Source organism: Heptranchias perlo, chromosome 35 (genome assembly GCF_035084215.1).
Source record: "Heptranchias perlo isolate sHepPer1 chromosome 35, sHepPer1.hap1, whole genome shotgun sequence".
NCBI lineage: Eukaryota > Metazoa > Chordata > Chondrichthyes > Hexanchiformes > Hexanchidae > Heptranchias > Heptranchias perlo.
Genome location: NC_090359.1, coordinates 27,273,367 through 27,344,065, shown reverse-complemented (window position 1 = coordinate 27,344,065; position 70,699 = coordinate 27,273,367). Strand labels below are relative to the sequence as shown.

The 70,699-nt window shown below is 51.7% G+C and overlaps 1 protein-coding gene across 4 annotated transcripts; it reads right to left on the bottom strand.

The window, feature by feature from the left end:
• Nucleotides 1-13,813: 13,813 nt before the first annotated feature.
• On the bottom strand, nt 13,814-61,332 carry LOC137302531 (polyamine-transporting ATPase 13A3-like). 4 transcript variants are annotated; one of them, XM_067972268.1, is made up of 29 exons: nt 61,174-61,332; nt 57,617-57,763; nt 56,936-57,006; nt 55,244-55,324; nt 55,075-55,144; nt 51,888-52,022; nt 50,503-50,575; nt 49,516-49,647; nt 47,146-47,319; nt 45,834-45,991; nt 45,146-45,334; nt 44,288-44,349; nt 41,370-41,526; nt 39,202-39,312; nt 38,152-38,314; nt 35,132-35,252; nt 33,985-34,109; nt 31,836-32,005; nt 28,140-28,253; nt 26,836-26,915; nt 26,699-26,741; nt 23,672-23,781; nt 22,784-22,880; nt 21,250-21,322; nt 18,679-18,856; nt 17,234-17,433; nt 16,629-16,717; nt 15,548-15,628; nt 13,814-14,014 (listed from the first exon to the last, which is right to left on the bottom strand). In XM_067972268.1, the coding sequence occupies exons 1-29, from the start codon at nt 61,264-61,266 to the stop codon at nt 13,853-13,855; spliced, it is 3,459 nt and encodes a 1,152-aa protein (XP_067828369.1). In that variant the 5' UTR covers nt 61,267-61,332; the 3' UTR covers nt 13,814-13,852. The 4 variants fall into 4 exon arrangements, with proteins under 4 accessions (XP_067828369.1, XP_067828371.1, XP_067828370.1 ...); XM_067972270.1 differs by lacking the exon at nt 17,234-17,433 and having other exon boundaries at nt 13,922-14,014; nt 18,679-18,788; XM_067972269.1 differs by lacking the exon at nt 13,814-14,014 and having other exon boundaries at nt 18,679-18,788.
• Nucleotides 61,333-70,699: the final 9,367 nt, after the last annotated feature.

Below are 70,699 nucleotides of genomic sequence, written 5' to 3'. Positions count from 1 at the left end.
AGGATTGGGTGCACCCAACACCTGCCATCTCGGCTCCCACAAGCACTAGGGTGAGGTACTGGAGGGTCCCTGGTGACAAACCCAACAAGGATCGGTGCCTTCGAGGGGAAATGAGAAAACGTGGGAGCAGGAGAAAGGACATAGGAGCAGCAGGAGGCCATTCAGCCCCTCGAGCCTGAGCCGCCATTCAGTTAGATCATGGTTGATCCGTATCTTAACTCCATTTACCTGCCTTGGTTCCATAACCTTTAAATACCCTTGCCTAACAAAAATTTAAAGACGAGGATGGGATTCGAACCCATGTGGGAAGAGCACAATGGATTAGCAGTGCACCACCGTAACCTCTCAGCCACCTCGACCTGCATTTACTGGAGGCTGTGTAAGCTACCAGTTTGGTCCTTTCCATTAGAAACTGTCCAAGCCCCCAGTGTGGTGGAAAACCCAGGAGCACAGAGCCTGAAATGACAGGAACACTGGCGTTGTTGCTGAGAAGCACAGCAGAGGGCTGAGGTCAAACTCCCTGCCTTGCTAGAAAGGCAGCCCCCTGCCCTTAACCTGCTGCTGTTGTCCATCGCTGCAGTGAACGTGCGAGAGATTCTATCTCAGGATGCTGTTATCCTTTATCTCTCTACTGTATGAAATCAAGAGCTGTGCGTGACAGCACCACAGGCACAGCTGCAGCTGCTCCTGATCATACGGATCCTGTGAAGGAACAAGAAACAGAGTTGACTGGTGGGCAAACTAACCCAGATCATGGGATATATCAGAATGTGAGAAAGAAAGACTTGCATTTTTATAGCACCTTTCACGACCTCAGGACGTCCCAAAGCTCTTCACAGCCAATGAAGTTCTCTTGAAGTGTAGTCACTGTTGTAATGTAGGAAATATGGCAGCCAATCTGCATACAGCAAGAACCCATAAACAGCACTGAGATAAATGATCAGATAATCTGTTTTTAGTGACGTTGGTTGAGGGCTGTGGTTTATACTGGAGTACTACTGTCAGAGATTTGGGATATATCAATGTTACTGTGAGGAGTATATCGGGGGAGTGATACAGAGAGGGCGTGGGGTATATCGGGAGAGTGTTACTGTGAGGAGTGTGGGGTATATCGGGGAGTGTTACTGTGAGGAGTGTGGGGTATATCGGGGAGTGTTACTGTGAGGAGTGTGGGGTATATCGGGGAGTGTTACTGTGAGGAGTGTGGGGTATATCCGGGAGTGTCACTGTGAGGAGTGTGGGGTATATCGGGGAGTGTCACTATGAGGAGTGTGGGGTATATCGGGGAGTGTTACTGTGAGGAGTGTGGGGTATATCGGGGAGTGTTACTGTGAGGAGTGTGGGGTATATCGGGGAGTGTTACTGTGAGGAGTGTGGGGTATATCGGGGAGTGTCACTGTGAGGAGTGTGGGGTATATTGGGGAGTGTCACTATGAGGAGTGTGGGGTATATCGGGGAGTGTCACTATGAGGAGTGGGGGGTATATCGGGGAGTGTTACTGTGAGGAGTGTGGGGTATATCGGGGAGTGTCACTGTGAGGAGTGTGGGGTATATCGGGGAGTGTCACTGTGAGGAGTAGGGGGTATATCGGGGAGTGTCACTGTGAGGAGTGTGGGGTATATCGGGGAGTGTTACTGTGAGGAGTGTGGGGTATATCGGGGAGTGTTACTGTGAGGAGTGTGGGGTATATCGGGGAGTGTCACTGTGAGGAGTGTGGGGTATATCGGGGAGTGTTACTGTGAGGAGTGTGGGGTATATCGGGGAGTGTTACTGTGAGGAGTGTGGGGTATATCGGGGAGTGTTACTGTGAGGAGTGTCACTATGAGGAGTGTGGGGTATATCGGGGAGTGTCACTATGAGAAGTGGGGGGTATATCGGGGAATGTTACTGTGAGGAGTGTGGGGTATATCGGGGAGTGTCACTATGAGGAGTGTGGGGTATATCGGGGAGTGTCACTATGAGGAGTGTGGGGTATATCGGGGAGTGTCACTATGAGGAGTGGGGGGTATATCGGGGAGTGTTACTGTGAGGAGTGTGGGGTATATCGGGGAGTGTTACTGTGTGGAGTGTGGGGTATATCGGGGAGTGTTACTGTGAGGAGTGTGGGGTATATTGGGGAGTGTTACTGTGAGGAGTGGGGGGTATATCGGGGAGTGTCACTGTGAGGAGTGTGGGGTATATTGGGGAGTGTCACTATGAGGAGTGGGGGGTATATTGGGGAGTGTTACTGTGAGGAGTGGGGGGTATATCGGGGAGTGTCACTGTGAGGAGTGTGGGGTATATTGGGGAGTGTCACTATGAGGAGTGTGGGGTATATCGGGGAGTGTCACTATGAGGAGTGGGGGGTATATTGGGGAGTGTCACTATGAGGAGTGTGGGGTATATCGGGGAGTGTTACTGTGAGGAGTGTGGGGTATATCGGGGAGTGTCACTATGAGGAGTGTGGGGTATATTGGGGAGTGTCACTATGAGGAGTGTGGGGTATATCGGGGAGTGTTACTGTGAGGAGTGTGGGGTATATTGGGGAGTGTCACTATGAGGAGTGTGGGGTATATTGGGGAGTGTTACTGTGAGGAGTGTGGGGTATATTGGGGAGTGTCACTATGAGGAGTGTGGGGTATATTGGGGAGTGTTACTGTGAGGAGTGTGGGGTATATCGGGGAGTGTCACTGTGAGGAGTGGGGGGTATATCGGGGAGTGTCACTATGAGGAGTGTGGGGTATATCGGGGAGTGTTACTGTGAGGAGTGTGGGGTATATCGGGGAGTGTTACTGTGAGGAGTGTGGGGTATATTGGGGAGTGTCACTGTGAGGAGTGTGGGGTATATCGGGGAGTGTCACTATGAGGAGTGTGGGGTATATCGGGGAGTGTTACTGTGAGGAGTGTGGGGTATATCGGGGAGTGTTACTGTGAGGAGTGTGGGGTATATTGGGGAGTGTCACTATGAGGAGTGTGGGGTATATCGGGGAGTGTCACTATGAGGAGTGTGGGGTATATCGGGGAGTGTTACTGTGAGGAGTGTGGGGTATATTGGGGAGTGTTACTGTGAGGAGTGTGGGGTATATCGGGGAGTGTTACTGTGAGGAGTGTGGGGTATATCGGGGAGTGTCACTATGAGGAGTGTGGGGTATATTGGGGAGTGTTACTGTGAGGAGTGTGGGGTATATCGGGGAGTGTCACTGTGAGGAGTGTGGGGTATATTGGGGAGTGTTACTGTGAGGAGTGGGGGGTATATTGGGGAGTGTTACTGTGAGGAGTGTGGGGTATATCTGGGACGGTGACAAATATTGGGGGAGTGTAAGGAATATTGGGGGAGTGTGAGGAATATTGGGGGAGTGTACAAAGGTAATTGCCCAATGGTACAGTTGATAAATTTTCCATGTGTTCCTGCCCCTAGTCACTATCCAGTGACTCTTGCTGGAAAGTGTGTGTCGGGGGATCCGTCCACGGTTGAATAGCCTGTCAATACTCAGTGTCCAGGCTCTTGTATGAAGAATGGTAACTTGTGTGAGGAACTATGCCACAGTGCAAATTAACAGAGGAGCAGGAATGAATAGGACTGTGACTCTCTCTTGCAGGCAGTGCTGTTAACTTGGAGTTGAAGTGCCCAACACAGATTCCTCCTTTAATCCCTCTGGACCAGTGAGGGCACCAAGGCTTCGCTGGCAACATCTCTGTCGAGCTTTACTCTGTATCTAACCCTGTACCTGCCCTGGGAGTGTTTGATGGGACAGTGTAGAGGGAGCTTTACTCTGTATCTAACCCGTGCTGTACCTGCCCTGGGAGTGTTTGATGGGACAGTGTAGAGGGAGCTTTACTCTGTATCTAACCCGTGCTGTACCTGCCCTGGGAGTGTTTGATGGGACAGTGTAGAGGGAGCTTTACTTTGTATCTAACCCATGCTGTACCTGCCCTGGGAGTGTTTGATGGGACAGTGTAGAGGGAGCTTTACTCTGTATCTAACCCGTGCTGTACCTGCCCTGGGAGTGTTTGATGGGACAGTGTAGAGGGAGCTTTACTCTGTATCTAACCTGTGCTGTACCTGCCCTGGGAGTGTTTGATGGGACAGTGTAGAGGGAGCTTTACTCTGTATCTAACCCTGTACCTGCCCTGGGAGTGTTTGATGGGACAGTGTAGAGGGAGCTTTACTCTGTATCTAACCCGTGCTGTACCTGCCCTGGGAGTGTTTGATGGGACAGTGTAGAGGGAGCTTTACTCTGTATCTAACCCTGTACCTGCCCTGAGAGTGTTTGATGGGACAGTGTAGAGGGAGCTTTACTCTGTATCTAACCCGTGCTGTACCTGCCCTGGGAGTGTTTGATGGGACAGTGTAGAGGGAGCTTTACTTTGTATCTAACCCATGCTGTACCTGCCCTGGGAGTGTTTGATGGGACAGTGTAGAGGGAGCTTTACTCTGTATCTAACCCGTGCTGTACCTGCCCTGGGAGTGTTTGATGGGACAGTGTAGAGGGAGCTTTACTCTGTATCTAACCTGTGCTGTACCTGCCCTGGGAGTGTTTGATGGGACAGTGTAGAGGGAGCTTTACTCTGTATCTAACCCTGTACCTGCCCTGAGAGTGTTTGATGGGACAGTGTAGAGGGAGCTTTACTCTGTATCTAACCCGTGCTGTACCTGCCCTGGGAGTGTTTGATGGGACAGTGTAGAGGGAGCTTTACTCTGTATCTAACCCTGTACCTGCCCTGAGAGTGTTTGATGGGACAGTGTAGAGGGAGCTTTACTCTGTATCTAACCCGTGCTGTACCTGCCCTGGGAGTGTTTGATGGGACAGTGTAGAGGGAGCTTTACTCTGTATCTAACCTGTGCTGTACCTGCCCTGGGAGTGTTTGATGGGACAGTGTAGAGGGAGCTTTACTCTGTATCTAACCCGTGCTGTACCTCCCCTGGGAGTATTTGTTGCTGACAATGGGTGCTTGAAATAAAAATGATCCATTCCCCAGCACTGTCATCTCTCAGGTTGATGAGCACAACTTTTTTTCTTAGTGGTTAAACATGTTTGACCAACAGTTTTATTTGCCAGTGATCTGCTAAAGTTGCAGAGTCACGCTGGGCATCAGATTCCACAGGCACTGAGCACCCTTTGTTACCTTGTGCAAGTGTCACTGGGCTATGTGACCATGGTGAGGGGGGGATGGGGGGGTTTATCACAGGTGAGGCAAGCGGCCCAACACTCATCATCTTTAACTGGGCGAGTCACCTGTGGAGATGCGACAGGCGCCGGCCACTCACCCAAATAATACTAATCCAATTTTGGGCCATCCTCAGACCTCCCGGGTGGGCCGCGCCCATTCCAGCCCTGAAAGCGAGCGTTAAGGAATTGCCACCCCCATATTCCTTGCACAAGATCCCTTCCTCAACCCTACGACGTACCAATGCTCAGAAGTCTGTCCGCAGGCTCTTTGACGTCCTTCACATTGGCACTTGGAAGGCAACGTAGCTTCCTGATATAAACATGTTTTACTTTCTAACATTCTGCTCACCCTGAGCATGAGGCAGTGGAGTCGACTAGACCCAGGTGATGCAGGCTGGAGTGATGTTAAGATGATCTCTGAGCTTATCTGTTGCAGTAAATCAGTGCTGCGTGCTGGGACAAGGAGTGCATTCAATAACTTCTGATCTGTTGTGCGAGCTCTAGCGCCACTTGCTCTCCCCTATACGTTAGTGGAGATGTCTGGAGCAGATTAAACCAAATCTGACATTCCATCAACAGAACAGACCATGGGGTTTATTCATTGTGGGTATGGGGGAGGGCTGACTGGTTGTATATATACAAGCTGTGCTTTAGAACACAATCAGCCTGGCTACAGTTACTGAACATACATCATCACCTCCTCACAGCGATGAATCAAGTCCTCCTCTTTGGACTCCTCACTGCTCTCTTCCTGACTGTGTTCTGGGTGCAATCTGCAGGTAAGAATCAGGCAGCTGGATCTCAGCAGGGGAGGGAGCTACGATTGGCTTCAGCATCCCCAGTTCTAGGGAGGGGAAACTTCCAGCAGGATTCCAGCTTCTGCTCACTGTCCAGTGACTGCAGATGGACACGTGTGGATGTGGGGTGAAGAGAGGATCGGGCTGAGCTGTGATTTCCCCTCCCACCTTTGCACAATTGAGCAGGCTGTCGACATGCCTAAAGAATGCATCCTGGTATGATCTGATGCTTTGGGTGTTATTCCAGCATGAGGAGATCTATTGGGATTAACTAGCGTGAATTTAAAATTCTCATCCTTGGGTTCAAGTCCCTCCATATCTCTGTAAACTCTTCCAGCCCTACAACCCTCCGAGATCTCTGCGCTCCTCCAATTGTGGCCTCTTGCGCATCCCTGATTTCCTTCACCCCACCATTGGCGGCCGTGCCTTCAGCCGTCTAGGCTTCAAGCTCTGGAATTCCCTCCCTAAACTTCTCCACTTCTCTTTCCTCCTTTAAGACACTCCTTAGAACCGACCTCACCTGTCCTAATATCTCCCTCTCTGGCTTGGTGTCCATTTTTGTCTGGTTGCGCTCCTGTGAAGCACATTAATAGTACTATATAATTGTAAGTTGTTGTGAAATTCTGTACAATGAGCTCTGTACTGGATTCAAGCCTTGAGACAACAACACACTGTTTAAACAGTTTGCTCTTTGTGCCGTGTTGGGACCACCAGGACCTGTCAGGGGAGGGGCGACAGCCTGGACTCTGCCTCATCGCATCAATCGCATGGTATTTCAGGGCCTGGATGGGAGGCTTGTACAAATCATCCATAAATTGGAAGAATGTTGGGGTTTTCCTGGCCTCCTGCTGTGCGCCTCGGTAGCTAAATTACCACATCCAGTTTAACAAATTGGGGAGGACCAGGGAACACTAGTTTAAACTATGTAAGAGTGGGAATAGACTGGATTTTGGACGGTGGCTCTTTTCCCAGAGAGTAGTGAACCTCTGGAACACATTGCCGGCTGGTGTGGTGGGTGCTGACTCTCTGCCTTCAAGGGGGAGCTGGACCAGTTCCTGACTGGGGCAGAGATCGCCTCATATAGAAGGCAAGTGTCTTTATAGATAACACTTGGTCCATGTGCTCTGGACTGGTTTCGATTGCCTGAGGGGGTCGGAGAGGAATTTTCCAGAGTATTTTTTCCCTTATCGGCCCTGGGGCTTTTTTCTCTGGATTTTTGCCTCTCCCGGGAGATTACATGGATGCGGGGGTGGGGGGCGAAGTAGGGAGGGAGGAGGCTCGTGTGGAGCATAAACACCGGCATGGACCTGTTGGGCCGAATGGCCTGTTTCTGTGATGTACATTCTATGTAATTTCGTATGCTGGTAAATGTATTCAGTTTTGGGGAGGACTCTAAGGTCTCAGAATCTAATCCCCTGTCTGTACTGCCTGAGCTGATCTCAGTCAGGGCAGGGGGTGCTGCAATTGGCCTCAGTGCCCCTGGATTAGGGAGGGGAAAATCAATCAGGATTCCTTTGTTTCTATTTATTCTTGGGATTTGGGCGTCACTGGCAAGGCCAGCATTTATTGTCTGTCCCTAGTTACCCTGAGGTGGTGGGCCGCCTTTTTGAACTGCTGGGTAGCAGTTTTGATACAACAGAACGGCTTGGCAGGCCACTTCAGAGGGCTGTTAAGAGTCAACCACGTTGGTGTGGGACTGGAGCCACATATAGGGCCAGACCGGGTAAGGACGGCAGGTTTCCCTCCCTAAAGTACATAAGTTAACCAGTTGGGTTTTTACAACAGTCCGATAGTTTTGTTGGTGCCGGCTTTATACTTCCAGATTTTCAAATCTGAATTCAAATTTGAACTCACAGTTCCCCGAGTCCAGTAACATAACCACCACACTACCGTGTCCAAGTTATCCTACCCCTGATCGCTGGCCAGTGGCCCAGCTGGAAAGTGCGTGTGGCTGTCGGGTGAGGACAGGGTCTGGATTGGTTGCCACACCTTCCACAGTTGGATAAACCTGTCGTCGTTTTACCGTCTTGGAGGGAGGTGTACAGTGGTGTTCCCCAGGGGTCGGTGCTGGGACCACTGCTTTTCTTGATATATATTAATGACTTGGGCTTGGGTGTACAGGGCACAATTTCAAAATCTGCAGATGATACAAAACTTGGAAATGTAGTGAACAGTGAGGAGGATAGTGATAGACTTCAAGACGATATAGACAGGCTGGTGTAATGGGCAGACACACGTCGGATGAAATTTAATGTGATACATTTCGGTAGGAAGAACGAGGAGAGGCAATATAAACTAGAGGGCACAATTCTAAAAGGGGTGCAGGAACAGAGAGATCTGGGGGTATATTTGCAGAAATCGTTGAAAGTGGCAGGGCAGGTTGAGAAAGCGGTTAAAAAAGCACAAGGGATCCTGGGCTTTATAAATAGAGGCATAGAGTACAAAAGCAAGGAAGTCATGATGAACCTTTATAAAACACTGGTTCGACCACAATTGGAGTATTGTGTCCAGTTCTGGGCATCGCACTTTAGGAAAGATGTGAAGGCCTTAGAGAGGGTGCAAAAAAGATTTACTAGAATGATTCCAAGGATGAGGGACTTTAGTTACGTGGATAGGCTGGAGAAGCTGGGGTTGTTCTCCTTGGAACAGAGAAGATTGAGAGGAGATTTGATAGAGGTATTTAAAATCACGAAGGGACGGAGAGTAGGACTAGCTGGATTGCTCTTGCATAGAGCCGGCACGGACTCAATGGGCCGAATGGCCTCCTTCTGTGCTGTAACCTTTCTATGATTCTAAGCCTTCAACGGGAAGAATTTCCACTTGGGGAGGAACCGGAGCTCACAGGCGTCAGCACCTTCAGGGGAGGGAGAATTCTAATGAGGGGTTATAGCTGGAACATTAACAGTCTCTGTCTCCCCGTCTCTCTCTCTCTCTCTGTCCGCAGATGCTAAACAACCTGCTGTGCAGTTCCCATTGATTAATATTTGGTGCGATTGATTAATATTTGGTGCTTTCTGTGTTGCAGAGTGTTCCCAGAAAACTCCACAGGTTACAGGATCGCAAAAGGCAGAGACCACCTGTGACTGCAGGAGTGAGTATTCCTCTCACTGGCTCGCACCCAGTAACTGATCACAGCGACTATGTTGTGAGGGTTGGGGAGGAGGCGGAGGGGCCGATTTCAACAGCTCAGGGGTCAAGTCTCTGAGCTGCACAGAGCAGGACAGTGACTTAACTGGCCATGATTGTGGCAGTTTTGCTGCTGGGGGGAGAAAGTCAGAGTCTGATCACCAGCAGTGACCCCCTCCTGGAAGATGTGTGTGTGGGGTGGGGGGTGAGTTGAATTTCACCGCCAAGGCCCACAGGTGATGACCGGACACTGGGAGGGGATACGCGGGGGCTGCCTGGTGTCCGTGGAGCTGGTACCCAGCAAGAGTCAGCACCTCCAGCCGGGGAGGGCAGCAAATTAAAATGGACGGGTGACAGAGACTCGAGCTCCCATGCGTAAAGTGTTGCTGCGAGCACAAGGGCGCAGAGCGAGTACGGCTCACGAGGTGGTCCCGCTGTCCAGTCAGTGCCGCTCCCGGGACCCCCCCTCTGCTCGGGTCCGGAACTTCTGCTGTATTTGTATGTTCCCACCCTGACCCTCGAAGCAGGAGCTCGGTGCATGGGGCAGTCACGGGATGGAAAGGCCTCCTGTCAACGTGAACCAGTTTGGAGAGGCTGCGATCTGTGAAACGCGCTTCAAACATGTCCTGTACTGCCACACCCTCTCCCTCTGTTTTACAGAACTCTCCAACGGTAAGCTGATATGCAAGAGAGCAAAGAATAAAGAAAACATCAAAATCAAACCAAGGAAATGTATTTGCAGAAAGAAAGGTACGAAGTGGCTCCTGGCCTGAGAGAGATAGAGAGAGAAAGAAAAAGAGAGCGAGAGAAAGAAAAAGAGGGCCCTGACCCCTGACCCTAGCCTGTGGGAATGCATGAAAAAATTCCCAAAAGCCATGTAGTTAAATGTGAGAGGAGTGACCGGGTCACTGGGTCAGATTAAGTGACTGGGAATGTGTCCAATAAAAGGCCTGGACACACAGCCTGAGGTGGGTTCTGCAGCCTCTTCTCCCCATGGTGCAGTCGGGTGGGTGAGGGGAGTCACGGTGAGAAGTGGGTTTGGTGAATTCCTGTGAGGTGAGTAGATATCCGGTGCTACTGAGCCCGAAAGAAGGACATGCATTTATACAGCCCCTTAGGGACATCTGAAAGCAGTTCACATACAATGAATTACTCTGTAGTTCAGTCACTGTTGTTTCATTGGCAAATACAGCAGCCAATTTGCACACAGCAAGGTCCCACAAACAAAAAATGTGATGGATGACCCGTCACTCTGTTTTTTGGTGATAATGGTGGCCAGGACACCGGGGAGAACTCCTCGCTCCTCTTCAAATAGTACCGTGGGATCTTTTAACACTCACCTCAACCAGTGAAACAGGCAGATGGGGCCTCTGTTTAACATCAGCACAAAGTAACACTGCCATTGAATTGGATAAAAACTTGAAGGGGAAACAATTTGCAGGGCTGTGGGGCAAGAGGAGGGGGAGTGGGACTATTTGGATAGCTCTTTCAAAGAGCCGACATAGGCACGATGGGCTGAATGGCCTCCTTCTGTGCTGTATGATTCTACGATTTAAAAAAAAGAGGAAAATTTATCCAAATTCCCACACTAAAAAAAAATGGATTTTGAAGTAAGTAAAAGGAGATAATTGTATGGATTGTAACATTTAGAAACTCCTTAATTGACAGGAAAGAAGTTCCAGCTTGTGAAGTGCCCAAACTGGTATATGACAAGTAACCCGATCTGATCAAGACCTGACACTGTGGGATGTCTATGATTGAAGGACCAACAAATCCCTTCTTGCTGATGCTAAAACCGCTGCAGTTTGCTTTAAGAGTGGAATTGTCCTGTGCAGTCTCTGCCTGACAGCGTGACCTCTGTCTCCTCACCAGCACTATGTTCTTACAGTCTCCCCTGCTCCTCCCTGATTAGCGTCTTACCCATCATCTCACAGCAGATGCCACACTGCAGTTTCTCCCTGTTTTTGATTAAAATATTGTTGATTGACCTGTGGGATGTCGGTAAAGGGGAATGGAGAACCTCCCATCAAACACTCCCAGGGCAGGTACAGCACGGGTTAGATACAGAGTAAAGCTCCCTCTACACTGTCCCATCAAACACTCCCAGGGCAGGTACAGCACGGGTTAGATACAGAGTAAAGCTCCCTCTACACTGTCCCATCAAACACTCCCAGGGCAGGTACAGCACGGGTTAGATACAGAGTAAAGCTCCCTCTACACTGTCCCATCAAACACTCCCAGGGCAGGTATAGCATGGGTTAGATACAGAGTAAAGCTCCCTCTACACTGTCCCATCAAACACCGCCAGGGCAGGTACAGCACGGCTTAGAAACAGAGTAAAGCTCCCTCCCCGCTGGGGCATTTTTCCATTTCGCAGACTATTTGAGTGACCCTACCATTAATGCCAAATTAAGCCCGAGCTCACTTCACATTGGACCTTTGCAGCCAACAGACAGAGAAGACTTTCATCCTATCAGTCTGGGCCAGATTTCGTACTGGAGGGGAAAGACCCAGGTCGAGTCCACTGCCCCACCTTTTAATAAAATGAATGTTAGCAGACAGTGAGTAATGTGACAATATCAACGTGACACCCTGCCTTCCCCAGTGTACCGACACAAGACGCATCACCCAGCTGACACTGCTCCTTTTAGTCACTGTATTTAGATGTTGCTGCCAAACCTCCTCAAATCTGATCCAAACTGTAACAAATCTACAATAAACTGCTTCATTTCAGAAATAGGTGTGTGTTCACGTTTATCTCCAATTGTTATTTAATGAGAAACCCAGGTGAAGGGCCAAGACCCAGAGTGCAGGACAACACCAAGGTTGGGCAGAGTGAAAGGCAAGGTGAATCAGGCAGTGGTGGTTAGGTGACACTACGTCTGGCTTTTAAAAACCTATAGATTGTAGGAGGAAGAGAAGACTGAGAGAGGGGAGGAGTTCCACAGTCTGAAAGAATGAGGTAGAGTAAGAGACGAGGAGTCATGACTTCAACACAGTGAGGTTGTAGGACGGGGGACTTGAAGCTTAGGGGGAGCAAGAGAGGAGGGTTGAGTCGAAGAGAGGAGGGTTGAGTCGAAGAGAGGAGGGTTGAGTCGAAAAGAGGAGGGTTGATTCGAAAAGAGGAGGGTTGAGTCGAAGAGAGGAGGGTTGAGTCGAAGAGAGGAGGGTTGAGTCGAAGAGAGGAGGGTTGAGTCGAAGAGAGGAGGGTTGAGTCGAAGAGAGGAGGGTTGAGTCGAAGAGAGGAGGGTTGATTCGAAGAGACGAAGGTTGAGTTGAAGAGACGAAGGTTGAGTCGAAGAGAGGAGGGTTGATTCGAAGAGAGGAGGGTTGATTCGAAGAGACGAAGGTTGAGTTGAAGAGACGAAGGTTGAGTCGAAGAGAGGAGGGTTGATTCGAAGAGAGGAGGGTTGATTCGAAGAGACGAAGGTTGAGTTGAAGAGACGAAGGTTGAGTCGAAGAGAGGAGGGTTGATTCGAAGAGAGGAGGGTTGAGTCGAAGAGACGAAGGTTGAGTTGAAGAGACGAAGGTTGAGTCGAAGAGAGGAGGGTTGGGTCGAAGAGAGGAGGGTTGAGTCGAAGAGAGGAGGGTTGAGTCGAAGAGAGGAGGGTTGATTCGAAGAGAGGAGGGTTGAGTCGAAGAGAGGAGGGTTGAGTCGAAGAGACGAAGGTTGAGTCGAAGAGAGGAGGGTTGATTCGAAGAGAGGAGGGTTGAGTCGAAGAGAGGAGGGTTGATTCGAAGAGAGGAGGGTTGATTCGAAGAGAGGAGGGTTGATTCGAAGAGAGGAGGGTTGATTCGAAGAGACGAAGGTTGAGTTGAAGAGACGAAGGTTGAGTCGAAGAGAGGAGGGTTGATTCGAAGAGAGGAGGGTTGAGTTGAAGAGACGAAGGTTGAGTCGAAGAGAGGAGGGTTGATTCGAAGAGAGGAGGGTTGAGTCGAAGAGACGAAGGTTGAGTTGAAGAGACGAAGGTTGAGTCGAAGAGAGGAGGGTTGGGTCGAAGAGAGGAGGGTTGAGTCGAAGAGACGAAGGTTGAGTTGAAGAGACGAAGGTTGAGTCGAAGAGAGGAGGGTTGGGTCGAAGAGACGAAGGTTGAGTTGAAGAGACGAAGGTTGAGTCGAAGAGAGGAGGGTTGAGTCGAAGAGACGAAGGTTGAGTTGAAGAGACGAAGGTTGAGTCGAAGAGAGGAGGGTTGATTCGAAGAGACGAAGGTTGAGTTGAAGAGACGAAGGTTGAGTCGAAGAGAGGAGGGTTGATTCGAAGAGAGGAGGGTTGAGTCGAAGAGACGAAGGTTGAGTGGAAGAGACGAAGGTTGAGTCGAAGAGAGGAGGGTTGGGTCGAAGAGAGGAGGGTTGAGTCGAAGAGAGGAGGGTTGAGTCGAAGAGAGGAGGGTTGATTCGAAGAGAGGAGGGTTGAGTCGAAGAGAGGAGGGTTGAGTCGAAGAGACGAAGGTTGAGTTGAAGAGAGGAGGGTTGATTCGAAGAGAGGAGGGTTGATTCGAAGAGAGGAGGGTTGATTCGAAGAGAGGAGGGTTGAGTTGAGGAGAGGAGGGTTGAAGAACTGTAGAGGAAGATGGGTACACGTTGCAGACCGAGACCAGTTTCTACCCCACACACATACACACTCACATTTCACACATACACTGTGTTCACTTGCAAACAAGTATATTCAAATGAGGAGTGAGGAAAACAGTGAGCCCCGTCCACCTGAGCTGAAATAAGCGCATGCCCAACGAGAGTCTGTACAACCGTTTAATGATAAATATGTTATCTGAGCGTGCTTTACTGTACAGTGGCCTTGTGTGACGTGGGCATAGTGACCGGGGGCCAGGAAGGATCGTCCTGCAGCTCTTGGTGGAGTTTCTTGTGCTTCACCAGGTAGGCAGATGGACAATTCATGCGGCTCAGCCAGTTCCACAGCCGATGATTGTTGGTCAGCACCTCCTACAAAAGAGAAACCATTCTTACCTAAGGCACACCCTTAGTCTACAGTTTATATCTGTTATTACACATGTACATTTTCCAATTCCTCCCCATCTCTCCTGGAGGCGCTGACTCTTGCTAAGGTAGGGGTTCCCTGGGAGCCGGCTGCTCTCCAATATCTCTGACGTATTTCATGTCAGAGTCTAAATAGTATCAGCAAGCAAGTTTACTGTGGGAGCCATCACAGCCGAGCCTGAACCAGTGGGCTACAGAGGGGACACAATGGCGGAACAGTGGGCTTTCGAGGGGACACAACAGGGGAACAGTGGGCTACAGAGGGGACACAGCGGGGGAACAGTGGGCTATAGAGGGGACACAATGGCGGAACAGTGGGCTATAGAGGGGACCAGTGGGCTATAGAGGGGACACAGCGGGGGAACAATGGACTATAGAGGGGACACAATGGCGGAACAGTGGGCTATAGAGGGGACCAACGGGGGAACAGTGGGCTATAGAGGGGACACAACAGGGGAACAGTGGGCTGCAGAGGGGACACAGCGGGGGAACAGTGGACTATAGAGGGGACACAGCGGGGGAACAGTGGGCTATAGAGGGGACACAACGGGGGAACAGTGGGCTGCAGAGGGGACACAGCGGGGGAACAGTGGACTATAGAGGGGACACAGTGGGGGAACAGTGGGCTATAGAGGGGACACAGCGGGGGAACAGTGGGCTATAGAGGGGACACAACGGGGGAACAGTGGGCTATAGAGGGGACACAACGGGGGAACAGTGGGCTATAGAGGGGACACAACAGGGGAACAGTGGGCTATAGAGGGGACACAGCGGGGGAACTGGGCTCTCGAGGGGACACAGCGGGGGGAACAGTGGGCTATAGAGGGGACACAGCGGGGGAACAGTGGGCTATAGAGGGGACACAGCGGGGGAACAGTGGGCTATAGAGGGGACACAGCGGGGGAACAGTGGGCTATAGAGGGGACACAACGGGGGAACAGTGGGCTATAGAGGGGACACAACGGGGGAACAGTGGGCTATAGAGGGGACACAGCGGGGGAACTGGGCTCTCGAGGGGACACAGCGGGGGGAACAGTGGGCTATAGAGGGGACACAGCGGGGGAACTGGGCTCTCGAGGGGACACAGCGGGGGGAACAGTGGGCTATAGAGGGGACACAGCGGGGGAACAGTGGGCTATAGAGGGGACACAGCGGGGGAACAGTGGGCTATAGAGGGGACACAACGGGGGAATGGTGGGCTATAGAGGGGACACAACGGGGGAACTGGGCTCTCGAGGGGACACAGCGGGGGAACAGTGGGCTATAGAGGGGACACAGCGGGGGAACAGTGGGCTATAGAGGGGACACAGCGGGGGAACAGTGGAGTTTATGGGAACACACTAGGAAATAGCAACACACAGAAGCAACCCGAGACAATGCTCTCTCAATTGGCACTGTGACCTAGCTGGGAGGGACTGGAATGAGTCACACTTTCAGACCCAGTGTAATCAGAATCTATTAATCAGATTTAAATGTTACCTCCAGAAAGACAGAAAGGGCAAAATGACCAACGACCATGAGTAAAATGTAGATCCTCCAGATGTAGGGGATGCACACAAACTAGAAAAGAAAAGCATAGAGAGAGAGACAGAGAGTGATTAGTAATAGTCCCAGGGCTCTGGACAGCGCAGTGCGTCAAAACTGGAAGTGAGGGGATGCCTGCTGGCTCACGGCTAAATGCACCATCCTTTGTGATACTGAGCCACACGGGCCCCGTCTTCGATCCCTGGTCTGTGCTGAGGCAGCAGCCCCCTCAGGCGTACCTGACTCAGAGAGTGGGATAAACATCCAGGATTCCCAGCCTAACGCCCCCTATTGGAAAGTGGGCGCCATTGTGGACATTGGCTGAGGCTCTGTGGTGATGCCAACGCGGTCAAATAGTCTGCCAACACTTGGGGCCCTCGGGCTCATTGTCGCCTCGTGGAAGGGGTTTCCATTGCGCTGTCGGCCACGCAGAGTGCCAGAAAACTCAAGGCCTTGTTGAACAGACACTTGGGCGAGATACCAGAGGACACCTGGGGAACTGTACCCCAGTGGAACAAGAAAGAACAAACTTGCATTTCTTTAGCGCCTTTCACAACCTCAGGACCCCCAAAGCTCTTTACAGCCAATGAAGTACTTTTTGAAGTGTAGTCACTGTCGTAATGTAGGAAATGCGGCAGCCAATTTGCGCACAGCAAGATCCCACAAACAGCAAAGAGATAATGACCAGATCATCTTTTATTTAGTGGTGTTGGTTGAGGAATAAATATTGGCCCAGGACACCTGGAGAACTCCCCTGCTGTTCTTTGAATTGGTACCGTGGGATCTTTTACGTCCACCTGAGAGGGCAGACCGGGCCTCGGTTTAACATCTCATCCGAAACACGGCACCTCAGACACTGCAGCACTCCCTCAGTGCTGCACTGGGTGCGTTGGACTGGATTATGTGTTCAGGTCTCTGGAGTGGGATTTGAATGCACGATCTCCTGGCTCAGAGGCGACTCAATGAGGAGGAGGAGGGGGGAGGAAGGGAACAAGAATCAAATATTGATGAATCAATAAGATTGGGAGAGCGTTACCTCAAAAAAGGTGTCAAGGCTGCTGCTTGGAAAGAGCATGAGCAACAAAGTGAAAAGATAAAGGATGACCAGAACTGCCAGGAACAAATCTGGGAAAAAAAACAAAGAAGAAATGTTTACCTCACACCGTATCACATCTCCCAGAACCATCTCAAAGCACTTCACACACACACAATGCAAACACAGCAGCCGTTTATTGCACACAGCAAGATCCCACAAACAGCAATGAGATGAACCACCAGTCAATCTGCTTTTTAGTGATGTCGGTTGAGGGAGGAATATCGGCCCCCGGACACCAGGGAGAACTCTCCTGCTCTTCTTCAAAGTAGCGGCCGTGGGATCTTTATCATCCACCTGGGGGGGCAGACGGGGCCTCGCTTCAAATGTCTCATCCGAAAGATGGCACCTCCGACAGTGCAGCGCTCCCTCGGTACTGTCCGCCCGGATTATGGGCTCAAATCTCCGGTGTGGGACTCGAACCCACGACCTTCTGACTCGGAGGCGAGCTGGAAAAGGAGCTGCCGACCGCTCGTTGGCGTCTCGAAATGGCTCATTCCCCCCCCCACCCCATTCCCCTCCCCCCCCCGCCCTGCCGGGGTACTCACAGTTTGTGGAGATGGGCTTGCGGAAGGGTTTGCCCATGGAGAAGACAAACGCAATGGTGATGTACTGGAAGACGGACACGAAGAAGACGGTGGTGTTGACGTAGTTGCTGATTTTCCACTGCATGTTGAAGAGGATCCCGCTGCTGTTCCGGCGCTGTGGGGATGGCATTCCGTAAAACGTGTCGTTGGAGGCGCACGCCCTATCGGGAGAGAGATCTGGTCACGGCCCAAGGCAAGTCAAGGACAAGAATACTTCACTCAACCCAATGAAATTGATCAAACCGGGCCCAGCGGGTGGGGCTTCCCACCAGTGAGTGAGCTGGTCGTGGGGTTCGAGCCCCATGTCAGGACCCGAGCACACAATCCAGGCTGGTACTGGGGGCAGTGCCGGACCTGCCAATTTGAATGACACATTAAACTGGGGCTCCATTTGACTGTTCACGTGGATGTGAAAGATCCCGTAGGGCTATCTAAAGAGGAGCCAATCCTCCCAGCGTCCTGGGGCCAACATCCCTCTCTCAAAACAACACCACCACAAAGCAGACTGGCTGGTCATTCAGCTCATTGCTATCTCTGAGATCTTGCTGTGTGCAAAATGGCAACGTAACAGTGACTACACCTCAAAAAGCAATTCATTGGATGAGAGGGGCTTTGGGATGTCCTGAGGTTGTGAGTAGGAGCTGCACGGAGTTCTTTCCATTTAAATATTGCTCTCGTACCCCCAGCTCTCCCACCACATCAGCTGCCTGATGTTTTCCATATTAACCCGTCCGGCAGATCATTCCAAACATTCTCACTCTAAAGAAGTTCCTCCCATTATCTGTTTTAAATTTGATTTACGCTGGTTTAATTGTCTGCCTTTTGCTCCTAGTTTCCTGGCTTAATCTGTAGTGACATTCTGAGTCGCCTGTATTGATACCATTTAATATTTTATACACCTCCATTACCTTCTGTCTAGGCTGTGCAACTTCAGCTTTCCTTGCTCTTTCCTCAGCCCTTTTACACCTTCATGTGCACACATGCATGGGTGTGCACACACACACACACACACACGTATGGGCACGTGCACACACACACTGGCATGGGTGCACGCACACAGACGTGTGAGCACCCACACATACACGAGCATGCACAAGCATGGGCACACGCACACGAGCATGTACATGCATGGGCGCGCGCACACAAACAAGTACACACGAGCACGCACCCATGCATGGGCACATGCCCGCACACACACAAGTGAGCATGCACACATGCATGGGCGCGTGCACACACAACTGAGTATGCACATGCATGGGTGCACGCGCGCGCACACACACAGACGTGAACACATACACGAAAACTTATGCACACGCTTAGGAGTGTGCACGCATAAATGAGCATGCACACGCGCATGGGTGCACACACATACACACACACGTGCGAGTGGACACACAGTCACGTACCGTGCTCCCTGATCCCAGGGGTTGTACCAGGGCTGGATTTGGACCAGCAGGAATCCCATCATTTGGAAAGTGGAGCAGAGAGCGATGTGCATTAGCACAGATAGCAGGAGCTGTGGGGAGACCAGATTCGCATTGGGACGATATGGTACCAAGTGTTCGTAGGCCTTATTCCTGCTCACTGAGGAGAGAACAGGGAAACGGTGAGACTGTTTATGAAGACCCATCCTGAAGACATCAACTCATATGGGTTATTGCTCCATGGGGGTCCTACACCTCCCACCCAAGCGACCATTCTTTACAGGATTACAGCACACGAGAGGCCATTCGGCCCATCAGTGCTGACTCCACACCAGAGCTATCAACTCCACTCCCATTTCCCTGCTCTTTCCCTGTATCTTTTAATATTTTTCCTCCAAGTGTTTATATCTAATTTTCCCCTTAAATGCTGTGATTGACAGCCTCTTATAATATATTCCAAATTCTAAGAACCCTTTGCCTGTAAAAATTCCTCCAACCTCCCCCTTTTAACCTTCCAGCCCTGATCTGGAGTTTGATCCCCTCATTACTGATCCGGTGAAAATAATCTTTCACTATTTACCATCGGAGTCATTTTCAGAACACTCAACAGGTCTGTCACACTCCCCCACCCCCCGGGCTCCTGTAAGCCGTCCTCGTTTCCGCAGCCTCCCGTCATCGCTGACATCACCTTGGTAAATCTACCCTGCACTTTTGCGATGGCCCCTACAGCTTTTAGGGGTAATAATAAAAAAAAATGACTTTTGCGAGGATAACTTGACGTGAGTAGAAAGCATCATGGGTTAACTAGTACAGTGGGTGAACAACAGGTATTACAGAATGAGCCTGAGCAAGGTAAGATAGCGGGTGTAGCAATTAACCATACTCCTGTAGACAAAGACCCTTGGATGAGAATTGCATCACGTGAGTGTATAAATTTTAAAATTGTGCGGGGTAGTCATGGGACACTGATGTATAGTGGAGAAAGTGCTGAACAGAGAAACCTTGAGGAGATAGGGGACGAGGACAAAGGGAGGTTCTACCATTCTTCAAACACAGATCTGCAGTCCTGCGGGTGCAGCTACGTCGGTGTGGTGTATGGTGACACCATAGTCTGTGACAGGTGTGGGTGTGCTGTGGGGTGAAGTGTAAAGGTTGGGGTCTAGAGATTGTACTTGGGACACTAGTGATAAAGCTCAGGGCGTCTTAAGCTTCCATCCAGCGGGCTGTACTGCACTGTAGTGTCCAGGATTGCGTGCAGTGCTTCAGTTGTGGTCTGACCAATGTCTTGTACAGGTTCATCATCACCCCCTGATCTTATATTCAGTGCCCCTGTGTGAGCCACTCAGAATGCCCGTTTTATGGCATTTCCCACCTATAATCCTGCTTTTAAAGATCGACGTAGGACTGCAGATCTGTGCCCCTAGATCTGGCTATCTGCATCCCACTTCTATCCTATTTTTCTTTTCCCCAAAATATACCACTTATATCTCTACATTGAACTGCATCTGCCGCCTGTCTGCCCGCTCCCCTAACCTGTCCTTGTCCTGCTGTGATATGCTGATATACTTCATAGTCTATGCCTCTCAGTTTGGTGTCATCAGCAAATGTCGATACTGTGCCCAGCCCTCCATGCCCATGTCCAAAGTATTTAAATATACGGAGGACTCCTTCCCGAGCTCTAAATGCGCCAAACAATTTTCTTGCTCCAATTTTCAGCTCCCATTTTGAGGCCTTCAGAATCTTCCTCCCTTTACACCATTGAAAGGCTTTACAGGTTCTGCTGAGGCCTTTCAAGGGCGTAAAGGGAGGAAGATTCTCACCCCTCCCTATCTCTGTAACCTCCTCCAGCCCCACAACCCTCCCAGATCTCTGCGTTCCTCCAATTCTGGCCTCCTGCTCAATTTCCTTCGCTCCACCATTGGCGGCCGTGCCTTCAGCTGCCTGGGCCCTAAGCTCTGGAATTCCCTCCCTAAACCTCTCCACCTCTCTCTCCTCCTTTAAGATGCTCCTTAAAACCTACCTCTTTGACCAACCTGTCCTAATATCTCCTTATGTGGCTGGGTGTCAAATTTTGTCTGATAATCGCTCCTGGGACGTTTTACGACGTTAAAAGGTGCCATATAAATGCAAGTTGTTGTTGAATGGGACCTTTCCCCACATTCCCCTTGATCCCTCCACCCCCCCCACCACCTCCCCACCACCCCCACCCCCACCGCCCTCCCCCACCCTGGACCAGAATTTAAAGGTCCAGTATAAATGGAAGCCTGGAGGAGCTGCGTTCTGTCCTGTATTCCGGGCTTCCCTGGGACTCATGCCCTCTCTCAACCCAGGGAATTCGAGATCTTATTGTCTGTGGGGGACAAATCAGAGTCTGGAATCCTCGACACCGCAACATGTAACCCCCCCACCCGGCTTCACGCACTCCGAGTCCAGGGTTGTTCTTCTTGAGGCCCAGAAGCCCCTTTCCTGACACAGCAGTCCTAATCTGAAAACACTGTTACTGTGGGGAAGGAAGGGTCTTTTTGTGGAGGGAGGAGGTGGTGGGGGTCGTACTGGTGATGGCGATGGCACTGGTGATGAACAGGTCCTCGTACAGGAACTCCCAGTTTCCCAAGTTACTGGAGATCTGAAAACACAAGAGCAGAGACACGTTAGAGAGCAGGGGGTTGAGGGATGTGACAAACCCAGTGAGCAGATTCCTTTCCTCTATATATCCCGAGCATTGGGCGTCAGCCGGGGCTCAGTGGGGAGCTCTCTCTCTCTCACCTCTGAGTCAGAAGGTCGTGGGCTCGAGCCCCACTCCAGAGACTTGAGCACAAAATCCAGGCCGACACTCCCAGTGCCAGTACTGAGGGAGCGCTGCACTGTCGGAGGGTCAGTACTGAGGGAGCGCTGCACCGTCGGAGGGGCAGTACTGAGGGAGCGCTGCACCGTCGGAGGGTCAGTACTGAGGGAGTGCTGCACCGTCGGAGGGTCAGTACTGAGGAAGCGCTGCACCGTTGGAGGGTCAGTACTGAGGGAGCGCTGCACTGTCGGAGGGTCAGTACTGAGGGAGCGCTGCACCGTCGGAGGGTCAGTACTGAGGAAGCGCTGCACTGTCGGAGGGGCAGTACTGAGGGAGCGCTGCATCGTCGGAGGGTCAGTACTGAGGGAGTGCTACACTGTCGGAGGGTCAGTACTGAGGGAGTGCAGCACCGTCGGAGGGTCAGTACTGAGGGAGCGCTGCACCGTCGGAGGGGCAGTACTGAGGGAGTGCTACACTGTCGGAGGGTCAGTACTGAGGGAGCGCCGCACTGTCGGAGGGTCAGTACTGAGGGAGTGCAGCACCGGAGGGTCAGTACTGAGGGAGTGCTGCACTGTTGGAGGGTCAGTACTGAGGGAGCGCTGCACTGTCGGAGGTGCCGTCTTTCAGAGGAGACATTAAGCCGAGGCCCCGTCTGCCCTCTCAGGCGGACATAAAAGATCCCATGGCCACTATTTTGAAGAAGAGCAGGAGAATTCTCCCCAGTGTCCTGGGCCAATATTTATCCCTCATCCAACATCACTAAAAAGCAAAATATCTGGTCATCGTCACGTTGCTGTTTGTGGGATCTTGCTGTGCGCAAATTGGCTGCCGCGTTTCCTACATTATAACAGTGACCACAATTCAAAAAGTACTTCATTGGCTGTAAAGCGCTTTGGGACGTCCTGAGGTGGTGAAAGGCCCGATAGAAATACAAGTTCTTTCTTTCTCTCTTTATTAAGTCCAAGTTATTAATTTTTTATATTCCAGAATTTAATTTTCCCTTTTACTTTCCCCTGAGGGTGCCGACTCTTGCAGGGGTACAGGTTCCATGGGTGTTGCACACCCTCCGGTACCTCTCCCTGTCAGTCCAGGCAGGATATTCGACTGTAGAGAGCATCACAGCCGAGCCTGCCCTCTATCCCTGCCCGAGGTGCACTCCCCAGCAGGGGCTGTCGATCAGGAGCAGGAGTCCTCCCGACCCCGGGAGCTCCAGGTACAGTTGCAGGGTCTCCAGCGCTGCCCTGGCCGAGGTGAGTGAGTGAGCAGAGACACACACTGCTCGAAGGGCCCTCTTGTACTCACGTAGTAGAGGATGAGGACGCTGACGTACTGGATCATGCTGTACAAAGCCATGTACTTAAACGCACAGAAGGATGTCACCAGTGCAGCACGGCCCTCCCTGTTAAAGAGCAAACTACAAGTAAAAAAACATAATCCTTCCTGCACACCTCATTTTTAACTAAACTTCTTGTGCTCATTAAGAGGCCTGCAATGTTAGCATCACACACTCCCGGGACAGGTACAGCACGGATTAGATACAGAGTAAAGCTCCCTCTACACTGTCCCATCAAACACTCCCAGGGCAAATACAGCACGGGTTAGATACAGGGTAAAGCTCCCTCGACACTGTCCCATCAAACACTCCCAGGGCAGGTATAGGGTTAGATACAGAGTAAAGCTCCCTCTACACTGTCCCATCAAACACTCCCAGGGCAGGTACAGCACGGGTTAGATACAGAGTAAAGCTCCCTCGACACTGTCCCATCAAACACTCCCAGGGCAGGTACAGCACGGGTTAGATACAGAGTAAAGCTCCCTCTACACTGTCCCATCAAACTCTCCCAGGGCAGGTATAGGGTTAGATACAGAGTAAAGCTCCCTCTACACTGTCCCATCAAACACTCCCAGGTAAGTTGGGGGGGCGGGAGGAATGTTCTTTAGGTAATGCTCCCTACTCTGGGGTGTTGGAGTAGAGTGCCCATCCTACTCAGGGTGTAGTACTAGGATACGAGGCCATTCTGTTTGGGGATCCAGTATTGCCGGGATGAATATAAAGGAGGGTTGTTTACTGCATTTGCAAGGTGTACACTGAGCCATTTCTCCACCTGCCTCCCCTCACTGCCCGCTCCTCCCCCTGGGTGAACACAGCCAGCACCTGAGACATTAGGGAGTGGACATTCTACCACCTACTTTATTAGAATGGGAACACATTCGATGGTCGGCAGCTTGGAGGTGAACGGTGAGGCCACAGACGCCTCCAGCTGTGAGAGCGAGATTCCAACGTGTGCCGTCTTCAATGCCTGTGTAAAATAAAAGAACAAATACGGGCAAGAAATTCACAGAACAGAAGCGCAAACCCACAGCCGGTCTGTCCACCCCGTACAGTTTGGGCGGAGACACTTCATCAGACCAGGAGGGGCCCGTGAGATGGAGCGGCGAGACGGAGCGAGGAGACGGAGCGATGAGACGGAGCGATGAGACGGAGCGAGGAGACGGAGCGAGGAGACGGAGCGGCGAGACGGAGCGCGGAGACGGAGCGCGGAGACGGAGCGGCGAGACGGAGCGAGGAGACGGAGCGGCGAGAGGGAGCGGCGAGTCTGGGCGGCGAGACGGAGCGGCGAGACGGAGCGAGGAGACGGAGCGATGAGACGGAGCGAGGAGACGGAGCGAGGAGACGGAGCGATGAGACGGAGCGAGGAGACGGAGCGAGGAGACGGAGCGGCGAGACGGAGCGGCGAGACGGAGCGCGGAGACGGAGCGCGGAGACGGAGCGGCGAGACGGAGCGAGGAGACGGAGCGAGGAGACGGAGCGGCGAGAGGGAGCGGCGAGAGGGAGCGGCGAGTCTGGGCGGCGAGACGGAGCGGCGAGACGGAGCGAGGAGACGGAGCGGCGAGTAAGTGCGGCGAGACGGAGCGGCGAGACGGAGCGAGGAGACGGAGCGAGGAGACGGAGCGAGGAGACGGAGCGAGGAGACGGAGCGGCGAGACGGAGCGGCGAGACGGAGCGGCGAGACGGAGCGAGGAGACGGAGCGAGGAGACGGAGCGGCGAGTCGGAGCGGCGAGACGGAGCAAGGAGACGGAGTGGCGAGACGGAGCGACGAGACGGAGCGGCGAGACGGAGCGATGAGACGGAGTGGCGAGACGGAGCGAGGAGACGGAGCGAGGAGACGGAGCGGCGAGACGGAGCGGCGAGACGGAGCGGCGAGACGGAGCGATGAGACGGAGTGGCGAGACGGAGCGAGGAGACGGAGCGAGGAGACGGAGCGGCGAGACGGAGCGGCGAGACGGAGCGGCGAGACGGAGCGATGAGACGGAGCGGCGAGACGGAGCGAGGAGACGGAGCGAGGAGACGGAGCGGCGAGACGGAGCGGCGAGTCGGAGCGGCGAGACGGAGCGAGGAGACGGAGCGAGGAGATGGAGCGGCGAGACGGAGCGATGAGACGGAGCGGCGAGACGGAGCGGCGAGACGGAGCGGCGAGACGGAGCGATGAGACGGAGTGGCGAGACGGAGCGAGGAGACGGAGCGAGGAGACGGAGCGGCGAGACGGAGCGGCGAGACGGAGCGGCGAGACGGAGCGATGAGACGGAGCGGCGAGACGGAGCGAGGAGACGGAGCGAGGAGACGGAGCGGCGAGACGGAGCGGCGAGACGGAGCGGCGAGACGGAGCGAGGAGACGGAGCGAGGAGATGGAGCGGCGAGACGGAGCGATGAGACGGAGCGGCGAGACGGAGCAAGGAGACGGAGCGATGAGACGGAGCGGCGAGACGGAGCGATGAGACGGAGCGGCGAGACGGAGCGAGGAGACGGAGCGAGGAGACGGAGCGGCGAGACGGAGCGATGAGACGGAGCAAGGAGACGGAGTGGCGAGACGGAGCGACGAGACGAAGCGAGGAGACGGAGCGGCGAGACGGAGCGATGAGACGGAGCGATGAGACGGAGCGGCGAGACGGAGCGAGGAGACGGAGCGAGGAGACGGAGCGGCGAGTCGGAGCGGCGAGACGAAGCGAGGAGACGGAGCGGCGAGACGGAGCGACGAGACGGAGCGGCGAGACGGAGCGGCGAGACGCCGCTGCTGCGAGACGCTGCCCTGGATACCGCGTGACGCAGCTGAATTTTATCGGCAGCCCACCTGTTACTGCGGGGGTGAAACGCCTCTCTGTGGTGTTCCTAATCAATGTGACCCACGGTGAGTAAAGCAATAGGAGTATTTTGATTAGAGTGCACGAATATGGACATTACAGACGGTGCTGAGAGCAACTTAACTCCCATCTCGCACATCAGTCATAAAGGAGGGTCGACTGTGGTCTTCACTGCCCGGGTGTAGTGGAGGGAGAGAAACCAGGAGAATGGGACCAAGTTGTGTGCAAGCTGTCCCCATAATTTAACCCTTTTAGCCCCAGATTCTGGTGGATCTGCGCTGTGCCCCCTCCAAGGCCAATATTTCCTTCCTGAGGTGCGGTGCCCAGAATTTGAATGCAGTCTCTCCAGATGGGGTCTGACCAAGGCTCTGGACTCTGAAGCATCACTGCCTCCCCTTTGTATTCCAACCCCCTTGAGATAACGGCCAACATTCCATTGGCCTTTGGGATATTGAGATCGGTTTCACTGCTCCTGGACTGGAGAGGGATGAAAACAATCAGCCAGGCTTCTCGTGGAGAGACTGGAGAAGCTGGGATTGTTCTCCTTCGAGCAGAGAAGGTTAAGGGGAGATTTAATCGAGGTGTTCAAAATCATGAAGGGTTTTGATAGAGTAAATAAGGAGAAACTGTTTCCAGTGGCAGGAGGGTCGGTAACCAGAGGACACAGATTTAAGATAATTGGCAAAAGAAGCAGAGGGGAGTTGAGGAGAAATTTTTTTTATGCAGCGAGTTGTTCTGATCTGGAATGCGCTGCCTGAAAGGGCGGTGGAAGCAGATTCAATAATAACTTTTAAAAGGGAATTGGATAAATACTCGAAGGGGAAAAACTTGCAGGGCGACGGGGAAAGAGCAGGGGGATTGGGATTAATTGGATAGTTCTTTCAAAGAGCTGGCACAGGCACGATGGGCCGAATGGCCTCCTTCTGTATGATATCCCGTGACTCCTGTTGGAAAATGCAGGAGTGTGGATGTCGGGTGAGGGTAAGATTGGGTTCGGCTGTGATGTACAGCGTGTTTGAATAGCCTTCAGGAAATGATTGGAAAATTGGTAAAAGAATAAGAACAGTTAAACTCACCCCGCAGTCGTTGGCTCCATCTCCACACATTCCCACAACATAACTGTCCCAACAGAAAACAAAACAGAGAAAAAAATCACATGGCCCGTACAAGCAACAAGAAAAACAGTTCACAAAAAGATTTGTAACTCACGCACTCGAGACTTTGCAGACACTTGATGAGCTTGGTCTTCATGTCTGGGGACATCCTTGCAAAAACTGTACCATACAGCGTCACCTGTGGAACAGAGGGGAATGAGAGAGTGAGAGAAGGGAGCGAGGGATGGATAAAGGGAGGGGAGGAGAGAGAGAAGGGAGTGAGGGGAGAAGGGAGCGTGGGATGGATAAAGGGAGGGGAGAGAGAGAAGGGAGCAAAGGATGGATAAAGGGAGGGGAGGAAAGGAGGGAGGGGAGAAATAGAGGGAGGACAGGAGGAGAGAGTGAATGAGAGGGAGAGAAAGAGACAGTGAGAATAAGAGATGAGGTCGTGGTGGTGAGAAGGAGAGGAAGAGGGAGGATGTTAATCAGTTTCTTCGGTAAGCGACCACTCCTGCCTTTGTCGGGATTGCTCATTGGTCACTTTCAATCCGAGACACATCCCTTCCCCAGACAAGTCTACAGAGGCCGGAGATGCTCCTCCAATGGGCTCTGCTGACCAGAGCGGCAACTTCTCCAAGAATCTGCCCCTCGTTTCAAGATCATGGTGTCAATGATCCCCCTTCCTCCCGGCAGTTTTAATTTCCTTTCCTCCCCCGCCTCTCCAGAAGGCGCCGACTATCACTGGGGTACGAGTCCCACGGGCACTGGACGACCTCCGGTACCTCGTCCAGTGGTCACACTCCACACACCAGGCAGTGTGCGTTGGAAGGATGTTCAACCGTGGAGGGAGACTCAGACCCGTTTCATCCTGTCCCCACCAGACACCCACAAACGGGCAACTTCCAGCAGGGGTGACCAGAAGCGGGACAGACAACCAAACTTTCCCCTTCCCGAACTCAAGGGGAACTGGGGCTAGTTGTAGCACCCAGACTGCTGCCGTATCAGAGATCAGCTAAGCCAGCACAGGCCGGGATCAAACCTGCAGCCCTCCTGAGCCTTGTACTGGTCAGTACCACACCGAGCTGGGGTTACCAACCCTCCAGGATTGCCCTGGAGTCTCCAGGAATTGAAGATTAATCTCCTGGACACTGCTGGGAGCAAAACCCCAGGGAGAAAAATCATAGGGACATTAAAAAAAAAGTTATATTTATTTCACTTTCTTTGAATACTTTTGTTTATTAGTTATAGAAATATTGGAGATGGGGGAGAAAGGCTGTTTGACTGGGTCGAGCCAATGAAGGCAGGAGGTCCTGTGATGAAACCTCCAGGAATACGTCCAACCTGAGTTGGCAACCCTACACCGAGCAAGCCATTTACCCTCCGGCCATCAGGATAACTCGGCAGCAAAGTTTAAGAGACTCACCTTGGGGAGAAGCTCCGGGAAGTTGTCTTCAATCACTGAAAATGATGGGCCATCGATCACAAAATGGATCCTCGGCTTGGACTGCATTGGCTGATCTTCAGAGAGAGTAACACGCTGCAGTAAACACATAACATCAGCATAGATTAATTAACTCCACCCGTGTCAGCATCAGGGCAGGTACAGCGCGGGTTAGATACAGAGTAAAGCTCCCTCTACACTGTCCCATCAAACACTCCCAGGGCAGGTACAGCACGGGTTAGATACAGAGTAAAGCTCCCTCTACACTGTCCCATCAAACACTCCCAGGGCAGGTACAGCACGGGTTAGATACAGAGTAAAGCTCCCTCTACACTGTCCCATCAAACACTCCCAGGGCAGGTACAGCGCGGGTTAGATACAGAGTAAAGCTCCCTCTACACTGTCCCATCAAACAATCCCAGGGCAGGTACAGCACGGGTTAGATACAGAGTAAAGCTCCCTCTACACTGTCCCATCAAACACTCCCAGGGCAGGTACATCACGGGTTAGATACAGACTAAAGCTCCCTCTACACTGTCCCATCAAACACTCCCAGGGCAGGTATAGCACGGGTTAGATACAGAGTAAAGCTCCCTCCACACTGTCCCATCAAACACTCCCAGGGCAGGTACAGCACGGGTTAGATACAGAGTAAAGCTCCCTCCACACTGTCCCATCAAACACTCCCAGGGCAGGTACAGCGCGGGTTAGATACAGAGTAAAGCTCCCTCTACACTGTCCCATCAAACACTCCCAGGGCAGGTACAGGGTTAGATACAGAGTAAAGCTCCCTCTACACTGTCCCAAGAAACTCCGAGGAGTGCCCTCTCCTGCACCAATATGAGATTTGCATTACCTGCACCAACTTAAATCCTCAGCAAGACTAGCAATTTAGCAGTGACAAATCACTCTTTAAATTGTTGTGAGTAATCACAGTGAGAGCGAATCTTTAGGAACCATCCCTTCAATAATAATGAAGATAAGTTTATTATTTCAGCATTGGTTTCAGCTAATGGACCAGGCTGCAAGAACAAGCTTCAGCAACACACAACTGGGTCATTTTTTAACTATTTAATCGAGCTCGTTCCCGTGGCATTACACTCGGACAGTCAAGATAAAGTATCGTCTTCAGGTGAAGCGGCTTTGAGGGGAGGGGATAATTGGACCTGGGTTCACAGACGCAATTCAGGCCCTATTTTAAAGCTGTAGAAATATATATTTCTATTATAAAATTTCTACATCCACGTTCATAATGCAAACTGCTGACATACTGAGAGAATGCTGCATTGTCGGGGGTGCTCTCTTTCACGTGACACCTCTGCCCTCTCGGGGGGATGTAAAAGCTCCCATGACACTGTTTTGAAGAAGAGCAGGGATGTTCTCCCGGTGTCTTGGCCAACATTTATCCCTCAACCAATATCACTAAAAACATTTATATCATTGCTGTTTATGGGATCTTGCTGTGTGTAAACTGGCTGCCGTGTTTCCTACATTACAATGGTGACTGCACTTCAAAAGTACTTTACTGTCTGTAAAACTCTTTGGGACGTCCAGGCGCTATATAAATGCAAGTTCCTTCTTACATCGAGTTACATCGCGTCTACAGCACAGAAACAGGCCAACTGGTCTATACCGCCATTTATGCTCCACACGAGCCTCCTCCCTCCCTACTTCATCTCACCCTATCAGCATATCCTTCTATTCCTTTCTCCCTCATGTGTTTATCCAGCTTCCCCTTAAATCCATCTACACTATTCACCTCAACCACTCCTTGTGGGAGCGAGTTCCACATTCTCACCACTCTCTGGGAGAAGAAGTTTCTCCTGAATTCTCTATTGGATTTATTAGTGACTATTTTATATTTATGGCCCCTAGTTCTGGTCTCCCCCCACAAGTGGAAACATTTTCTCTACGTCTACCCTATCGAACCCTTTCATTATCTTAAAGACCTCTATCAGGTCACCCTTCAGCCTTCCCTTTTCCAGAGAAAAGAGTCCCAGCCTCTCCTGATAAGGATATCCTGCCTTATGAATCTTTGTATATCACCCTCATGAATCTTTTTTGCACCTTCTCCAGTGAGTTTCTTTCTGAACGTGCCACGCTGTAATGACACATTCCCAGTGATGCTGCAACGCCTGGAGTGGGGGAACATGTAATTACTGTGTGACACGTTTATATAAGCGGATTACATTAAGAATGTGGCCAGACTGGAATTTATTCACGAGCCTTTGGATTAATGGTCGCATTTCCACCTCTGGGTCAGGCAATCCCGGTGAGTGGAGACTAGAATATGGTCTGTCAACACTGGGTTGATATCCGGTGAGGATCCAGTTCCTGACCGAGTGCCCACTGGCTCACGGGTTAGTATTCCTGCCTCTGAGACAAAAGTAAAACATCCCGAAGTTCTTGGTGCCAGCTAATCTCTGGGTCCTGAACTACCTTGTCCTGTCTCCTCCCCTTTTCCATCTCGATGATGCCCTGCGCTGTGGGCCGATGACCCTGAGCGATATTAGACACAAGGACAGAACGCGACAGACGACGAACAAGACTTCTTAAGTCACCTCAAATGCAAAGTACTGGAAATATGATAACAGAAAAAGCAAGAAACACACAGCCGGTCGGTCAGCGTCTGTGCGGAGAACAGACGGTCTACGTTTCAGGTAGGTATCTTTCTTCAGGACTGAAAAGTAAGCGCCAAGCAGGCATCAGCTATGGCTCAGTGGGGCGCTCTCTTGCTTCTGAGTCAGAAGGTCATGGGTTTAAGCCCCGTAATCCAGGCCGACACTCCCAGTGCAGTACTGAGGGAGTGCTGCACTTTTGGAGGCGCTGTCTTTCGGATGAGACATTAAACCGAGTCCTCGGGTGGACATAAAAGATCCCACAGCCACTATTTCAAAGATGAGTTCTCCCTGGTGTCCTGGCCAATATTTATCCCTCAACCAACATCATTATCTCATCATTGCTGTTTGTGGGATCTTGCTGTGCATTAATTTGGCTGCCACGTTTCCTACATTACAACAGTGACTACACCTCAGAAGTACTTCATTGGCTGTGAAGCTCTCTGGGACATCGTGAGGTCATGAAAGATGCTATAGAAATACAAGTTCTTTGTTTCTATATTAATACAATCAGAAAAAAAGGGGAATACACAAACAAAGAGGGAATGATGGAGTGTCACTGAGATGATGCATTTTAAAATGTGTATATATAATGCATATGTGTGTATGTATACAGTACACACAAAATAATTCTGAGTGTGTATATTTCTGATGTTGATTGGCCTGCCGCGTGCTACCCACTTTTTGTTTTTATTCCCCTCCTTGCCTTGCACCGTCATCACTTTTGTCATTTAATCACTCGTACCCTCCACCTTATCACAGACCTCCCCTTTTGTTCTTTCCTCCCCTCCCTCCCCCCCTTTCCCCCCCTCCCTCCCCCCCTCCCTCCCCCCCTTTCCCCCCCTCCCTCCCCCCCCCCTTCCCCTGGCTCTGTACTTGATTAAAAACTTTACCATCTTCCAGTTCTGACGAAGGGTCTTCGACCTGAAACCGTTAACTCTGTTTCTTTCTCCACAGATACCTGACCTGCTGAGCTGCTCCAGCATTTTGTCTTTATTTTGACTTCTTATTTAATTCCCTGTCCTCTTCTGAGAAAAGGAGGCAATAAAAAGATTTCAACCTGCGGTGATCCCCTTAATTCGCCTCCTTGGATCTTCTTTACGTTTCTCCAGGACACTGTGGCTTTGGAGGTGGCAGTGGGCGACTTTGCCTTGACGCGGATGATCCTTTCCTTGACCCCAATCATTCCGGACACTTTCGCTACCTGGATGGCAGTCAGGGTGCTGTCACCTGGTCGAAGGGCCAGACAAATCAACGTTAATCATCGGCAAACGTTATCAGAACGAAATTCCGCACATCGTGACCCGTCAGAATCGGCGCAGCTCCAACAGCACTCGAGAAGCTCGACACCATCCAGGACAAATCAGTCCGCTCGATCGGCAGCCCATCCACCACCTTAAACACCCACTCGTTCCCCCACCTTAAACACCCACTCGCTCCCCCACCTTAAACACCCACTCGCTCCCCTACCTTAAACACCCACTCGTTCCCCTACCTTAAACACCCACTCGCTCCCCTACCTTAAACACCCACTCGCTCCCCTACCTTAAACACCCACTCGTTCCCCCACCTTAAACACCCACTCGCTCCCCTACCTTAAACACCCACTCGCTCCCCCACCTTAAACACCCACTCGCTCCCCCACCTTAAACACCCACTCGCTCCCCTACCTTAAACACCCACTCGTTCCCCTACCTTAAACACCCACTCGCTCCCCTACCTTAAACACCCACTCGCTCCCCTACCTTAAACACCCACTCGCTCCCCTACCTTAAACACCCACTCGCTCCCCTACCTTAAACACCCACTCGTTCCCCCACCTTAAACACCCACTCGCTCCCCTACCTTAAACACCCACTCGCTCCCCCACCTTAAACACCCACTCGCTCCCCTACCTTAAACACCCACTCGCTCCCCCACCTTAAACACCCACTCGCTCCCCTACCTTAAACACCCACTCGCTCCCCTACCTTAAACACCCACTCGCTCCACCATCGGCGCACTGTGGCTGCAGTGTGTACCATCCAAAGGATGCACTGCAGCAACTCACCAAGGCTTCTTTGGAGAGTGGAGAGGAGAAGGGGGGAGAGCGAGGGGAGAGAAAGAGAGCGAGGGGAGAGAAAGAGAGCGAGGGGAGAGAAAGAGAGCGAGGGGAGAGAAAGAGAGCGAGGGGAGAGGGAGCGAGGGGAGAGGGAGCGAGGGGAGAGAGAAGAGAATGAGGGGAGAGAAAGAGAGAGCGAGCGAGGGGAGAGAGAGAGAGGGAGAGAGAGAGCGAGCGGAGAAAGAGAGGAGAGAGAGAGAGAGGGGAGAAAGAGAGGGGAGAAAGAGAGGGGAGAGAGAGAGAGGAAAGAGCGAGGGGAGAGAGAGAAAGAAGAGAGAGCGAGGGGAGAGAGAAGAGAGAGAGAGAGAGAACGAGGGGGGAGAGAGAGGAGAGAGCGAGGGGAGAGAGAGAGGAGAGAGCGAGAGATGGGGAAGAGCGGGAGGCAGTTATAATGGGACAGTCAGAGACAAGGAGAGAGATAGGGAAATCTACCACATTTCTAACCAGAAAAAACTCTGGTGAGGTTCTTTCTGAGACTGTGCCCGGGGAAGGGGAGATGGGGAGACTTGCCTGCCCACAGCACATATCAGCAATGCGAGAGGTGCTGTCCACAATCGTACATCTATTCTGCCAACAACAGACAGAATGCAGACTGTGAGTGACTCACACAGGGAGAGACAGCACCAACACTCCATGTACCCCAATGGCCTAGTGGATAAAGACCCCAGATCCAACCCCTGGCCTGTGCTAAATTAAACAACCTCAGTTAGGGTGGCAGTAGTGGCTTCGATTGACCCTTGGCTTCGGGGTGGGGGGGGGGGCGGGAAATCAGCCAGAAGCTCCCGAGCACTGCCCCAGCACTTTCCTGAAACGGATGAAAATGAAGGTGACTTTGAAAAGTGGAGAGTGAAAAATTCATGTGGAGAAGAATGTGGGAACAAAGGTTACCTGGTTTTATCGGATGATTGGTTCAATGCTGGAAAGTGTGTGTGCACACGCAGCATGAGCACTGAACGGTGATGCCTCCTGCAGCGGAACAGCCTCGCCCATTGCCATGATGTACAGCAAGCGTCCGACCTGCAGGATTGTGGGGAGATTGGGAATGGTCTCCCTGCTGCCAGTGTCCCGCTCCCATCACCCCGTCTACACGGTCTCACCGTCCCAGTACCTGTGATCATCACAACTCGGATTTCTGCCTTCAGAAGTTCGCTGAAAACTACCGAGGTAATTTTCTTCAGCTTGTTTTCCAAGATCACCAGGCCCGTGAAGGTCATGTTCTGCTCCACAAACTCCCTGAAACAAAGACAGACAATTGCAGTTTCTCCCCCCTCCTCTCCTGAAGGTGCCCTGAGTCACACGGGTGCTGTTACCCTCCAGTCACTCACCGAAGTGACCATCCTTCAGGTGTGAGCCCGGACAGAGTGGAGACAGGTGACTTCACCACGAGGGGCATCACATTGGAACCCAATGTACACACACCCACACGCACGTGTGCAAAAACACACCCACACGCACGTGCGCAAAAACACACCCACACACACGCGCAAAAACGCGCACACCCACACACGCGCACACCCAACACACGCGCGCACACCCAACACACGCGCGCACACCCAACACACGCGCGCACACCCAACACACATGTTCCAGCAGGCTTCAATGGATGGTGACCAGGAGCAGGAACCCTGGCTGATTTTTTTCCTCCCTAGCTCAGGGAGGCAGAGGCTCAGCAGTGTGGACCATCCACAGGATGCACTGCAGCATCTCGCCAAGGCTTCTTCGACAGCACCTCCCAAACCCGCGACCTCTACCACCTAGAAGGACAAGGGCAGCAGGCACATGGGAACAACACCACCTGCACGTTCCCCTCCAAGTCACACACCATCCCGACTTGGAAATATATCGGCCGTTTCCTTCATCGTCGTTGGGTCAAAATCCTGGAACTCCCTTCCTAACAGCACTGTGGGAGAACCTTCACCACATGGACTGCAGCGGTTCAAGGCGGCGGCTCACCACCACCTTCTCAAGGGCAATTAGGGATGGGCAATAAATGCCGGCTTCGCCAGCGTCGCCCACATCCCATGAACGAATTAAAAAAAAAGACTGGGGGATCGAGCTTGGGGCCTACCTGGCCTGTACACACTGACGCACCAACACTCACACGCATGCACACTCACTGCAACAACTCTATCAATCAGACCATTGCACACTAACATGCACTAACTGCAATAATGTACAACAATCACACACACAGTCCCAGCGCTGTGACACACTCATGCTGGTGGGTTCCTTATTGACCACAGGGTCACACTCACCTGTTCACGTTTTTTATGTCCGATTCTTTCAGTGAACCTTTGAATTCTCTGAATGCTAATCCAATGACACGGTAACCACGCTGTGTGAAACTTTCCATCACCTCCAGAAAATCATCGGGAACTGGTCGGAGAAAAGCACTGATCAGCAGTGGGTGTAATCAATATTACACCAAGAACCCGACAAGAGCACGTCAGGCAGAATAACGTGCTAGGGGCAGAGTGAGGGAAAGAGAGAAAGGAGAGAGGGTAAGGGAGAAGGAAAGAGGGAGAAGAAGGGAAAAAACAAAGAGGAAGGGGAATGACAGAGAAAAGGGAGAGAAAAAGAGACTTGGAGAAACGAAGGGGAGGAGGAGAGAAAGAGAGGAAGGGGAGGGGGGTAAAGAGAGAACCAGAGCGCGATTGAGAGAAATGAAGGGAGTGTGAAAAAGAGAAAAGGAGAGGGAAACGGTAGGCGAAAGAGAGAACGGAAGGGGAGAGGGAGATACGAAAGAGAGGAACGAAGGGGAGAGGGAGCAAGATGTAGAGGAAGGGGAGAGGGAAAGAGAGGTAGAGGGGAGCTGTATGTGGGGAGGGGGAGATGTAAACAGGGGAGCTGTATGTGGGGAGGGGGAGATGTGGAGAGGGGAGCTGTATGTGGGGAGGGGGAGGGGGAAATGTGGAGGGGGAGCTGTATGTGGGGAGGGGGAGATGTAAACAGGGGAGCTGTATGTGGGGAGGGGGAGATGTGGAGAGGGGAGCTGTATGTGGGGAGGGGGAGGGGGAAATGTGGAGGGGGAGCTGTATGTGGGGAGGGGGAGATGTGGAGAGGGGAGCTGTATGTGGGGAGGGGGAGGTGTAGAGAGGGGAACTGTATGTGGGGAGGGGGAGATGTGGAGAGGGGAGCTGTATGTAGGGAGGGGGAGATGTGGAGAGGGGAGTTGTATGTGGGGAGGGGGAGGTGTAGAGAGGGGAACTGTATGTGGGGAGGGGGAGATGTGGAGAGGGGAGCTGTATGTGGGGAGGGGGAGATGTGGAGAGGGGAGTTGTATGTGGGGAGGGGGAGATGTGGAGAGGGGAGCTGTATGTGGGGAGGGGGAGATGTGGAGAGGGGAGCTGTATGTGGGGAGGGGGAGATGTGGAGAGGGGAGCTGTATGTGGGGAGGGGGAGATGTGGAGAGGGGAGCTGTATGTGGGGAGGGGGAGGTGTAGAGAGGGGAACTGTATGTGGGGAGGGGGAGATGTGGAGAGGGGAGCTGTATGTGGGGAGGGGGAGATGTGGAGAGGGGAGTTGTATGTGGGGAGGGGGAGATGTGGAGAGGGGAGCTGTATGTGGGGAGGGGGAGATGTGGAGAGGGGAGTTGTATGTAGGGGTGGGGGGAGAGATGTAGAGATGGGAGTTTTATGTAGGGAGGGGGAGATGTGGAGAGGGGAGCTGTATGTGGGGAGGGGGAGATGTGGAGAGGGGAGCTGTATGTGGGGAGGGGGAGATGTGGAGAGGGGAGTTGTATGTAGGGGTGGGGGGAGAGATGTAGAGAGGGGAGCTGTATGTAGGCAGTGGGGGGAGATGTGGAGAGGGGAGCTGTATGTGGGGAGGGGGAGATGTGGAGAGGGGAGTTGTATGTGGGGAGGGGGAGATGTGGAGAGGGGAGTTGTATGTAGGGGTGGGGGGAGAGATGTAGAGAGGGGAGTTTTATGTAGGGAGGGGGAGATGTGGAGAGGGGAGCTGTATGTGGGGAGGGGGAGATGTGGAGAGGGGAGTTGTATGTAGGGAGGGGGAGATGTGGAGAGGGGAGTTGTATGTAGGGGTGGGGGGAGAGATGTAGAGAGGGGAGCTGTATGTGGGGAGGGGGAGATGTGGAGAGGGGAGCTGTATGTAGGGGTGGGGGGAGAGATGTAGAGAGGGGAGCTGTATGTAGGGGTGGGGGGAGAGATGTGGAGAGGGGAGTTGTATGTAGGGAGGGGGAGATGTGGAGAGGGGAGCTGTATGTAGGGGTGGGGGGAGAGATGTAGAGAGGGGAGCTGTATGTAGGGGTGGGGGGAGAGATGTGGAGAGGGGAGCTGTATGTAGGGAGGGGGAGATGTGGAGAGGGGAGCTGTATGTAGGCAGTGGGGGGAGAGATGTGGAGAGGGGAGATGTATGTAGGGGTGGGGGGAGAGATGTGGAGAGGGGAGTTGTATGTAGGGAGGGGGAGATGTGGAGAGGGGAGCTGTATGTAGGGGTGGGGGGAGAGATGTAGAGAGGGGAGCTGTATGTAGGGGTGGGGGGAGAGATGTAGAGAGGGGAGCTGTATGTAGGGGTGGGGGGAGAGATGTGGAGAGGGGAGCTGTATGTGGGGAGGGGGTGATGTGGAGAGGGGAGCTGTATGTAGGGGTGGGGGGAGAGATGTGGAGAGGGGAGTTGTATGTAGGGGTGGGGGGAGAGATGTGGAGAGGGGAGCTGTATGTAGGCAGTGGGGGGAGAGATGTGGAGAGGGGAGCTGTATGTAGGGAGGGGGGGGAGAGATGTGGAGAGGGGAGCTGTATCTAGGCAGTGGGGGGAGAGATGTGGAGAGGGGAGCTGTATGTAGGGGTGGGGGGAGAGATGTGGAGAGGGGAGCTGTATGTAGGGGTGGGGGGAGAGATGTGGAGAGGGGAGCTGTATGTAGGGGTGGGGGGAGAGATGTGGAGAGGGGAGCTGTATGTGGGGAGGGGGGAGAGATGTGGAGAGGGGAGCTGTATGTAGGGGTGGGGGGAGAGATGTAGAGAGGGGAGCTGTATGTAGGGGTGGGGGGAGAGATGTGGAGAGGGGAGCTGTATGTAGGGGTGGGGGAGAGATGTGGAGAGGGGAGCTGTATGTAGGGAGGGGGAGATGTGGAGAGGGGAGCTGTATGTAGGCAGTGGGGGGGTGGAGAGAGGGGAGCTGTATGTAGGCAGTGGGGGGGTGGAGAGAGGGGAACGGTATATACTGTACAATTATAGAATTTTTCAGCCAGCCTATTGGTCAGGAATTGTTCTCATGCAGTTTGACACTGAAACGTACGGCGGACGTGATTCGTTCCTACCTGACTCCTTGGTGCACAGTTTCACGATTGTCTCTGGAGCCCCTTTGCAGTATGCCACCAGGCTCTGCTCATCCAGGTTTTTAGCGATCACCGTCATCCGCTGAAGGGCTGAGGAAAAGGGAAACTGTCGGAGAATTCCTATCCCAGAGCGAAAACGGCAAACCTGGAAAAAAGGACAGGAGGCAGTATTCAGGTGACAGAGAGAAAGAGAGAGAGAGAGAGAAAGAAAGAAAAAGAGAGAGAGAGAGAAAGAAAGAGAGAGAGAGAGAGAGAGAAGTGGACAGAGAGAGAGAAAGAGACGGAAAAAGAGAGTAAACACGGACAGATAGAGAGAGACAGGGACAGGAGAGGAAAAAGATGGATAGAGAGAAAGAGAGAGGAGAGGACAGGGAGAGAAGACAGAGACACAGACAGGATGTGACAGAAAGAGAGTGAGAGAAAGAGGGGGCGAGAGAGAGAGAAAGAGGGGGAGAGAGAGAGAAAGAGGGGGAGAGAGAGAGAAAGAGGGGGAGAGACAGAGAAAGAGGGGGAGAGACAGAGAAAGAGGGGGAGAGACAGAGAAAGAGGGGGAGCGACAGAGAAAGAGGGGGAGAGACAGTGAAAGAAGGGGAGAGAGAGAGAAAGAGGGGGAGAGACAGAGAAAGAGGGGGAGAGACAGAGAAAGAGGGGGAGAGAGAGAGAAAGAGGGGGAGGGGGAGAGACAAAGAGGGGGAGAGACAAAGAGGGGGAGAGACAAAGAGGGGGAGAGAGAGAGAAAGAGGGGGAGAGAGAAAGGCAGAGGGAAAGACAGGAGAGGTCAGAGAGAAACAAAGACAGATAGACAGACAATGATGCATCAAAGGCAGAGGGCAACACAGTGAGACAGAAAGATGGAGAGAGAGAAAGCGAAGGACTGGCAGAGATGGAAAGAGCAACAGAGACAGAAGAGGACAGAAACAAAAACAAAAAGCAAGACAGAGTTGAAAAGGCAGCCATTAAGAAGAGTGCTCTCCAATGGCCCTGTGAGTAAAGGCACCGGTCAGTGTGCAGTGGAGAAGCTGCTTGACTCACCATCCCACTGGTTGTTGCGATGTTGGAGTTGGAGTTTAGGGTTGGTTTAACAATTATCAGTGGATTGGCCCGTTTCAATCTTCTTGCCTGGGAAACCATTTCCTCCAGAACCTTCAGAGAAAATATCAATAAATATTCTGCCCCTGAAGGAGATGCCCCTGCATCTTCGAGCAGCCAAAATGATTTCCCAGTGGCTGTGAGTGGACTGGTCACTCCAGATGTTAGGCACGTCCTGGTGGCTGTGAGTGGACTGGTCACTCCAGATGTTAGACACGTCCTAGTGGCTGTGTGAGTGGACTGGTCACTCCAGATGTTCGGCACGTCCTAGTGGCTGTGTGAGTGGACTGGTCACTCCAGATGTTAGGCACGTCCTAGTGGCTGTGTGAGTAGACACATCCTAGTGGCTGTGGGAATGAACTGGTCACTCTAGGTGTTAGGCCTATCTGGGGGATACCAAGTGGTCTGGTCACTCCAGATGTTAGTCCTGTCATGGGGCTACGTGAGTGGACTGGTCACTCCAGATGTTAGTAGGGTTGCTACCTCTGGTTGGAGGCATACCTGGAGATTGATCATGTGACGTTTTAATCACATGTCATCTGACCATGTGATGTCTGATCACTTGACGTCTGTGAATGTTATTGCATCTCTCCCCCTATCTCCTTGGACTCTGGTTTGAATTCCGATTCTGTGTAAAGGTGATGAACTGTGAACCAGGAGCCTGAATCAGAGCCGATCTGTTCTTGGACTTCACACATCAAAAGCGGGCGGCACAGACTGACCTGAACCAAACCGAGAGATCACACAAAGGGCAGCGGGCTCAGTGTTTGGGGCAATTCTCACAGGGCACATCGTCCTAAACTCAGCTCAGCACCAACATTTCTAAACCACCCCCTGAGCTCGGACTCAATAAAGGAAGGTTTTCATAGAATGATAGAAATTACAGCCCAGGAGGAGGCCAATCTGCCCCCAGTGCTCTCTCCTCGAACCCCATTCCCCCCAGATCCTTTTATATTTCTCCTTTCAAACCATTATCCCATTCCCTTTTAAATGATGTTCTTGTCTCTACCTCAATAGCCCCTTGTGGTGAAGCATCCCATGGTATAATAGTCCTTAGTTCAAGAACTTTCCTTCTCCCATCCCCCTTGGTTCTTCCAGTGAGAATCCTCAGTTCCCCATTCGCCCACCAGTGGAAACAATCTTTCCCTGTTTACCCACTGTAAGGTCCCCGGGTTTCACTCGCCCCTTTACTGGCTGCTCCTCTCTCAGCACCGCTCCCACTCACCACATTGTGCTGCTGCTCCTGGCTGCGCAGGAAGTGCTGGTCCCCATGCCAACCACCAGTCTCCCTCTCTCCCCCGTCCCCCCAGTCGTCCTCTCTCCCCCGTCCCCCCAGTCTCCCTCCCTCCCCCGTCCCCCAAGTCCCTCCCTCCCTCCCCCGTCCCCCCAGTCCCTCCCTCCCTCCCCCGTCCCCCCAGACCCTCCCTCCCTCCCCCGTCCCCCCAGTCCCTCCCTCTCTCCCCCGTCCCCCCAGTCTCCCTCCCTTCCCGTCCCCCCAGTCACTCCCTCCCTCCCCCGTCCCCCCAGTCTCTCCCTCTCTCCCCCGTCCCCCCAGTCTCTCCCTCTCTCCCCCGTCCCCCCAATCCTTCCCTCTCTCCCCCGTCCCCCCAGTCTCCCTCTCTCCCCCGTCCCCCCAGTCTCTCCCTCTCTCCCCCGTCCCCCCAGTCTCTCCCTCTCTCCCCCGTCCCCCCAGTCTCTCCCTCTCTCCCCCGTCCCCCCAGTCTCTCCCTCTCTCCCCCGTCCCCCCAGTCTCTCCCCCGTCCCCCCAGTCTCTCCCTCTCTCCCCCGTCCCCCCAGTCTCTCCCTCTCTCCCCCCGTCCCCCCAGTCTCTCCCTCTCTCCCCCGTCTCCCTCACTCCTCCCCGACTCCCGACTGTTCTGCTCTCTGCGGCGGCAGCCAGTGATGTAACAGAACAGGGGATACACTGCTGTGGCAGGAAATTTAAAGAGCAAAGATCTTCTGGGCTGCAAGCAGCAGTTCCCAAGAGATCCAGGCCCCATTCCGGGAGACTCCCGGGCAATCCAGGAACATTGGTAACTCTAGGAGATAGGCCTGTCGTGGGGATAGGTGTTGGACTGCTCACTCTCAGTGGTTTTTGAAGAGGTACGAACCCAGTTGGTTGCTCGAAATATGGTCAAATCCAATGGATCGCCCTGTAGTGTGGTCTGGGAAGAGGCAAGGGTTAGGGAATGACAGGTTGCCATGGCAGCCAGCACCTCATCCTCATTAAACACGTGCATTTTCAGGTCCTCGTTACTGTAGATGAAGCTGAAAATTCAGAAACAAAGAAAGAGAGAGAGAGAGACAATCAAACAGAAGCAGAGATAACTGACAATACTGGATCTGTCAATCAGTGGGGTCTGTCTATGGGGTATGTGTCTATCAGTGGGGTCTGTCTATAGGGGATGTGTCTATCAGTGGGGTCTGTCTATAGGGGATGTGTCTATCAGTGGGGTCTGTCTATCGGGGATGTGCCTATCAGTGGGGTCTGTCTATAGGGGGATGTGTCTATCAGTGGGGTCTGTCTATAGGGGATGTGTCTATCAGTGGGGTCTGTCTATAGGGGATGTGTCTATCAGTGGGGTCTGTCTATAGGGGGATGTGTCTATCAGTGGGGTCTGTCTATAGGGGATGTGTCTATCAGTGGGGTCTGTCTATGGGGTATGTGTCTATCAGTGGGGTCTGTCTATAGGGGATGTGTCTATCAGTGGGGTCTGTCTATAGGGGATGTGTCTATCAGTGGGGTCTGTCTATAGGGGATGTGTCTATCAGTGGGGTCTGTCTATGGGGGATGTGTCTATCAGTGGGGTCTGTCTATAGGGGATGTGTCTATCAGTGGGGTCTGTCTATAGGGGATGTGTCTATCAGTGGGGTCTGTCTATAGGGGATGTGTCTATCAGTGGGGTCTGTCTATAGGGGGATGTGTCTATCAGTGGGGTCTGTCTATAGGGGATGTGTCTATCAGTGGGGTCTGTCTATGGGGTATGTGTCCATCAGTGGGGTCTGTCTATAGGGGATGTGTCTATCAGTGGGGTCTGTCTATAGGGGATGTGTCTATCAGTGGGGTCTGTCTATGGGGGATGTGTCTATCAGTGGGGTCTGTCTATAGGGGATGTGTCTATCAGTGGGGTCTGTCTATGGGGGATGTGTCTATCAGTGGGGTCTATCTATAGGGGATGTGTCTATCAGTGGGGTCTGTCTATAGGGGATGTGTCTATCAGTGGGGTCTGTCTATGAGGGATGTGTCTATCAGTGGGGTCTGTCTATAGGGGATGTGTCTATCAGTGGGGTCTGTCTATGGGGGATGTGTCTATCAGTGGGGTCTGTCTATAGGGGATGTGTCTATCAGTGGGGTCTGTCTATAGGGGATGCTTCTATCAGTGGGGTCTGTCTATAGGGGATGTGTCTATCAGTGGGGTCTGTCTATCGGGGATGTGTCTATCAGTGGGGTCTGTCTATAGGGGATGTGCCTATCAGTGGGGTCTGTCTATGGGGGATGTGTCTATCAGTGGGGTCTGTCTATAGGGGATGTGTCTATCAGTGGGGTCTGTCTATCGGGGATGTGTCTATCAGTGGGGTCTGTCTATAGGGGATGCGTCTATCAGTGGGGTCTGTCTATCGGGGATGTGTCTATCAGTGGGGTCTGTCTATAGGGGATGTGCCTATCAGTGGGGTCTGTCTATGGGGGATGTGTCTATCAGTGGGGTCTGTCTATAGGGGATGTGTCTATCAGTGGGGTCTGTCTATCGGGGATGTGTCTATCAGTGGGGTCTGTCTATGGGGGATGTGTCTATCAGTGGGGTCTGTCTATAGGGGATGTGTCTATCAGTGGGGTCTGTCTATAGGGGATGTGCCTATCAGTGGGGTCTGTCTATGGGGGATGTGTCTATCAGTGGGGTCTGTCTATAGGGGATGTGTCTATCAGTGGGGTCTGTCTATAGGGGATGTGTCTATCAGTGGGGTCTGTCTATAGGGGATGTGTCAATCAGTGGGGTCTCTCTATAGGGGATGTGTCTATCAGTGGGGTCTGTCTATAGGGGATGTGTCTATCAGTGGGGTCTGTCTATAGGGGATGTGTCTATCAGTGGGGTCTGTCTATAGGGGATGTGTCTATCAGTGGGGTCTGTCTATAGGGGATGTGTCTATTAGTGGGGTCTGTCTATGGGGGGATGTGTCAATCAGTGGGGTCTGTCTATAGGGGATGTGTCTATCAGTGGGGTCTATCTATAGGGGATGTGTCTATCAGTGGGGTCTGTCTATAGGGGATGTGTCTATCAGTGGGGTCTGTCTATAGGGGATGTGCCTATCAGTGGGGTCTGTCTATGGGGGGATGTGTCTATCAGTGAGGTCTGTCTATAGGGGGATGTGTCTATCAGTGGGGTCTGTCTATGAGGGATGAGTCTATCAGTGGGGTCTGTCTATAGGGGGATGTGTCTATCAGTGGGGTCTGTCTATGGGGGGATGTGTCTATCAGTGGGGTCTGTCTATGGGGGATGTGTCTATCAGTGAGGTCTGTCTATGGGGGGATGTGTCTATCAGTGGGGTCTGTCTATGGGGGATGTGTCTATCAGCGAGGTCTGTCTATGGGGGGATGTGTCTATCAGTGGGGTCTGTCTATAGGGGATGTGTCTATCAGTGGGGTCTGTGCCTATCAGTGGGGTCTGTCTATAGGGGATGTGCCTATCAGTGGGGTCTGTCTATAGGGGATGTGTCTATCAGTGGGGTCTGTCTATGGGGGATGTGTCAATCAGTGGGGTCTGTCTATGGGGGATGTGTCTATCAGTGGGGTCTGTCTATAGGGGGATGTGTCAATCAGTGGAGTCTATCAGGGAGGCATATCTATTTGGGGGAAGGGGGATATCTATCTGAGAATGAGGTTCCTCTATCGGACGGGACATCTATCAATGCAGTTTATCCGTCAATGGAATTAGTGTATCGGGGAGCCAGCTTGCTCCTGTCCCTGTATGACAACCAGTGGGCAGGTTCTACACTATCTCTCTGAGATCAAATTACTTTCCAACGTACTCACTTTTTATTTTTAGCTCGAACGACGCCAAATAAATCCATTCCATTTTCTGTCAAGGTCCCAGTCTTTAAAGGGCAAAGAAACAGAAATTGAGTTGAGTATTGGTGGATCTCCCACGCTGTTGTTCGCAGCGAGACGGAGGCTACGTACTGGTGGGTTTTAACTCTAACCGCCCGCAGGTAAACTGTTAAAATCCGCCGGCCGACTTCCCTGCCTGGATCATGCCGTTGCCGAATTTTTACCGGTACTTCTGGACAGGGGTCTAGGCTGCCCGCCCGCCCAAAGCCGGGGGGGTCCTTCCTCAAATATGCAGATCGGGTTTCCGATGGCATCATTGGGTCCCGACTGCAATTTAACTCCGGCTTGTGGCTGTTCCCGTTGGGTGAAGGCCTGTCACACGAGGATCGGAAGCAGAAGGGGCCGCTCAGGCTAAGTTTTTCACTCTCCTTTGTTGGGGGGTGGGGGGCCTGGAGTTAGCAGGGGATGCTCCTCTGGCCCCCACAAGGAAAGTTTAGGCCTCCCCTGCCCCGGACTCCCCCACCACATCCCTATGCCCTGGAGTACTGAGGGAGTCCCGCGCTGCCGTCTTTCGGATGGAACGTTAAATCTCTCAGGTGGACGTAAAAGATCCCACGGTTACTACTATTTCGAAGAAGAGCAGGGGAGTTCGCCCCGGTGTCCTGGGCCAATATATCTGGTCATTTATCTCATTGCTGTTTGTGGGATCTTGCTGTGCCCAAACTGGCTGCCGCGTTTCCTACATTACAACAGTGACCACACTTCAAAAAGTACTTCATTGGCTCCTCTAGCGGGGGTGGCGGGAAGGGAGGGAAGGCAAGAAACAAAAACCCTCGAGCAAACCTTGTCGAAGCAGACCAGGTTCAGTTGTCCGCAGAGGTTGATTCGGTGTGGACTGATACAGTAGATCCCCCGTCTTTTTAAGCGTCTCTGGGCGTAAACGACACCAACCGTCACCGCAGCTGGCAGCGCTGGTGGAACGACGATGGTGATCACATCAAAGGCTTTCAGAAGGATCTCAGGAATGGGCTCCTGTGAACAGCAATGGGGACGTCTCCAGGATCACACATTAACAGGGATCAGGTCGCAAATGGAAAAATAATCAGTGCAATGGATTTCACCTTCTGTATCTAGCCCCAGGGTGCACCAGTCTGGACTCTGACTGAGAAGGAGCACCTTGCCAACAGAACTGAGAGGCTCCTATGTCCAGGCACCCGTAGCAGCCTGCAGACAGAGACCCTCACCAGGAGAGGTAGCCCTATGTGCAGAACAGAGACACCCTGCGTGCAGAACACCCAGTATATAGAAAAGAGACACCTCTGTATACAGAAGAGACCTCCCTGGATACTGAACTAAATGTGAGGTAATCCAGTGGTTACTTTTTGTGTTCATTTTTTGTACCATTGCTTTGCCTGGTTCCTGTTCACACTGCATGTGATCTAAGAGGGGTGCCCGCAGTGTGAGTGCCCCAGACTGAACTCACGTCACTGCACCAACCTCTCGCCACAACCGGACTGGACTGAACACTCACCCCTCGGATGGAACTGATGATGATCGTGTAAACGAATCCCAGGACCGCCGCCAGCACCAAACAGACCACGAAACGTTTTGCGTCGCGGAAGAGCTTGAAATCGACAGGTTTGGGGAAGAGAATGGACCTGACCAGCTGGCCTTTGGTTGTAAGAAAGCCTGGCGATGAGGGAAAAAGAGAGCGAAACGATACTGGGCTGTTGGAGAGACGCGCGGGGGTTATGTTTGTCGCATAAGCGAAGGGATATCTGTGTTTTTTTTCTCCCGAAGGCGCTGACTCTCGCTGGGGTTCGGGTTCGACGGGCACCAGCCGGCCTCTGGTATTACACTCAAGTAGTCGTTCTTTATGTGCGAGTCTAGACACTTGGTGTCAGCAGGATATTCAACTGCAATGGGCATCACAGCCAAGCCCAGTCCTGCCCCCCACCCGATATCCACACAGGAGCCACTTGACGCTCATCAGGATTTTTCCTCTGCCTATCCCAGGGGCTCTGAGACCAATTGTAGTCCCTACTGATGCCCTGGCTGAGGTCAGTTAATTCACCACGAACTGGGGTTAAACCTAGGACTTTCCCGGTCTGTAGGCTTCTGTATCATACTGTCTATGTCCCATTCGCTGTTAAGGCAGCTCCCCATTAAATGCACCCAATGGTGGGGGAAGTGGGGGAGAGAAGGACTCAAAAAGGCATGGGGTCCTGATTTCAGCCTGGCATCTTTGCATCAGCAGGAGGGGGTCAACGTCCAAAACTGGAGTTTGGAAAATAGGATCATTAGGAACAGGAGGAGACCATTCAGCCCCTCGAGCCTGTTCCACCATTCAATTAGATCATGGCTGATCTGATCCCCAACCCCATTTACCCGCCTTTGCTCCACATCCTTTGATGCCCTTACCCAACAAAAATCTATCAATCTCAGTCTTGAAAGCTCCAATTGACCCCCAGCATCCACAGCTTTTTTTTTGGGGGGGGGGAGGGGGGGAGAGTTCCAGATTTCTACTGCCCTTAGTGTGAAAAAGAACTTCCTGATTTCGCTTCAGATCGGCCTGGCTCTAAGTTTAAGTTTATGTCCCCTTTGTTCTTGATTTCTCCCCCAGAGGAAATAGCTTCTCTGTATCTACCCCATCGAATCCTTTTAACATTTTAAACCCCTCGATCACATCACCCCTCAATCTCCCTTACTCGAGGGGAATACAAGCCTGGTCTGTGCAACCTGTCCTTGTAATTTAACCCCCTAAGCCCTGATGTGATTCTGGGCTGCCTTGGATTTTAATGATTGTTCCCGTTCCGTGGCGGGATTGGGGATCGAGCCCTCACCTGTGCGGATCACGACCGCCTTCACATAGTGCTCGTAGGGCCGGACCTGGATGATCAGCGTCCCACAGAACAGCACGTGGCGCTTGTAGTCCTCCAGTCTGAAGATAGGGTCGTTGTAGTTTCCTGCTTCACAAATATCGGGCAGCGGAGTCTTGGTCACCGGCACGCTCTCTCCTAGACAGATACCACAAACCAGAACAAAAAAAACAAAATCAGGTTTCCCCCGATTTATTTTTTGATTGTTTGTTTCGCTGACCTACATTGGCTCCCGGTCCGGCAACCCCTCGATTTTAAAATTCTCATCCTTGTGTTCAAATCCCTCCATGGCCTCGCTCCCCTCCCTATCTCTGCATCCTCCTCCGGCCCCTACAACCCTCCGAGATCTCTGCGCTCCTCCAATTCTGGCCTCTTGCTCATCCTCCGATTTCCTTCGTTCCACCATTGGCGGCCGTGCCTTCAGCTGCCTCGGCCCTAAGCTCTGGAATTCCCTCCCTTAAACCTCTCCGCCTCTCTCTCCTCCTTTAAGTCGCACCTTAAAACCTACCTCTTTGACTAGGTCACCTGTCCTAATATCTCCTTATGTGGCTCGATGTCAAATTTTGTTTGATAATCGCTCCTGTGAAGCGCCTTGGGACGTTTTACTACGTTAAAGGCGCTATATAAATGCAAGTAATTGCTGTTGTTGTTTTATTTCTGCGTTCCTCTGACTCTGGCCTCTTGTGTACAGTCTTATCATTGGTGGCCATGCCTTCGGAATCTAGGCCCCCACGCTCCCTAAACCCCTCCACTTCTTTAAGACCCTCGTTAAAACCCACCTCTCTGACCAAGCGCCTTCTTGGCTCAGTATCCATTTTCCTCACGTCCCTGCGAAGCACCTTGGACCATTTTTCACGATTATGGGCAAGGCTGCATTTTTACCTGTGCCTGCATGCCCTGGGTCCTTCCAGGTCTGCAGGTTGCACATTTTTTCCAGATGGACATTGTACAGATAACTCTCTCCCAAATATTCCTTCCCCTTCCATTTCCGTCTGGCTGATCAGCTCTTTTTCTTGCACTTCCTTGTTTAGACACGGAACCATAGAAATTTCCAGCACAGCAGGAGGCCATTTGGCCCATTGAGACTGTCCTGGCTCTTTGCCAGAGCAATCCAAAAACCAATCCCACTGCCCTTCTCTCTCCTCAGCCTTGTATCTTCCTCTGCTTCAAATATTAATCCTATTTGTTGCTTAAAAGATCGAATGGTCTTTGCTTTAACCACTCCCTGTGGCAAAGCATTCCATGCCTAACCTCTCTCCTCACTCTCTCTAAATTGATGATCCCTCATCACTGACCCCCCTACCAGAGGAAACAGTCTTTTAATAACTGCTATTAAATCTCCTACGTGATTCACAGCGACCAGGATGTGACTTCTATTTTTCTCTCTTCCCTTGAAAGAAAAGAAAGACTTGCATTTCTACAGCGCCCTTCATGACCTCAGGACGTCCCAAAGCGCTTTACAGCCAATGAAGTACTTTTTGAAGCGTAGTCACTGTTGTAATATAGGAAATGCAGCAGCCAATTTGCGCACAGCAAGATCCCACAGACAGCAATGTGATAATGACCGGACAATCTGTTTTAGTGATATTGGTTGAGCAATAAATATTGGCCAGGACACCGGGGAGAACTTCTTTGAAATAGTGGCCATGGGATCTTTACACCCACCCGAGAGCGTAGACAGGGCCTCGGTTTAACGTCTCATCCGAAAGATGGCATCTCCGACAGTGCAGCGCTCCCTCAGTACTGACCCTCCGACAGTGCAACACTCCGTCAGTACTGATCCTCCGACAGCGCTGCACTCACTGAGTACTGACCCTCCGACAGTGCAACACTCCGTCAGTACTGATCCTCCGACAGCGCTGCACTCACTGAGTACTGACCCTCCGACAGTGCAACACTCCGTCAGTACTGATCCTCCGGCAGTGCTGCACTCCCTCAGTACTGACCCTCCGACAGTGCTGCACTCCCTCAGTACTGACCCTCCGACAGTGCAGCGCTCCCTCAGTACTGACCCTCCGACAGTGCCGCACTCCCTCAGTACTGACCCTCCGACAGTGCCGCACTCCCTCAGTACTGACCCTCCGACAGTGCCGCACTCCCTCAGTACTGACCCTCCGACAGTGCAGCGCTCCCTCAGTACCGCACTGGGAGTGTCGGCCTAGATTATGTGCTCAAGTCTCTGGAGTGGCATATCACCCTTACAGCTGACTAAAATGTGAATGACCGGTGGGTAACAGTGGGCGATCACTCCATGCCACGCTGGGTTGGCACACTCATTGCATGCACACGCACGCACTCTTTGGTTTGATTGCCAGCCCCTGGCTCGGAGCTGACCTGTCAGCATGCTCTCGTTCACCACCACGGCTCCATTCATCAGCACCACGTCACACGGCAAGATCATCTCCTGTTGGGGGATGATGATGACATCGCCGGGTACCAGCTCCGATGAACTGACGATCTCCGAAGCTGAGAGAAAAGCAAACTGTGAATTAAAAAAAGATCCAATTTGAATTTTCCCACAGCGCCTTTCACATCCTCAGGACGTCCCAAAGCGCTTTACAGCCAATGAAGATCTTTTTGAAGTGTAGTCACTGTTGTAATGTAGGAAACGCGGCAGCCAATTTACGCACAGCAAGATCCCACAAACAGCAAAGTGGTAATGACCAGAACATCTGTTTTTTAGTGATGTTGGTTGAGGGATAAATATTAGCCCAGCACACCAGGGAGAACTCCCCTGCTCTTCTTAGAATAGTGGCCGTGGGATCTTTTACATCCACTTGAGAGGGGCAGATGGTGCCTCAGCTTAATGTCTCATCCGAAAGGCGGCACCTCCGACAGTGCAGCATTCCCTCAGTACTGGCACTGGGAGTGTCAGCCTGGATAAGGTGCTCAGGTCCCTGGAGTGGGGTTTGAACCCACGACCTTCTGACTCAGGGGCGAGAGCACTACCCACTGAGCCACGGCTGGCACAATTAGGTGCACTAAAGGAATTCTCCGAGGAACAGGGAAAGGCCACATCAGGTCAGAGGTGAAAGGGCAGTATCTCACCCATTGTATCAACCAGTTCTCATCAGAAGGGAAGGCTCGTCATCCCATCTCTCTCGCTTACCTTTGAACCAAAGTCTGGGGACAGAAAACGAGAGCACCTTATCCACTGCCCCATCGAGACCCCAGACACGAGGCTTTCATCCCGCTCTGAGTGAGCTGCATGTGACTCCAGGAGCAGCGGATGGAAGGTCAGATCCCAGTGCAATCTCTCCCCTCCCCTCCCCTCCACCCTCAGCGCTCAGTGAGTTTCCCTGCATGCTGCCCTGGACTTACCACTTCCCTTCCTGAGGACGGTGACTCGGATGGAATTGTGTGACTGCACCATATCATGTAGCATCGTGTATTGCTGAGAAAAGACAGACACCAAAAACCATCAGATCCACAGGCACAGGAAGCTCCGAGCAACAACTCCATTTACAAAACACCTCCCCCCACACTGGCGAACGGACTTTCTGACGTGCGGCTGAGCCATGCAGGAGGGTCCCAGGTTTCACCCCCACTCTGTGCTGAGCCAGCCGATCTCGGCCGAGGAGGCAGTAAGTGGGGGGAGGAAGGGTGCTCCATTTGGCCTCAGTGCCCCTGGGCACAGAATCAGCCAGGGCTCTGGTTACCGTCGACGGTTCACGTGGCAACGTTGGGCTTGGCAGCGAGGTCCACCGTGGTTGAATAATCTCCACCGTCTGGGCTCGTGCAAGAAGAATGGCCGTTTGGGTGAGCTATTAAAGGACGCCTAAGGAACTGTACTTAACGAGGAGTCAGCATCTTCAGGAGAGGAGGGAGGGCAAGAGGAGCAGAGCGGTAGGGCAATGTAATTGAGTGGGGGTGGGGGGGGGGAGGATTACTGTCTGAAATACCTGCAAATGTTCACACTCCAAACAGTTTATAATGTAACAAAAACTATTTTTATTGTGGGGGAGGAGCAGCAGGCAACACTATTTCAGTATTCAGAGTGGGGGAGTCTGAGAATTGGGGCAAATTTTCCCCTTTCATTTCCACCACATCTTCCTCAGAATGATACTGGGGCTAAAAGGGTTAAATTACGAGGACAGGTTGCACAGACTGGGCTTGTATTCCCTCGAGTGTAGAAGATTAAGGGGTGATCTAATCGAGGGGTTTAAGATGATTAAAGGATTTGATAGGGTCGATAGAGAGAAACTATTTCCTCTGGTGGGGGGAGTCCAGAACAAGGGGGCAGAACCTTAAAATTAGAGCCAGGCCGTTCAGGGGTGATGTCAGGAAGCACTTCTTCACACAAAGGGGAGTGGGAATCTGGAACTCTCTCCCCCCAAGAAGCTGTTGAGGCTGGGGGTCAATTGAACATTTCAAAACTGTGATTGATGGATTTTTGTTGGGTGAGGGGATTAAGGGTGAGGGAACCAAGGCGGGTAAATGGAGTTAAGATACAGATCAGCAATGATCGAATTGAATGGCGGTACAGGCTCGAGGGGCTGAATGGCCTCCTCCTGTTCCTATGTTCCAGTACAGTGGCCAACCAGCTCCCAACCACGCAGCTCTGATAGCGGCCATGTAGGAGGTGCACTGGGTGCCAAGCGGCAACTCGTACCCACTCTCTCTCTGCCCCCACCCGAGAGGCAACGGCACCCACACAGACATCTCGCAAAGCTGCCGTGGCTCCCACTCTCCCGTCCAGCTCTTACCTTCCGAGCGGTATACAAGGACAAGGCAATGGAGCAGATGCTCATCACGACAATGGCGACCGCATACGGGTAGTACGCCTCCACGAACCACAAGATAACGCTGAAGGCCTGGAACGCGTAGAAAGGATTCAAGATCTGCGGAGAAAAGGCAGGTGGATGTGAAAGATCCCGTGGCCACTATTTCAAAGAAGGGCAGGGGAGTTCTCCCCCGTGTCCTGGGCGTTATTTATCCCTTAACTAATATCACTTTTTAAAAAAAAACAGGTTATCTGGTCATTTATCTCCTTTCTGTTTGTGGGAGCTTGCTGTGCGCAATTTGGCTGCCGCGTTTCCTACATTAGTTTCCTTCAAGTGACTACACTTCAAAAGTACTTCATTGACTGTGAAGCACTTTGGGACGTCCCGAGGTTATGAAAGGCACTGTGTAAACCGAAGTCTTTCTTTCGTTCTAAGCATGATTGGAATTAACAATGAATTCGACTGAACGAATTTGGTGCCTGTTTAGCAGGACACGTTAGTGCGTTCTCACCAGCCGATGGACAGGCACGACTTAGGGTTTGCACCTAAGTTCTGGACATCCCACTCTTCCTCAAACGCCCACTCACAGCGGCCTGGGGAAATAGGGCAGAACAAGGGGGTCCCATTCTCCAACTCAAGGAGCGAAGACTGGATGGAAGACAGTTGATTACCTCCTCTCCCCCAGGCTTCTTCACAGCAGTATTGCGGAGTCCTGGGAGCAGACAGGTGGCCTGGTGGAGAAGACCACTCCTCTATTGGTAAACTAGCTAGGCCAAGTGCAGGATACAGGCAAGGGTAAGAGATAAGAGGAAGAAAGTCTGGGTGTAGTACTTGGATGATGCCAAGCTTGGGTTTAGATTGTAGGCGGAAGGGAAGACTGAGGGAGGTGACGAGTTCCATGGGCAGTGCCTGTGAAGCCTGTGCCGGGAATCAGCGCCCCTGGAACCCGTACCCCAACAGGTGTCAGCGCCAGTGGAACCCGTACCCCAACAGGAGTCAGCGCCAGTGGAACCCGTACCCCAACAGGAGTCAGCGCCAGTGGAACCCGTACCCCAACAGGTGTCAGCGCCAGTGGAACCCGTACCCCAACAGGTGTCAGCGCCAGTGGAACCCGTACCCCAACAGGTGTCAGCGCCAGTGGAACCCGTACCCCAACAGGAGTCAGCGCCAGTGGAACCCGTACCCCAACAGGTGTCAGCGCCAGTGGAACCCGTACCCCAACAGGAGTCAGCGCCAGTGGAACCCGTACCCCAACAGGTGTCAGCGCCAGTGGAACCCGTACCCCAACAGGAGTCAGCGCCAGTGGAACCCGTACCCCAACAGGAGTCAGCGCCCGTGGAACCCGTACCCCAACAGGTGTCAGCGCCAGTGGAACCCGTACCCCAACAGGAGTCAGCGCCAGTGGAACCCGTACCCCAACAGGTGTCAGCGCCAGTGGAACCCGTACCCCAACAGGAGTCAGCGCCCGTGGAACCCGTACCCCAACAGGAGTCAGCGCCCGTGGAACCCGTACCCCAACAGGAGTCAGCGTCCGTGGAACCCGTACCCCAACAGGAGTCAGCGCCCGTGGAACCCGTACCCCAACAGGAGTCAGCGCCAGTGGAACCCGTACCCCAACAGGAGTCAGCCCCGTGGAACCCGTACCCCAACAGGAGTCAGCGCCCGTGGAACCCGTACCCCAACAGGAGTCAGCGCCAGTGGAACCCGTACCCCAACAGGAGTCAGCGCCAGTGGAACCCGTACCCCAACAGGAGTCAGCGCCCGTGGAACCCGTACCCCAACAGGAGTCAGCGCCAGTGGAACCCGTACCCCAACAGGAGTCAGCGCCCGTGGAACCCGTACCCCAACAGGTGTCAGCGCCAGTGGAACCCGTACCCCAACAGGAGTCAGCGCCAGTGGAACCCGTACCCCAACAGGAGTCAGCGCCCGTGGAACCTGTACCCCAACAGGTGTCAGCGCCAGTGGAACCCGTACCCCAACAGGAGTCAGCGCCAGTGGAACCCGTACCCCAACAGGAGTCAGCGCCAGTGGAACCCGTACCCCAACAGGTGTCAGCGCCAGTGGAACCCGTACCCCAACAGGAGTCAGCGCCCGTGGAACCCGTACCCCAACAGGAGTCAGCGCCCGTGGAACCCGTACCCCAACAGGAGTCAGCGTCCGTGGAACCCGTACCCCAACAGGAGTCAGCGCCCGTGGAACCCGTACCCCAACAGGAGTCAGCGCCAGTGGAACCCGTACCCCAACAGGAGTCAGCGCCCGTGGAACCCGTACCCCAACAGGAGTCAGCGCCCGTGGAACCTGTACCCCAACAGGAGTCAGCGCCCGTGGAACCCGTACCCCAACAGGTGTCAGCGCCCGTGGAACCCGTACCCCAACAAGTGTCAGCGCCCGTGGAACCCGTACCCCAACAGGAGTCAGCGCCCGTGGAACCCGTACCCCAACAGGAGTCAGCGCCAGTGGAACCCGTACCCCAACAGGAGTCAGCGCCCGTGGAACCCGTACCCTTCAGGAGTCAGCGCCCGTGGAACCCGTACCCCAACAGGAGTCAGCGCCCGTGGAACCCGTACCCCAACAGGAGTCAGCGCCCGTGGAACCCGTACCCCAACAGGAGTCAGCGCCCGTGGAACCCGTACCCCAACAGGTGTCAGCGCCCGTGGAACCCGTACCCCAACAGGAGTCAGCGCCCGTGGAACCCGTACCCCAACAGGAGTCAGCGCCCGTGGAACCCGTACCCGAACAGGAGTCAGCGACCGTGGAACCCGTACCCCAACAGGAGTCAGCGCCCGTGGAACCCGTACCCCAACAGGAGTCAGCGCCCGTGGAACCTGTACCCCAACAAGAGTCAGCGCCCGTGGAACCCGTACCCCAACAGGAGTCAGCGCCAGTGGAACCCGTACCTCAACAGGAGTCAGCGCCCGTGGAACCCGTACCCCAACAGGAGTCAGCGACCGTGGAACCCGTACCCCAACAGGAGTCAGCGCCAGTGGAACCCGTACCCCAACAGGAGTCAGCGCCCGTGGAACCCGTACCCCAACAGGAGTCAGCGCCCGTGGAACCCGTACCCCAACAGGAGTCAGCGCCCGTGGAACCCGTACCCTTCAGGAGGTGCAAAGAAAACTGGGCAGGGGAGAGACAGGCAGATAAAACAGATTATTGCGAGTGCACTTACCTCTTTACCCAGGAGCTTCCAGTACGGAGGGACCTGGACAGCTATAACATTTGGCCCGTAAATCAGTTTTCTAGGGGAAATGATTCAGAAAGGTGATTGAGAAGTGTGGACAACAAAGAAACAAACACAAATCTTTGGACTGCGAGGGTTTTGTGATTTTTTTTTTAACCTGTTTTGAGATTCCTGGTAAACCAAACCATCGAGATAATTCTTGTGGAGATCAGAGCAGGAGACATTCTGTTCCAGGCCCCTGGAAGGGAGCAAGATACCGGAGTGAGTAGGGGATATGGAGATGGGGGCGGGGAGGGGGGGAGGAAAAGGAAATATCAGGAAGGGAGGGGCGAGAAAGAAAAGGAAGACAGAGGCAGAGAATGTGAGTTCAAATCACACCCGTGGCAGTTCGAGAATTTGAATTGATACGAACTTACGAATTAAGAGCAGGAGTAGGCCATTCGGCCCCTCGAGCCTGCTCTGCCATTTGATAAGATCATGGCTGATCTGATTGTGACCTCAACCCTACTTTCCCCGTCTACCTACTATAACCTTTGACTCCCTTGTTAATCAGGAATCTATCTAACTCAGCCTTAAAAATATTCAATGACCCTGCCTCCACCGCTCTCTGGGGAAGGGAGTTCCACAGACTCACGACCCTCAGAGAGAAAAATTTCTCCTCATCTCTGTCTTAAATGGGAGACCCCTTATTTTTAAACTGCGGCCCCCTAGTTCTAGTCTCTCCCACAAGGGGAAACATCCTCTCAGCATCTACCCCTTCTAGTCCCCTCAGGATCTTACATGTTTCAATAAGATCACCTCTCATTCTTCTAAACTCCAGTGTATACAGGCCCGACTTGTCCAACCTTTCCTCATAAGGTAACCCCCTCATCCCAGGAATCAGTTTAAATAATCTGGAAATAAAAAGCAGGTACCAGTAAAAGTGACCGTGAAGCTGTCGGATTGGTGTAAAAACCCAACTGGTTCACTATTGTCCTTTAGGGAAGGAAACCTGCCGTCCTTACCTGGTCTGGGCCTATATGTGACTCCAGTCCCACACCAATGTGGTTGACTCTTAATTGCCCTTTGAAGTGGCCTAGCAAGCCACTCACTTGTATCAAAACCGCTACCTACCAGCACTGCGGGAGCACTTTCATCACAGTGGTTCAAGAATAAGGCTCACCACCAGCTTCTCAAGGGCAAGTCGGGACGGGCAATAAATGCCAGCGTTGCCCAAATCCCAAGAATAAATAATATAAAAAAAGATGATTCCGATTCAGAGATACACTGCCTTCTGCTGGTACAGGTCCCAGGTTCCATCCCTGATCTCAGCTGGGGAAGGTGATAGGAGTGTTACAATTGGCCCTGGATATAACTCTCTGCATCCACTTTCCCTACTTATTTACATAGAATCTATAACAGAGAAACAGGCCATTCAGCCCAACACTGGTCTACGCTGGTGTTTATACTGAGGGCGCTGACTCCTTGCTGGATTGACACTCTCAGCCTCCAGAACTCACCCACCTGGCCATTCACGTGAGGCCAGACAGTGAGTGACATGTTATACCATGGGTGTCATCACAGCCAGGCCCAATCTTGTCCTTCACCTGACCTCCCAGATGTGCACCAGTGGACAGTGAGCGGGAACAGGAACCTTGGCTCGTGTCCCTCCTCCCTAACCCAGGAACGCTGTGGACAATTGCAGCGTACCAAACCGAGATCAGCTATCTCATCTCAAAGCAGGAGGGCTGAACCTGGGGCTTGCTGCTCTGTGCCACACCAGGCACTCGGGAGAGCAGGGGGTTTATTGCAGAAAAGGTCAGGCAGTTTTCTAACTGCACGTTTGCCTGCCCGACCTTTAGCTTCCTACCTCAGTACGATGAAGGAGCGCTTGTTGGGGTCCCAGATGTACCGGATACTTTGGTGCTGTAGATACCGAATCTGAGATGGAAGAGAAATTGAACTGTGATCAGAATTCCCAGACTCTTTCCTCTCACACTCTCCATTCAGTTCTTCCCACTTTTATTTCTCCCCCCTGCACGTGGGACTGGTCGGCAGGATAGAAACGTGACACATCACGGGGGACTGAACCGTGTGCGAGATGGTCCAATCGCAACCCACATAATGGGGGCCAAACGTGCGAGGCGAGCCCCCTCGCACATTATGAAAGGGGTGAAACAGACGGCTCGTCTCGCTGTGCCCATCTTTTATATGAGCCAGCGTTTGGAAGCCAGGTCTTTTCCGTTTGCAAACTGTCTAGGGGCTCATTCGTGACAAGTGGCCACTTAGGTGAGGTACTGCAGGGCCAGGCAATTCCCAAGAAACTGTACCCCCAACGTGAGTCAGCACCTTTAGGAGAGGTGGGGAGAAAACTGCGGGGTAGGTGGGGAGGAGAAAGGTCCTGAACGACTGCACTGGGCTCGTAATTCAATCATTGCAATCAGCAGCCCGGGCAAAGCAATGGGACCGCCGATGGATCCAAACAGAGAGGTACCACAGGCAGTAAACTGTTCCACCCATGCCCAACTGGGCTGCAAAGGAGTCACGTCACCTGGATCCCGGTAAAGGAGATGTTTTTGCGCAGCAGTGAGAACTCGTCCACGTCCTCTAGGGTCTCCTTGTCTCTGCGGTCGGTCTGCGGGCTGTATTTCAGGTACATGAACTTCACCTTCTGTTTGTGCCATTCCTGGAACTCGTCCTGTTTGCCAGGAGAGAATGAAGACAATAAGATATGTTACATGGAATTTTACAGCATAGAAACAGGCCATTCGGCCCAACTGGTGTTTATGCTTCACACAAGACTCCCACCCCTCTTCATCTAACCCTATCAGCATATCCTTCTGTTCCTTTCTCCCTCATGTGTTTATCCAGCTTCCTCTTAAATGCATCTACACTATTCACCTCAACTACTCCCTGTGGGAGCGAGATCCACATTCTCACCACTCTCTGGGTAAAGAAGTTTCTCCTGAATTCCCTATTGGATTTATTAGCGATTATCTTGTATTTATGGCCCCTAGTTCTGGTCTCCCCAACAAGTGGAAACATCTTCTCCATGTCTACCCTATCAAACCCTTTCATAATCTTAAAGACCTCGATCAGGTCACCCCTCAACCTTCTCTTTTATAGCGAAAAGAGCCCCAGCCTGTTCAGCCTTTCCTGATAGTGATAACCTCAGTTCTGGTATCATCCTGTAAATCTTTTTTGCACCTTCTCCAGTGCCTCTATATCCTTTTTATAATATAGAGGACAGAACTGTGTCCAAGTGTGGTCTAACCAAGGTTCTTTACAAGTTTAACATAACTTCTCTGCTTTTCAATTCTATTCCTCTAGAAATGAATCCGTGCTTGGTTTCGAGGTCAAAGATTGCGTTTATATTGCGCCTCTCAGAACCCTCCCAAAGTGTTTCGCCAACACTAAATTACTTTTGAAATGCGGTGACTGTGGATATATAGGCAAAGGCAGCATCCCCCATTTTTGTGCACAGAAAGATCCCACAAACACCAATGGAATTGAAGGACCAGTTAATCTATTTTCCGGTGCTGCTGACTGAGGGAGGAATATTGGCAGGGATACTGGTCTCCTTTTAAGATCCACCTGCATCAGTAGAATCGGCAGCCGGGGCCTCGGTTAAACGTCTCATCCAAGGGACAGCAGCGCCAAAGTTATTGACCGCTATTACAGGTTATTAGGAACATAAGAACGGGGGGGAGGCCGTTCAGCCCCTCAAGCCTGCTCCGCGATTCAATTAGATCATGGCTGATCTGTACCTCAACCCCTTTTACCCGCCTTAGCTCCATATCCCTCGATACCCCTTACCCAACAAAAATCTATCCATCTCAGTCTTGAAAGCTCCAATTGACCCCCAGCGTCCACAGCCTTTTGGAAGGGGGAGGGGGGAGGAAAAGAATACCAGTTACTACCCTACAACGCCCTCCGAACCCTCTGAGAACTCTGACTCCAGCCTTTTGTGCAATCCCTCCCTCCTCATCCCAACATTGGCGGCTGTGCCTTCACCCACCTAGGCCCCACGATGTGGAATTCCCTCCCTAAACCCCTCTGCCTCTCCAACTCCCTCTCCTTCCTTAACACCACCCCCCCCCCAACTCCTTACAACCCTCTGTGCATTCCTGCCGATTCTACTGATGCAGGTGGATCTTAAAAGGAGACCAGTATCCCTGCCAATATTCCTCCCTCAGTCAGCAGCACCCGGAAAATAGATTAACTGATCCTTCAATTCCATTGGTGTTTGTGGGATCTTTCTGTGCAACTCTGGCCTCTTGTGCATCCCCTATTCCCTTCGCCCCACCATTGGCAGTAGCATCTTCAGCTGCCTGGGCCCTGGATTTTGGAATTCCCTCCCTAATCCTCTCCGTCGCTCCACCTCTCTCCCCTCCTTTAACACTCTGCTCAAAACCAACCTCTCTGACCAAGCTTTTGGTCATCCCTCCTAATAATATCTCATTCGTTGGCTTGGCATCCATTTTTTGTCTGATTACGACTCTGTGAAGCGCCATGGGCAGTTAAAGGCGCCATATAAATGCAAGATGATGTTGTTGAACTATCTTGGGATGTAGCGACAGGTTCAGGATTTGAGTGCAGATTCCCTGAACGCTACAAACAGTGAATCAGACAAAATCTTCAACGCACAGACAACCCGTTGGAAATATTAACGCCCTTATAAGGAAGGGGACTGGGAAGAGCTGCTGAAATGTCCAACCAAATTAGAAATGGAATGAATGGCGCCAGTTAATGGCAACAGCAATAAAAAAACAAAATGCTACAAACAAACTTATCTAGACCGTGCTTTCAGCTTTAAGGAAGGGTCACTTGCCGAGTCTGTTCTGCTGGACAGGAACCTCACCGAACAGCAACGTGAATCGGGCAGAATCTGCTCACGGGTGGTCAGAAAATCAGAGACAGCGTGAACAGAATTTTCCGAAACGTGGGTGAGGCTCCACGCCACCAACCCGGATTCGTAAAACGACCCCTCAGTGCCCATGTTTGCACGTCAATCGGCAATTTAATCCATCTCCGCCCCTGCCGCAGCCCATCTGCTGTGGAAATCCTCGTCCGTGCCTTTGTTACCTCCCGACTCCACTATTCCAATGCTCTCCTGTGAAGCGCCCTTGGGACGTTTTACTACGTTAAAGGCGCTATATAAATGCACGTTGTTGTTGCTGTTGTTGTTGAATGCATGGCAGCGCAACTGAGGGCTGGGAGAGTGTACTGCCCCACAAGGCTATAGATGCAAAATCAATTGAGGTGTTTAAAAGGGACTTGGGGAGTAAGGGGATTACAGGACACGGACGGCAGGGAATTGGAGGATTCAAGAGATATGGAGCTGCACTGGGTAACAAAATGGTGGATCAGGCTCGACGAGCCCAATGGCCAGCTTCTGTTACTACTTTCTTATCACTGTGAAGCCGTGCCAAAATGAGCACCTCCAAGAGAGATGGGGAGAAAATAGAAGGAAAGAACAGGGCTAAGATTCACGGACAGTACGTGAACAGAATATGGGCAAGGCTCTACACCACCAACACATACTCATAAAATGACCCCCCAGTGTACACGAGTTACACAGACAGAAATCTAAAAGCTTCACCAAGACATGGGAGAGTGTTCCTAGCCAAAACAACACGCAGTAAAGTGAAACAATGACGTAAAGTCGCATGTCCCAGTTCCCCAATAGCTCCTTGTATTGCCCTACTGGAAGATTGCAGGCTTGATCCCTGACCTCTTCCCCTCCTGAAGGCACTGACTCTTGCTGTGGTACAGTTCCATGTGCAGCATGCACACTCTGGTACCACACCCAAGTCAGCATCCTTCATGTAAACGATGGCAGCATATTCGACCATGGGGGCCATGCCAATCCAGAGCGCCACCGACACCTCCCAGCAAAGTTACTGGACAGCGATCAGGAGCGCGTACCCTGGCCATTTGCCCACTCCCTAACTCAGGGGCACTGACCTCAACGGTACCACTGCGCTGGCTGATATCGGCAAACTCAGCGCAGACCGGCGATCGAGGCCCATTACCACATCGGGCGGTGCCTTCAATTTCTGAGCCACTGCCATCAGTGTGACTTGACAAGCAGAGCGATTTTCTTACCGTGGTTTTCATCAAAACGTACTCAGCGTCCTGGAGGTCGCAGGGGTAGCAGAAACACTTCATGTGCCACTCTGGCCTCCAGTAAAACGCCATGATAAACAAACCACACGACAGGATGGTGACAAGAATCGAGAGAACGGCCCTCCACCAGCTCCAGCAGTATCCATAAATAACCTAGAAACAGGGGGCAAAAACTTAGGAATAAGGCCGAAACAAGTCAAGGAAGGGTTAGATACAGAGCTCCCTCTACACTGTCCCAAACACTCCCAGGGCAGGTACAGGGTTAGATACAGAGTAAAGCTCCCTCTACACTGTCCCATCAAACACTCCCAGGGCAGGTACAGCACGGGTTAGATACAGAGCTCCCTCTACACTGTCCCATCAAACACTCCCAGGGCAGGTACAGCACGGGTTAGATACAGAGTAAAGCTCCCTCTACACTGTCCCATCAAACATTCCCAGGGCAGGTACACACGGGTTAGATACAGAGTAAAGCTCCCTCTACACTGTCCCATCAAACACTCCCGGGGCAGGTACAGCACGGGTTAGATACAGAGTAAAGCTCCCTCTACAATACTGCCCCATCAATGTGTTAGAAATTGCTGCTGGTGAGGCATTGCGTAAATATTTGAGAGGAATATGGATTTCCTCTCTCTCATATTTAAATCTAGGCAGCAGCCACTTCATGCAAGACACTTGCAGCTTGCAGAGAGCTGACTTTCAGCCCATCAGTCTGTACTGGAATTAAACTCAAGTTCAGAGGTGAAAGGTCAGTGCTCTGACAGACCAGACCACTCGGTCCCCTATCAGGACGGAGACCTCGACCTGGGCTGGATCGAAGAACGGGGAGGGGGGGGGAGGTCAATTGCAGCTGAACCCGCCAGTCGGGAAACTGACGGGATGGGGGTGCAACGATGGTTTTACACCACCCCTGCCCGATTTTACGCTCTAGAGAAGTCAGTAGCGAGTAATACTAGGGCCAGGAGTAAAACCAGGGGGAATCCATCCGACCCCGGTGGGCATTCCCGCCCGGCGAGTTAGGTTAAAAATCCGCCGCCCACCACTCTGCGGCTCTTTACCATCTCGTTGCCTTCGCCCACGTTCACCACCCGGTAGTGAACGGGCGCCTGAGGCTTGGCGTCCCCCGCTCCGGCCAGCCTTCGCTTCTGGGGGTCCTCGTGGATAGCGAGCAGGTCCGTTATGCTGTGCCGGTCTGTTCCGCCGGGCTCGGCCTTGGGTTTCCGAGCTTGGGCCTGTCCTTTGGGTCCCTCCACGCTTGCGCCCTGTGCCGTGGGGCCCTGGTCATCTCTGGCACTGCCCGCCGCGGCGCTCTCCTGGGGGCCGGCGGGGTTTTGCTGATGGGACCTCTCACTCTTCGGCATGCTTTGGCCTTACCTCACTCCTGTCATCGCCGCATTCCCACTTTCCTCATTATCTTCAAAAAAAAGAAAAAGAGTCATAAACAATGAGATGCAAAAATAAAGAGTCAACCTGAACACAACGGGCTCTGTCAATGGCTCGGCTGGTTTAGAACCTGAACCACACCTAACCCAGGTTCGGCCCTTGGTCTGTTTTGGGTTAGCGGGTCTCAGTTGAGATGCCAGCAGAAGTTGCTGGAGCTTGTGACAGTATCCCTGGGTTAGGGAAGAAGAGAAAACCATCCAAGGTTTCCACTCCTGATCATTACATAGAATTTACAGCATAGAGACAGGCCATTCGGCCCCACTGGTCTATGCCGGCGTTTTGCTCCACACAAGCCTCCTCTTACCCCTCTTCATCTTACCCTAAAAACATATCCTTCTTTTCTTTTCTCCCTCATGTGAGTACAGAAATAGGAAGATAAGGCAGGTTAACGTGTGGCTAGAGATATGGTGCAAGAGGGAGGGCTTCAGTTCTTGGGGCACTGGGACCCAGTTCCGGGGCAGGAGGGGCCTGTTCAAGATGGACGGTTTGCACCTCAACAGAGCTGGGACCAATGTCCTCGCGGGGAGGTTCACTAGTGCTGAGAGGGAGGGTTTAAACTAATTTGGCAGGATGTAGCATTAGAAAGAAGAAACAAGGTGCACAAAGGATTGGGAGAAACAGATATAGCATTAGAGTAAGAAATAGTGCAGTATTAGGTGGGATCAGACTAAGAGAGAATAAGAGAAGGTCTAAGCTAGGTTTACAGTGCATGAGTGTGAATGCACAAAGTGTGTTAAATAAGGTTGGTGCATATAACTACATGGGAATATGATGAGGACCTAGCTCAAAAAAGGGCAGGATTGGATACTGAATATTCCTGGATACAAGGTGTTCAGGGAAGGTGGGTTGTTGCTTGTGTTTCAGGTGGGTCTTTCACTGATTAGTATATCCCTGTGCATCTGTTCTGGGATCAGTCGTTAACTGTGAAAATTATTTTTGGGAGGCTTCAGTTACGTGGAGAGACTGGGGAAGCTGAGGTTGTTCCCCTTAGAGCAGGGAAGGTTAAAAGGAGATTTGATCGAAGTGTTCAAAATCATGAAGGGTTTAGATAAAGTAAATAAAGAGAAACTGTTCCCATTGGCGGGAGGGTCGAGAATAGAGGACACAGACTTAATGTGATTGGCAAAAAAAACAGAGGCGGCATGAGGAAAAACGTTTTTACGCAGCGAGTTGTTCTGATCTGGAATGCGCTGCCTGAAAGGTTGGTGGAAGCAGATTCAATAATAACTTTCAAAAGGAAATTGGATAAATACTTGAAGGAAAGAAATTTGCAGGGCTACAGGGAAAGAGCGGGAGAATGGGACTGACTGGATTGCTCTTACAAAGAGACAGCACGGGCTCGATGGGCCGAATGGCCTCCTTCTGTGCTGTAACCATTCTATGGTTCCATGTGCTTATCTAGCTTCCGCTTAAATGCATCCATGTTATTCGCCTCAGCTGCTCCCTGTGCTATTATCCATTAACAACAACTTGCAGCGCCTTTAACGGAGTAAGATGTCCCAAGGCACTTCATCGGAACGATCAAACAAAATTTGGCACCCCTGCTGGAAAGTGCACGTGTAAACATCCGGTGAGGACAGGACGGGATTCGGCTTTCATTTCCAACCCCCCACCCCAATGGTTGAATATCCTGTGATACTCACACCATCTGGATTCACACGCGAAGAGTTCCATACGTGGATGAGGAACCAGACGGTACCCCGTGGAACTGAACCCAGCACCTTCAGGACAGGAAAAGAGAAATAAAAGGAAGACTTGCATTTCTATCGCGCCTTTCACAACCTCGGGATGTCCCAAAGCTCTTTACAGTCGATGAAGTGCTTTTGAAGCGCAGTCACCATTGTATTGTCAGAAACGTGGCAGCCAATTTGCGCACAGCAAGATCTCACAAACAGCAATGTGATAATGACCAGATAATCTTTTTTTTTAAAAGTGATTTTGGTTGAAGGATAAATATTGTCCCCAGGACACCAGGGAGAGCTCTCCTGCTTTTCTTTGAATAGTGGCCGTGGGATCTTTTACGGCCACCCGAGATGGCAGACGGGGCCTCGGTTTAACGTCTCATCCGAAAGACGCCACCTCCGACAACGCAGCACTCGCTCAGTACTGCACTGGGAGTGTCGGCCTGGATTTTGTGCTCAAGTCTCTGGAGTGGGGCTCGAGCCCACGACCTTCTGACTCAGAGGCGAGAGAGAGAGTGCTCCCCACTGAGCCAAAACAGACAGCCTTCAGTTGTGACGAAAGGAGGGGAGAAAAATAAAAAGGGAGTTGAATGTAAGTAGCAAGTGCAGAGTCATACCACTCGATGTAACTGCAGACGTCGGCTTCGCTGAAATACTGAAGCTGTAGACCTGTCCTCCAGTGGGCCCATGGACTTGTTCTTCTCTTCGGCTGTGGGTCCGCACTTCAACCAAGCCACCGTCACATCTTCGGTCGTACTTCACAAGCCTGGTGACGCTCTATTACAAAATACTAGGTGGACTCTTAGGAAACACAGCAAATTTCACAATAAGCAAAGGATTAATAGAGAGTAATGGGAGCAACAATCGCAAAGTCACATCGTAAGTCACAGTAGTAATCACAAAGGAACAATTGTAATAATCACAAAAGAACGTTGTAATTGAGAGTAATAATGACAAAGGAGAGTGAGCAATAATCTCAGAGGAACACCACAAGTGAGAGTAATAATCACAGAGGAACATCGTGAGAGCAATAATCAGAGGAAGATTGGGAGCGTAATAATTACAGAGGAAACACAAATGAGAATAATAATCGCAGAGGAACATTGTGACAGTAACAATTATAGAGGAACACAAGTGAGAGTAATGATTATAGAGGAACATTGTGACAGTAATAATTACAGAGGAACACGCGAGAGTAATAATCAGGAGAACATTGTGAGAGTAATGAACGGTGCGAGAGTGACAATCACAAAGTAACATTGTTACCTCTTTACTGACTTCCTCTGTACCCCACAGATGAGAAGGTTCCGTGTTTGATCCCTGGTCTATGCTGATCCCAGCTCTATAACAGGCCTTAGTGCTTCTGGGTTAGGGAGGGGAAATCAGCCAGGGCTCCTGGCTCTGATCACTATCCAGTGACCCCTGCTAGAAAGTGTGTGGGTGAAGGCAGCATCAGGCTCGGGAGTAATCCTCCCTTTGTGAAATAACCTGCTAACAATCACCGTCTACCTTGCACCCTCCGTAAACTTGAGCTCATCCAAATCACAGATCCACATAAGGAGATATTAGGACAGGTGACCAAAAGCTTGGTCAATGAGGTAAGTTGTAAGGAGCGTCTTAAAGGAGGAGGTGGAGAGACAGAGAGGTAATTCCAGAGCTTAGGGCCTAGGCAGCTGAAGGCACGGCCGCCAATGGTGGAGTGATGAAAATCGGGGCTGCGCAAGAGGCCAGAATTGAAGGAACGCAGATATCTCAGAGGGTGGTAGGGCTGGAGGAGGCTACAGAGATAGGGAGGGGGGGGTGCATCACTTCATTCAAGTCAAAGGTGACAAAGTGTCTCACTGAATTATGTGGACCAGAAAGATTTCCAATTTCAAACCCAGCTGATTTCTGTAAGAAATGGCTTCAGTGTCTCTGTGTTTGTGTGGACGCCGAGTGGGGACAGGATCAGGCTGGGCTATAATACTCCCCCCGCCCTGATGATTGAATTCCCCGCTTGCACTCATTGTCTGGGCTCCTACGTGAAGAATGGCCATTTGAGAAAGGTACTGGATAAATGCTCTGATTTATAATTTATTCCTCAATTCAATAAGGTTCTTATACATTGAATGTCAGGTGTCACAGATTTATTAAGCGTACAATACATATATAATAATACTTAAACATACACTTAAATGGTAATACTTACAACCAGACCTAATGATGGTTGGTTAGCGATTCAAACAGGTCACAGTTCTGAGCTCAGTGTCTTAGGCCTTTACAAAACCAAATACTCATTACAAACAAGCGATTTTTATACATTTCTCTTACTCCCTCCACATGACAACCCACACAATTCTACATCACATCATTATATAAAAATTAAAATACAACTCCATATAAGGAGAATTTAATTGACTTATCCCTTATCAATAACTTTAGTTTTAACGAGTTCTTTTTCCGTAAACTGGTACAACTCCCCTACTTTGTTATCTTATCGATAGTTTCATAAAATTGCTATTCCACCAAGTGAAACTTTTAATTATAAATCTGTCTTTGATTCAGTACCATTTTGTACCAGTCAAACCCAGGTGTTTCCCTTGGCAGAACTAACTTTTTCTTCCTGAATTTGTTATCAACTGATTAAAGTTCTCTGCAATATATGAATCAGTACGCATGTCCCATTAATTAGGTTTACAGAAGTGACTAAACTGACCATTTCTTTAAGGTCAGCACTGGCTCAATAGCCCAGTCGTACTTTAAATTGACTTAAACTTCCCTGCTTAAGAGGCAAAGGCTAAAGGTTACTTTTACTACAATATAAGCATAACAGTGGCAGACTTCAGGACAGTCTGATTAACCCTTTCCTTACCAGAGGATACCAGATGCCTGTAGTACTCCTATCCCAGCAACAGTCAGTGTCTTCAGGAGGGGAGGGGAAAAAAATTGGGTAAACTGGTGCATTGAATATTTTTGCCAGGGTTTTGACAGCACTGGGAACATAAGGACACAGGACGATTCAGGAATAGGAAACAGAGACTGGCATCAAATATAGCACAGGAGGTGAGCAAGGGAGTGAAACAGATGAGGTGATGCTGCATTTATGTTGGAATGCCTCTTGCATTACTGCTACTGGAAGAGCCAATTTCAATCAGCGCCTGCAGTGTCGATGCCAATTCTAACCGCAACAGAAACACAACAGGGACTGCCTTTGGAGAAGGTTTTTTTAAAAAAAAAATGGGATCTGAAACAGTTTTACTTGTTTCACAATCAGCTGCCTCTGAGTGCCTGTGGGGAAAGCAGCTTTACTTTCATCCCTCCTGAAGGTGTTAACCCCTTGTTGGGGTACGGGTCCACTTATACTGGCCATTCTTCACGTAGGAGCCGTGGTAGTGACTGTCAATACGCTATTCAACCACGGGGTGGGCAGGGCTCATACAGGGTTCAACCCAATCCTGTTCTTATCTGACATCACCAAGCGCACACTTTCCAGGAGGGGGGGGGGGTCAATGGATAGCGATCAGAAGCAGGAACCCTGGCTGATTTTCCCCCCTCCCTAGCTCTAGGGTGCTGTACCCCCTACTGCTAACTCAGCAAAGACTGAGGATCAAATCTGAGGCCAAGCCTGGGTCTGTGTAGCCGAATACCACACTGGGTAGTGCTTTTGGCCACTGAGCCTCAGGAAGAGCTTTAAACAACTTTAAAACAAACCCCACCTGCATTATTTCAAAGCGGAACCTCTCCAGCAGAAACATCCCACAATATAACCACAGCAGATCTGATGCACTATAACCAGCAGCCAGAGTAGCAGAACTGGCCTCCCGCACTATAAAAACATGAGGAAGTGAGCGAGAGTGAAGGGTATGAAAACAGAATGGGGGGGGGGGGGGGAAGAAAGAGACTGAATGATGAGGAGGGGGTGGGGGTTTAAGAGAGCGCAGCTACCCCTGGAGACAGATGTTTCATCCTATATCCAATACCTTCGGTCCTGCTGACAGCTGGGTGACTGGCTGCTTCCCACAGGCTTTTACGATTGTAAGGGTTCCTTCATTGGCTAAGCGACGGAGAGGGGAAGCCTTGCATTGAGAGACAGTGTTGTCACAATATCCTATTGTTGCTGCAGTAGAATTGGAACCGTTGGTGGCTGAATGGGTCACCACCCCAGCAACAGCCAAAGTAGCCGAGTTCCATAAAGTTCATCCACAGCTGAAGTGAAGCACGCTGCATCCATGTACCATACCAGCTCTGAGCACATGCAGAGGTCATGATAACACAGGCTTACTCATGTAGGATTCTGTTACATACATACAAGGCATGCCAAGTCGAGGGAAGGACTCTTTCCACTGGCAGGAGAAAGAAAGAAGATTTGAATTTTTATATAGGGCCTTTCACGACCTCAGGATGTCCCAAAGCTCTTTACAGCCAATGAAGTACTTTTGAAGTGTAGTCACTGTTGTAATGTAGAGAACCAGGGTCGGTTACCAGAGGACACAGATTTCACATAATTGGCAAAAGAACCAGAGGGGAGATGGGGAAAACTTTCTTTTAATATAAACGCAGCGAGTTGTTATGATCTGGAATGCGCTGCCTAAAAGGGTGGTGGAAGCAGATTCAATAGTAACTTTCAAAAGGGAATTGGATAAATACTTGAAAAGGAAAAATTTGCAGGGCTATGGGTCAAGAGTAGGGGAGTGAGACTAATTGGGTAGCTCTTTCAAAGAGCCAGCATAGGCATGATGGGCCAAATGGCCTCCTCCTGTGCTGTAAGATTCTATGACTCCAGCTAGCAGGACACTGGTGTGATCAGAGATAGAGATTCAAGCATTGCACGAAGGTTAAAGTGACTGATAATAGAGATTCTTGGCCTCTCCCCACGTGTCCTACCCTCCAGCTTCTCACCACCGAACCCCGCCTCACCACACCCAGGCACCAGGACAAAGTCACCTGTACTACAATAAACATGAGGTGGCAGCTATTACCCTCAACTCCCTGGCCAGCCTCAGCCTCCAAGTCCAATTCAGGTCAGCCTCGCACTCCCCTATCTCGTGTGGCAACAAGAAACCCTAGATGTCCTTCTCACTCCCAGCCTTAAGAGTAGGCCCCAAGCTTTCCCATTCTCTCCCAGCCAAGCCCTCCGTTTCTCTCTCAGCCACAGGTGATACAGCAGGTCCTGAATGCGCCAGTACCTAATGGGCTGTGGATCCAGATCCAGTACCATAACAACAGGAAGACAATTCAACCCTAGGAACATGGTGTATCCCCATCCAGGCCCCAAAACCCCACTCTCTCCTAGGCCAAGCCTCCATCCCAGGCCCTGGCCCCCACTCCCTCCTGTGTATTCAGGAACAGATAAGAACATTTCTGCGAGTATGAAAGGGTCAGAGCCCCTAGTATGGTTCCAAGGGAGGTGAGAGAAAAGGTAGAGAAGGTGCTTGAGAAGAAACGAGGAACACTTACAGAAGAAGGGAGAGAAAGTGAGAAGAGTCAGAGACAATCAACAACTTGCATTTATATATAATGCCTTTAATGTCAAAAAACATCCCAAAGCGCTTGACAGAAACATAATCAATAGTATGGAAATGGCTATGAAGCTCTTTTAAATGTCCAAAAGTCATGAAAGGTGCTATAGAAACGCACGTTAGTTTGTTCTTCCTTGCATTGTTAGCTGATCTCAATTGGAGATACAACTGACTCAAGTGTCCCTAGGCTGCGGAGAAAATCAAAATCAGCCAGGGTTCCTAGAAGAACATAATAGAAGCAGGAGTAGGCCGTACGGCTCCTCGAGCCCGCTCAATAAGATCGTGGTTGATCTTTGACCTCAACTCCACTTTCCCGCCTGATCCCCATATCCCTTGATTCTCTTAGTGTCCAAAAATCTATCGATCTCAGCCTTGAATAGACTCAACTACTGAGCATACACAGACCTCTGGGGTAGAGAATCCCAAAGATTCACAACCCTCTGGGTGAAGAAATTTTTCCTCATCTCGGTCCTAAATAGCCGACCCCTTACCTTGAGACTATGACCCCCAGTTCTAGACTCTCCAGCCAGGGGAAATAGCCTCTCTGCATCTACCCTGTCAAGCCCTCTAAGAATTTTATACATTTCAATGAGATCACCTCTCATTCTTCTAAACTCCAGAGAATATAGGCCCATTCTACTCAATCTCCCCTCATAGGACAACCCTCTCATCTCAGGAATCAATCTAGTGAACCTTCGTTGCACCCCCTCTAAGGCAAGTATATCCTTCCTTAGGTAAGGAGACCAAAACTGTACACAGTACTCCAGGTGTGGTCTCACCAGAGCCCTATATAATTGCAGCAAGACCATCTTACTCTTATACTCCAACCCCCTTGCAATAAAGGCTAACATACCATTTGCCTTCCTAATTGCTTGCTGTACC

What these genes read in the sequence shown, in the direction of transcription:
- LOC137302531 (XM_067972268.1), bottom strand. Translation starts at nt 61,266, where the DNA reads ATGGCGTTTTACTGGAGGCCAGAGTGGCACATGAAGTGTTTCTGCTAC. An exon ending in TCATCAGTTCCATCCGAGGG is followed by an intron (nt 45,335 to 45,833) that starts GTGAGTGTTCAG and finishes TGCTGTTCACAG; the next exon opens with GAGCCCATTCCTGAGATCCT. An exon ending in TATTTCGAGCAACCAACTGG is followed by an intron (nt 39,313 to 41,369) that starts GTTCGTACCTCT and finishes TTTTCTCTGAAG; the next exon opens with GTTCTGGAGGAAATGGTTTC.